The sequence below is a fragment of the Parasteatoda tepidariorum genome, chromosome 8 (genome assembly GCF_982258835.1).
Source record: "Parasteatoda tepidariorum strain Cologne lab strain chromosome 8, Ptep-v5.0, whole genome shotgun sequence".
In the NCBI taxonomy this organism is placed as follows: domain Eukaryota; kingdom Metazoa; phylum Arthropoda; class Arachnida; order Araneae; family Theridiidae; genus Parasteatoda; species Parasteatoda tepidariorum.
In genome coordinates, this window is record NC_141762.1 from 92,726,797 (window position 1) to 92,791,129 (window position 64,333).

Sequence of the window (64,333 nt, forward strand, 5' to 3'; positions counted from 1 at the left end):
CTGAGCTGGATTCAATGGGGAGAGTTCTTGCACCTAATGTGCAACTCTGCTGCATTTTGCAAGACAATCTCAAGCTTCATTTTCTGTCCTGAAATTGATCAGAAAAGTCTTTTGAATTTTTGCTGATCACGGGGACTAATGGGGAACCACATAAGGCCAATTTTTTCTCCTAATAGCAAAAGATAATTTATTTTTCTTGTTAATTTCATTGGTGAATTATAATTGAGTATGATCAATAATATTAATCTTGTTAATGTATATTGAACATACTTTTATAAATAACTTTTGTTCAAATTTAAAACATATATTCAATAACATTTTAAATAATAGTTTTAGTAATTATAAATTTGAATTAAATTTTTTTACATGAATAAATAATCTAATTATTAATTTAAGAAATAGAATGAGACACTCAATATTGAATGTATTTAAAAGTGTGTCCATTTTTTTTATGGTGGCTAATATAATCAAAAAAGATTTCTTTAGAAACTAGTTATTTTACCATGATCATATAAAGTCTTTAGAAATTAATTTTAATTTGGTTAATATATTTATGAAAAACTTACAGGGAAGAAAATTTTGTTTTTGTTAGCATATCCTAATTGTGATATTTTTTTAGGTGCTTAAAAATATTTGAGTGCTTAAAAGGTGCTTATATTTTGTTGAAAAATTTCACTGTAATAGTCAAGTGATATAGTTAAGCATCTTGCAAAGACCCCTCTGTTATGCAAAAAAATTGTCAATGTTTCTTTTTCCATGATATTCCATTGTTATTTATAATAGAAAAGTAAAACTCAAGTGAGGGTTTTATTTGCCTTTATATTAGTCACTAATTGCTTTGAATAGTTTTACTCAGAGTTTAATTTTATATACTCATAAAATTGATTTAGAAGAGGTCCCTCGAATATTCGACAATTTCTATGTTTTGTGAATTAATTATAAGAAGTTTTTTAATTGTTTCATTATCAATTGAATTGGAGTAAACTTTTTAGTTACTGGATGTTGCCAAAATAACAAGCATTCCGTAGGTAAAAATCCTCATTATTTAAGTTATGTGTCTCATAATAATATAGTAAAAAATATTATTTTATAAAAAGAAAACGTTTGCAAACCCATTGCAATATTTGCAAGCTGTTGGTTTTAGGTAATGATCCCTATCCCAGTTACTTTGCAAAGTGAACAGACTTTTTAAACTTCACAGAGAGTTTTCCTGGTAATTGCCAGACATTACTTGCGCTATTTTTTTTTTTCTTCATCAATTTACCATTTGTTCCATATCTTATATAATATTTAACTTAAATTGCTCTTATTTTTCTTTGAAATTAGTTTTGAACTTTACTGATTAAAAAATTTAAAATTATAAAAACTGTTAAACATGCATGTGTTTTATAGAATTGTTTTACAATAAATATATATGTATTAAATGGCGGGCAACATAAGTCTGTATCCCATTGGCCTCAAAAATGCCAGAATTGCTATTCTCTTATCCTTACCCACCTGTGGCTAAACCACGGTGGTGGAGTAGCATCGCACACATCATACAACCACAAACCCGTTTATAGGGCAGGTTACATTCGCACAATCACACAGAAGAGAGGACCTAGAACTCACAGAGAGAGAAAGTTTCATCCATGCCTACAGTGGGATTCGAACCCACAACCATTGGCCCCGTAGTCCAATACAGTAACCACTAGACCAGTGATCAATATAGTATGTATATAGAAAAAAATTTCCCTGCACATTTTGAAAATATCAACTGTTCTTATCCATGGTGCTTAACGTTTTTAAAAAGTTCTTAAAGGTGCTTATTTTCATTTTTTAAAAGCCCTTAAAGGTGGTTTTTTTAATTGTGTGTTTTTAAAAAGTGCTTAATTTTCCCTTTTCGAAAATGAGATTTTTTTTTCTTTACTGTGTCGATTTTCCCCACGTGTTATGCAAAAGCGTTGCATTGTTCTAATGAACGTTTTTACAATTCATTCAACCACAGTCTATTTCAGCCTACCGTCGGCCCATATCGTATGAAAGCGCCGATCATTTTACGTGTTTGATGAAATACTTAAGAGTCCGCATGTGCGTCTACCGAGCTGCATTCGAAGAGATGATTACACTCTCCTGTGCAACTCTGCTGTATTTTACAAGATATTCTCAATTTCCGGCTTCATTTTCCACCCTCTCAAATTGAAACGAAAAAATCTCTCCATCTTTTTATGGTGGCTAGTGTAATCAAGAAAAGAGTTCTTTCTCAGAAACTAGTTATTTTATCATGATCATATAAAGTATTATTTTGCATATTGTTAATGTATATGGTGCTTAAAAATATTTTTTGAGTGCTTGAAAGGTCCTTATATTTTGTTGAGAGATTTGGCTACACACTCTATTATCCTACTGCTATAATAATGAATTGAGAGAAAAAAAATTAATCAGAATATAAATTTTTTTTTCATAGAAAAAAAAATATATGCTTTAATCTTATTTTTCTTTTCAGGTTTTACAACAAACTTCTACTTCCTCGGTTGCGTGATGATATTTCTGAATACAAAAAACTCAATGATCATTTGTATAAGGTAACTAAATCTTTTTAATGTTTGATGTTTTGTTTAATTTCTATTTATAATTGCATGTTTGTAAATTGTCTAATTTAGTTTGCCGTAAACTTTCTTCATTCCTTTAGTGAAATTGCCAATGAATTGTGCTCAAAAAATTGGTAACATAATTAATAATATTAGACCAAAAAATATCTTACTCAATTCATGCCTCTGTGTTCTTAAATATGACATTACGTTCGTATGTGACACGAATTAGATGGTTAGAATTTTATGCAGATGCAGTCTGATAGTGAATGCAAATTTAAGATTAAATACTGCCACGTCAAAAGCAAAAATCTGCCCCTTTCCCAACAAGAAAACTTATGCTTTTTGGTATGTGCCATCAGCGTATTTTATCAACTGCTTTAACATTTCTTTAAAAATGTTAACTGCTTTTTTTTCCCCATAAACATTCGTACAAAATTCCCCCCTCAATCCTTCAATTTTGCCTTCATCTGAGATTCTATATAGAAAAGGATTTTTTGTTCCTGAAGCATATAGATGGCTGCACTTTTTTAGAATTTTTACTCATTGCTGTTTTTTGCTTTATTTTTCAAAAGGGGTCAGCACTTGATTTATTTTGAGCGTTTTCTCAATGATTTCACAATTTATATTTTATTTTGATTTGGTTATTCTAACTGTAACTTTATCTTTATTTATTTTTCTTATTTGTGGGTGTTTCATTATTAAATCTTACTCTTTGTACTTTTGAATTGTGTTTGTTAGTGATTAATTTTTCATTGCATTTACATTTCAATTTTTCTAATTGTTTTTTCTTATTTCTTTATCCATTATGGAGCCTCGGGGCACAGTCAGTTTTTGGCTTTGGCATTACCACTGACGACAGAAAGGCTTAATCGTTTGATAATATGTGTTATGTTTAATATTTAAATTTAATTATTGCACTGTGTTAATTTTAATACCTTGAATACTTAACTTTTCATTATTTTACTTTTATTAATTGGGTGAATCAATTTTCTACCTATAATTTTTGTCGCGATTATGCACAATTATGTTCAGATTCGTTTTTATTATCTGCTTAAAGCAAATTGCACATAGGCGATTTGTATGGACACAATTTGCATTGAATTCAGTTTTAGTTCTTGCTCACCTACATTACTACTCATTACATTGTTTTTCAATTTTATTATTCATATTGATTGATTTATGTTTATTTTAGAATTCATATTGATCCTTTATACGAAACTTGCATCTCAATTTACCCAAACTTTACTTCTCACATTGTGCTTTTTGCTTCCTTTCAATTTTTATTCTTATGACTTGAAAATCGCACATGGCAATCTGTAAATTTATAAATTACAAATCATGATTTTTATTTGCACTAATTAAAAAATTGCAATACTTGTTTATTGAATTTGAAAGCACACATTGCAATTTGTATTGGCACAGTATTAAAATCGCACATTGTTCTATATTTCATAGCATTGGTGATATAAAAAAAGTAGGGTTTGTGTCAAACTTAATTATTTTCTAACATATTTATCACATATAAATTCAAGGTTCAGACAGATAATGATCACAAAAATTAAGAATACATTTTAAAAAAATTCTATCATTTTCGAAAAGCTATTTATATGTATTCATTTTATTGCTCAATAATGGTCCTTAAGTATGTTAAAAATTATTAAATGTAGGTATTTTTATTACTTAGAATGATATGGCTTTTAATTTGGATGCTTTTTGTTCATTGTTACTTTAAGAAGTTCTTGAAATTCTATTTTAAAAATACAGCGAACTCTTGCTACTACGATAACTAATACATACAACAATAACTACCTTTATTGCGATAATGTTTCGTGGTCCCGGTGAACTTTCGTATGAATTAATGTCATGCTCCTCTCAATATTACTATATTCTCTGAAGCAATAAACCCCTGAAAAACTTTTTTTTTTTTTTTTTTTTTTTTTTTTTTTTTTTTTTAAATTTCAAACTTATTTTCTCCATTTCTTATTGGTTTTTAAATAATGTAAAAAATCTTATTTTATCATCTTTTGCCATTTTTTCCCATCTTTTTTTTTACTGCAGAAGACTCACTGCTGATCACCCCAAGAGCTTCCATTCTTAGAATTTCCTTCCTTATCTCTTAAAAAGTCATAGATGTAACATTCATATCTAATTTCATTCATGTTGAAAGCTGATCCTGAGTCACAAATGACCACAAGCGTCACATTTGCACCTGAATATGATTTTTTTTCTGTAGAGGGTGGGTGGTGCACCATTCACAAACAAATATATTTTTCGTGCTTTGGACTTTTTCATACTTTGTTGGTTGAATAAGAATGAATAGGGCGTCTTAGGCGAATTTAGGGCGTCCGAAACCCCAACCCTGTCTAAAGAGTGTAGACTGCATTAAACTTTTTTACTGCAATTTTATTTTTGCTGTCACTACAAAAAATCTGAATAAGAACAGGCCAAATTATCTCAATTTTTTTCTTGTTTGGTGGTTATAATGAATGATTCTTTATAAAACTAAATGCATTGCAACTACTTAAGATTCAAACTGTTGATACCTTGCCTAAATTTTTTATTTCTTTTATTAGGCACTGATACAGGCACTCTTCAAGCCTTCTGCATTCTACAAAGGAATAATAATACCTCTATGTGAAGTAAGTAATCTTAAGTTAGTGTCATCAATAAATTGTATATGCTGCATAAAAACTAAAACATTTTTAATTAAAACTAAAGTTGTATTATTAAGATTCGTATTTAAATTTGCAGGTAATTTTGTAATTTATAAAATTTTACCGTATTTTATAAATTATAAAAAATTGTGACACATATATTGAATTTAGTGTGTTTAAGTGCAAGGGTCTGTCCAGGTTCAATTTTACTACCGTTTAGCTGTACCTTCAAAAATTCAAATTTAGGAGAAACGGTAGTTTCACAAACTACTTTTAAAAAAGCAATTCTGCATTCTTCCCCCCACCCCACACACACACCTCTTAAAATTTTGGATACAATTTTAAGCCCAAAATATAGCAAAATTATTTTTGAATATATGGGGAAAAATATATTGAAATTTACCAGTCGTAAATGATTTCTATTTGTAGTGACAATTTTTGAAAATATTTTCTTACTTTACCATATTTTTGTGTTGATTTTTTTTTAATTTTCTCAAATTATGTCAAAATTTTCCCAAGTAGTTACCTCTAAAAAAAACCTAGACAGTCCCTTTTATTGTTTATGTTCTGAAAAACAGTGTTCTACTGTTTCTTATGTTTTCATCTAATGTTAAATAAGTATACAATTTGAATGATGAAATGCAAAAATCATATTCTAACAATTATAAAAGCATAGATATAAAAAATACAGCCAAAGAAGCAGGACTCTTAGTTGTCCTTATATTGATTGGAGAAAAAACTATCCTTAATTTTTAAAAATTTCTGCCAATATTCTGAGTTTTTGATTTTTCCAAGTTTATGTTGAAGTTAACAAAACAGAAGTAAAAGCAATTTAAGAAATTATTTAGAAAAGCACATGCAGCAAGTGTGGTGTAAGTATATTTTTTACCATTTTTACCTAGTTTTTAAAATTTCGATCTTTTAAATGAGCTTTTGTATTATGACACACGAAATATTTAACTCAAATGTGTTGTAAATCAAATTAAAATTTTTGTGGTGATTGCTGAAAACTAACTTTATAAGAATAGTATTTGTGACAAAACTGTTAAAACATGAAGATAAGGAAATAGTGAAACAAGGTTTGATTGTATTTAACTTATTGTCACTTTATGCATTTCTAATAAAATTTCAGGCTTAAATACATACTTTTAAAAGTCTACGCAAATTATGCATTATTTGATGTTAAGCAATATTTTAAAATTACTTTTCCATTTATGTTGATATTTTCCTTTTTTTTTCTTTTAGTTTAAAGATCCAGATATCCCTTGTTCTCAGTACGAAGCTAAAATTATTGGAAGTGTGATAGCAAAGCACTCCATTCCTATTCTTGATTCTGGTGCCGCCATACTGGTTCTTTCGCAGATGGATTACACTGGAGCAGCTTGTTACTTTTTGAAAATTCTTGTGGAAAAAAAATATGCCTTACCATTCAAAGTAATCGGAGCTGTTGTCCAGTACTTCATGAAGTAAGAAAGCAAATTTAATCATTAAAGAAATATGCATTGCATTGGGAAGTTAACCCTTTATTAAGATATTATTTTCTAGTATTCATATGTGAAAATGTTTTTGTGATCAAGATTGATTCATATAAAGATATTTAGCTAGTTTTTCATGTAAAACTAATTTAATTTTTAGAACCTTTTATTTTTGTGAGATGATGGGTGGGTTTTCAAACATTTTACCTACTGTAAAGTTGCCTTGAGTTATAAATACCTCAATTTATAAATGTGTTCATAACTGAAAATAAACATGGTGAGAAATTATTAAATGAACAAACGCGCAAAAGAAAATAGCTCTTTACCCTAGAGCAGTGTTTCCCAAAGTGTGGCACACGTACCCTCAAGGGTACAGGAACAGTTTAACGATAGTATGCATTCTTATACGAAATATCTTGCAACAAATTAAAATTTAAAACAATCTTATTTAAAAATAAAGCTAGCCGTGAAAATTTACGGTTATGTATTTTTCTATTGGCTATTTTTTGCAAAGTTAACAGTTAATAATTAATAGTGTCAACAGCCAGTTGTGATTTTTAGCTTTTGTGCAATTTTTTTTATTAGCGGTACACAGCAATACGAAAAATTTTGAAAAGGTACACAATAGTCATAAGTTTGGGAAACACTGCCCTACACTAACATTTACTGTTAACCACATTTATCTTTTTGTGTGTGTGTATTTTCTGAATTATCAGCAAAATGCAAATCGGCAAAGGCGGTAGCAGTCGTGGATACAAACCTGGGTTGCCCCTCCACAAGGAGAATAGGAAAAACCTGAAAAATACAGGGAATTTAAAAATCACCTAAAATAACAGGGAATTTTATTTCTTATTCTTCGTCTTTTAAAAAGCGATGACCTCTCAAAGCACATTCTATGGGATATTTAGGGATGATATTTCTGCTATTCTTTAGCATTATTTGTATTAAGTTGGTTAAGCTGTTCCTTATTTCTTTAAGTTTTTCCATCAATTAAAACTAGCATAGCTAGACTTACTTAATGAAGCATTGTTAGTAATCAGTTAAAAGCATTTTTTTTTAAAATTTTCAGCTCTTTTTTAAATTAATTAAAAAAAACATTTTAACTAACTTTTTTTTAAAAATTACTTGTCTCTTACTATTAAAAATGTGTTAACATAATAAACATTTCTAGTTCATTTAATGTCGATCATTAACCGAAAATATTGTAGACCATATAGTTATTTATATATAGTTATTAAAGTGATACAGTTTATGTATTCTGATACCAATAAAAAAATTCCTTATATGAAAAAATATTTAGTATAGTATGCAGCAGTTATAGTGAGATTTATGTTACAGTAGGGAACCGATTATCCGGAACGATCGGGACCATCGCTATTCTGGATAACTGATTTTTCAATTTTTTTAATCGCTACAAAAAGCCGCTTTTTTTTATTTTTAAACCCAACTAAAAAAAAATAAATAAAATAAAAAATTTGGAAATGATCTTAAAAAGAAGAAAAAACAATGAAGACTATGATACACTAATGATTATTTCCAAAATGATGGTAAGGTAAACATCTTTCAAAAAAGAAAGAAAAAACAATTTTTTTTTTTTTTTTTTTTAAATTATCCAATTTTGTTCCGGTTTTCTGATTTCCAGACAACGGGTTCTGTACTGTATTTCGTAAAGTCTACTGGATTTTTTCCTATCCATGTTGGCAGATATGCTGATTTGAGTGTTTACCCTGGTAACTAACTTAAGACTGTGTGGATATCCGCAGCAATTATCGCTGATAAGGCAATTGAAAAACTGCATGTGTAAAATTAAATCTGCGCTAATCGCCTCTAATTTATAGCCATCCTCTCTCTCTTTTGTAAAGTTTGCAGTATGAAATGTCTTACAATTTCAAAAGTACCCTTTAAGTTTCAATTCTTTAGATTTAATTTACTTTAATGTTAATTACTGTGTTTTACTTAGGTTTGAAAAGGATGAAAGAACATTTCCAAAACAGTGGCATGAGTGCTTACTTTCATTTGTCAAGATTTACAAGAATGATCTATCATCTGACCAGCAAACAGATCTTCTGCGACTCATTGGAATCCATTCCCACGATTGGTTCACTGCTGAGATTCATAAGGAATTATTAACTAGAAAAAATCAAACATCAGAGCAGTCTGTTATTATGAGCGAATGAATGTAAATAATGTATACTTTAATATTATACTGTACATAAATAAAATACATATAAATGAACTTTGTTTGGATTTGTCCACCTACAAAGTAAGGGATTGTTGGCGAATATATTGAAGGAATTTTATTGTTTAATTGGATACATTTTCAGCCTTTCATCCCTTCAGTGGGTCGATAAATGAGTACCAAGCATGCTTGGGAACTAAACACTGGGGGCTCCACGTTCGGCTGATCACCTGACAGGAACATCTGCTCCTGCACCCCAGAGCCCAAGGTCAAAAAACTGAGATCAGGGTGCGTAGCGTTTGTAAAAAGTACTTAAAGGTATTTTTGCAGGGGTGAGATTTTTCCGCTTTTTTCACTTTAATCTCTAAAATATCAGCGGTTTTTTTTTTTTAATCAAAAACACCAATTTTCTAAAAGTTTCACTTTTTTTCATTATAAATATTGAGAGTTTTCTAAAAATTCAGTCCTTGAAGTAAAATAATTATATTTATTTCTGTTTTTCAAATCTAAACAGAAAATTTAAACTACATAGTTTCCAACCCTACTACATTTTTACTTATTTTAACTATTTTCTCCACTTTTATGTGCGGAAAATATCTTATAAGATTTTTCTCATTTTTAACCGCCAGCCAGATTGCTCATATTTTCGTAATTCAGACGTCCCTGCTTCTACGTTGAAAAAAAGTGGCATGTGTAAAAAAAGAAACGATTGATTTGTGGTGAAAATATTTATTTGTCCACTCAATCTTGTAAATTTTTATTAATTATGGCTAAACAAAAACAATTTAAACAAGCTTCATATGAATCCAGAGCCCAGAATCTGCTGATATCTTGATTCTTATTCACGTGATTTTAATATCGAACATCGATTCTCATATTTACCTAATTTAAAAGTTACATGTTGCGATTCTTATTCACTCGAATTAAATATCGTACATTGAGATTCTTATTTACGAGATTTAAAAATTCAATGTAGCAATTCGTATTTACACGTTTTTAAAATCCTATGTAGCAATTCGTATTCACACAAGTTTAAAATTCAATGTTGTGATTCATTTCTGCGGTTGTAATATCAAACATTGATTTTGTATTTATATGATGTTTAAAAGTTGTGATTCGTAATCTAAAACTTACACAGCATGATTTGGATTTTTGAAATCTAATATCGAGTTCCATATTTACGTGATTTCAAAATCCATTATCGCAATTCATATTCACGCGATTTTAGAATCCAAGATCGCTATAAATCACGTAATAGTATTTATTTAAAGAAAGGGAACGTACATGTATATTCTCAGTAGTTTAATGTGCTAATCTAGGCAGATTTTCCAGTAATAATTGTCTCCTTTGTGTGAACTGAAGAAAATATAATTTCTAACTTTATTTTTTGAATTGGTAATTTTACTTTTTTCTAAATGCTAAGTATCGATGTACACGATCCTTAGCATTGTAATCTACTTAGCATTATAGCCTGATAATCTATACATAATAATAAACGCGGCTGTGTGTGTCTGTAATCACAATATATCGCCCCAGAAGCCTCGCCCAGGCACGAAACTCGGCACATAATTGTGTTTTGACATAATAAAGAAGTATTTTTTTTCTTTTTCAAAAATTTGGATTAGTTTTTTAGTTATCAGTCATTTTGTAAGAAAATCTATGCTTTTTCTTCTTCAAAGAGCCATATTCAGAAAACTATTAAAAAATGCATATACTTTTCTCCACTCTTATAAACGTATGCTAATGCGAACCTTACAATTGAAATATTAATTTTCGACAACTTAAACTAATGATATACGAAGGAATTAATAATTTAATTGTAAGGTTCGCATTAGTTTAAGTGGATAAAAGTTTAACTTTTATCCACTATATTAAAAATGTGGCAACATATTCGATACGTAAATAGAACGCTTCGCTTTGATTTATTTGTCGCTGTGCATAATTGTTATAATAAGTTTTTTTTCTTCTTTCCACGCTCTATTTTTTTTTTCTTAAGCGAAGACGATAATTTTTGTAGTGATATAGAAATTGATACCATAAAAATTATATAGAAATAGAAATTGATACCATAAAAATTTAATTCGTTTTCATGTATTTAGCATTTTAGTTTTTTTCTTCTTAAGCGTTGTAGCTATATAAAATAGGAATTTAATTATTATTGTAGGAACGATCACACTTACCTTGGATCTCTTTGGTTTTTCTATTCTTTATTTTAACAGTTTTTATTAAATGTAATTAGTTATTTTCAGAAAAGTTTCAGTTTGCAGGTAAGCACTTAGATTTTAATATTGAAGTTTCATGATTTGCTTTCATAGTAATTAATGTTCTAAAGTATTCGTTGACTTCTTAAAAACCCGATTACTGACATGGCAGAACCGCCTTCCAAAAAACTTTGTATTTTGTCAAAGAAAAAGATATTAAGAGATTCTCAAAGAAGAAGGGCCCAAGAAACGTCTGTGGAACGTGAAAGACGGATGGAACATGACCAAATTTTGACAAGCAATTCTAGAGCCCAAGAAGTATCAGAGAAACGTCAAAGAAGATTAGAAGAGAATCGTCTCTCAACTAGCAGTGCTAGGGCCCGAGAAACACCTGAGGAACGTCAAAGAAAATTGGAAGAGGATCGTGTCTCAACTAGCAATGCTAGGGCCCGAGAAACACCTGAGGAACGTCAAAGAAGATTGGAAGAGGATCGTGTCTCAATTAGCAATGCTAGGGTCCGAGAAATATCAGAGAAACGTCAAAGAAGATTGGAAGAGGATCGTGTCTCTACTAGCAGTGCTAGGGCCCAAGGATATGAAGACAAAATTGCAGGACAAGACCACTTTAATTGTCCACTAATCTTCAGATTTCCTGCTATGTTTTAAAAAACTTTATTTGTGAAAACCTTTAGAGTGACGGACAGCTGGCCGCCTTAGGCGGCTAGTATATTAATAAATTAGTACACAATTTTATATCAACACATAGTTATTTATTATCTTAAATTGTCCAGAATTCATTATTAAATGATTGCACACACGTAAAATATACTCGCATGGAAGTTCAGCTTTTTTGCCTTTTAGTCAATCTCATCCCTGTTTTTTGGGGATTTCGTTTTTAAAGGCGCATTTTTCAGCTGGCGTTTTTAAAAAGTGCTTTTTTTCCCCCTTCAGTGATATCTGGTGGATCCCATGCATTTCATGAAAAATGGGGTGTTTGCTACGTAATCATTCACGCGGACTTCATGTCGTACCCACGTTATGACTTCCGCATGCACGCACACTTGAAACCGAAACCTGAGTGCCCCAATTCGGATGGAGAATATCATATCCTTATGAAATGTTTGTCTTTTTAATTTATTTTAATTTTATTATTGTTTATTTTATTTTACTTCTAACACTTTTTTGATGTAGGGGGTACGGGTACATTTGTTCAGGGTCAAGTTGAATTCACTCGATGATGTGGGAGAGTACTGATTGTTTCGATTTACGTCAGTTTCTTTTTGGGTTTTTCTTAACGCTAAAACTGTTTATAAAAAGTTTTTGTTTTTCAATGATATCACTGATTGAATATGAATTTTTTGAGTGCTTGAAAATTTTTGTAAAGTGCTTGAAAAGTTTTTAAAAAGTGCTTATTTTTGATTCAAAGATTTGGCTACGCACCCTCCGAGATGTGCACAGTAGGCCTTGGCCCTCTATGGGCTGTTGCGCCACTGAGTTTAGTTTAGTTTTAGATACATTTAAAAAAAAAAAAAATTCTTTTCTTTTTAGAATCAGGCAAAGTCGGATATTTACTAAACACTTTTGATTTTGTTGAAATGTTTTTTTAAAAAAATTATAATAAAATGTCCACTGATTTCAAAAATACTTCTCTTATTCCTCAGCAGATAGTGCTGAGTATGTTGAGTATAAATAGTTTTAAGTCGAACTGTGATAGGGGGTAGGGCGTTCACCTTCCAATGAGGTGAACCGGGTTCAAAGCCCAGGGATAACTGGTGGATACGAATTCTGCATCCAGCTTTCACCGACCACAGTGCTGACATAAAATATCCTCAGTGTTAGACAGATCCCAGGTTAGAGTCCCCTTGACGCCAGGCTGATCGTAGGAGATTTTCAGGGTCTTTTTTCCCCTGTAACACAAATGACGGTTCGTTTCACCAAAAAAGTCCTCCATTAAAGCTAATTTCTCCCACTACTTGATCCATGAGTTCCCTTGTCTTCCTGATTGGGTTCGAAATTGCAAGTCCACGAAGTTGAACATTAATAGTTGTAAACCCTGAATGCGACTGAAACCTATTTGCACTTGTTTACCTTCGTGTATCAATTGGTCAAATTAAACGATATATAATATAAATTCAACGATTGTATAAATTAGACAATATGTAGCATAAATATGGAATATTTATTATATCAGGTATTACATTAGTATATTATGATAATTCGACCAAATTATTAGACACACTGTAGTGTTTTAATAATTACGTGTTTTGCAAGAGAAATAACATGCAATACTTTTATATTTAATCATACATGTAATGGGTTTTTATAGAGGTGATTTTTCATATACTTCCTATCTGTATTTATTTTTAACGTATTTCATTACAATGTTAACCAATTCATAAACGAACCTAAACAAGTGCAAACCGGTTTCAGTCACATAAGAACAATAAAGCTGTATAGTATCACCTGATAATTATAATTTTACATAGAATCTTATAGTGTGTCGGATAATTTGGCCCGGGACTATTTTACGCAATAAACATTTACTATATATGCAATGCACTTAGTAAAATTAACGTCAACAACTCAAAAACACTCATACAGACTCAAAATGCTTTAACTTTTTTGCAAAAAGAGCAGGTGAGTTTAAGATTGAAAGAATGGCTGTTCTTCTTGGATGAAGGGGGAGACTCCTCAACATGCAGTAGGATAGATTCTTCTGCTGAAGGGGGTGACAGGTTTTTGGTGACTAATCAATGGAGACATTTGACGTAAAGGACTTCCCTTTTGTTTTCTGTAAAAAGCCAGTGTTGAAACATATATATATGTATTATAATATTTTATGGACAATTGATAGAAAATTCGAATTATTCGCGATTTTTAATTGTTATTCAAAATTAAGACTAAATTTAAAAAAAATTCTATATCTTTTTTTACTATCCAGAATTTTGAATTAAACTAATTCAAATTTTTTACTTAAAGTGTGAAATATTTTTTTTTTAAATAAAAACATTAAATGATACTTTGAAAACTACTCTCCTAGATTCTTGTACATTCTACAAATGTGCAATGGGTTCAGCCTAAATCCCAATGCAAACCCATAGGTATAGAAGAGAGACTACGTCTATAAGCTATATTACTCAGAGGCTAATATTACTCCCGGGTAAACCAGTTTCATCTATTCAAACAACAGCAGGTTAAAAGCACAGCTGTACTATTGTAGTTTCTGCCGTATTATTATTATAAAACGGTGCCGAAATGTGAACAATTTTATTAACTTCTGTTCCCCATTGATCAAATTTTCGCAATTCAATCTTGGTGGTTAGAGGGCCTAACTTTAAATAAGCAAATTGTATTTTTTTAAGTTATGAAATCGTACTCAAAAACGTACCTTTTCTCTTCGAATGAGCATCTTTTTTTATGCTACGGATTCGAACTCCAGACTATCAAGCTATGTAAGGGGGGCACAATCTTGGAAAAAGGGTCCCAATAATTTAGTCGAGAGTGTTTGAACCCCTTAATGTTGATTTTACTTGTGTATTTCGCCATATTTCGGAAATCTATCTATCATTGAAAATTTTTTTGCAGACATTTGGAAAATTCTTTCAGCTGAAGGTGAAATCCATTCTTTCGTTCACTTAAAATAATAATTTTATTTAATTAATCGAACAGAATTGTGTTAGAAGCTTGTAAATTTTTGCATCGTTTTAAATTATATCATCTATAGTATATTTAAAATTTGATTTCTCAAGTATTATTAGTTCGATTTCGTTTGAAATTCTACTTAAAATTATATAAAAATTTGCATGCTTTACAAATCATATTTTTTTTTTACTAATATTAAATAAAATAATTCATACGTGCCATCTCTACTGGATTTGCCAGTAGACTACTGGATTTTGCCAGTTTCCCCTGGCTACTGGTTGAATCAAAGATATATAGATATTCGCGTCCTATTTGGAGTGCGGGGGGGGGGGAATTATGTTTATTCAGAGAAGGTACGTTTTTTGTGTCTAAATTTGTAACTTAAAATATCGTCTGCGCAAACTAATTAGCATGTTTAGGGTTATGACCGCGAACTATTAAGATTGAATCCTAATTTGTGAAAATCCAATCATTATATCAAAATCTTTTCAAGGTATTGTTTTTTTTTTTCTTCCAATGAATGACTAAAAAATATATTGAATCTTTGAGCCAAATAGTTCAACGACAGCAAATACCAAAAGATCACTGTTAAAGTTATTTAGTTTGAATTAAACCCGTTTTCATATGAATTATTCAAAACAAAACACGAGATACATTTTTAAGAAATAAGGATCTGCATTGCATCTTTCAGTTTATTTTCAAAATGTAATAGAAAGCCTAACAAAAAATTGGAAGAATAGTTTAAAAAAAAAATACAAGACAATCGGTTTCAAACCAGCTACCATTTGAATATATGACGCGTGTGCTATCTATCCTGTTGTGCTACCCAGACATCAAGCCAGCTGCAATCTTTTTCTGGTGTAAATGGCACACGAGAAACATTATTCGGAAAGAATATAAGTCAGAATCGTCTGCACTGAGCCAAACGTAAACAATTTTACGTACTCTACCAACCCAAAGAACCTGACACAAAAAAAATTTACAAAAATCTCATAAAGATGAACGTGAACTACAAAAATGCAGCTACAACGTTGATAGTTGACGTGTGCAGAAAGAGTAATTTTCATTTACGAACCTAACGTGATTTTTTTTCTTCCTGAAATTCTTATGTGTTTCAAAGCTCTTATGCGCATTTTTTTTTCTTCGAAAAACTGCTGTTAATCTATTGTAGAAAAATGTATTTCCCTAAAGTTAGTTGTTCCCAGATATAAATCATAACATTTCGAAACTTTTAAATATTTGAAAGACTCTAAGAGAAATAAAAAGATTTTTTCGAATTTGAACTGTTACAATGATATAAGAATTATTTATATTAAGAGTAAAATTACTGCTCATTTATTTCCCTTTATTGAGTCACGCAAACTGTATCCCCAAGTTTAAACGTATTTTTTATTTCAAATAAAAATAATTATTTTTCAATTATAGGTATTCATTCATTTCGTGACTTCAAAAATGCATCAGGAATTGTTACGTAATCGATTGAACCTACTATTTGTATAAGTTTGGCATTGTTTTTTAATTTAATTTATTTATTTTTTAATGAAATAAACTGTTGCTTCGTTTTTTTCCCTCGAGATTTAACGTAGGAATATTTTTGAACAAAGTGACTTAAATAATGCATCAGGAATCAGTACGTAATTGGTTGAACTTACTATCCATATATGTTTAGGATTGTTCTTTGAATAAAATGAACTGAATGTTTTTTCCTCCTCCAAAAAATGAACAAGCGAGCGTTTTAAAATAAAGATTTAAAAAATGCATCAGGTTTTAATATGTTATCAGATGAACTTATTATATGTAAGGTATATTTTTTTCTAATTTAAAAGCTTTGTCCTTTGAATGAAACTTACTGTTTTTAAAGCAATAACGCTTGAGCATTTTAAAACATAGTAACTTTTATAGAATGCAAAAATAATTGATGCGTATCGGTTGGACATTCAAGTAGTAAATGGTTTAATAACATTATCTGGTTAAAAACCACTGCAAAAAATTCCCTGAACCTTACGTCATCTTCATGTGTCCTTTCTCAACTGGGGCTTATGTGCATTGTTTTTCAACAATGTCTTATAAATTGTATGGAATTAAAGAAACTTTCGCATAAATATTTTATGAGGATAATCTGAATGAAGAACTTTACATGGTGCGTAGCGTTTTTTAAGGGTGCTTATTTTCATTTTTTAAACGCTCTTTTTCATTGGGTGTTTTTAAAAAGTGCTTGATACTCCCTTTTCGAAAAAGATTTTTTTCGTTACCATGTCGATTTTGCAAAAGCGTGGTTTTCACATTGTTCTATTCAACGTTTTCACAATTCATTCAACCACAATCTATTTCGGCATATCGTCGGTCCATAGCGTATGAAAGCAGCAATCAATTTACATGTTTTATGAAGTACTTCCGCCTCCGCATGTGCGTCTCCTGAGCTGATTTCGGTGAGATTCCAGCACCCTCGTGTGTAACTGTTAGATATTCTCATTTTCAGGCTTGATTTTCCACCTTCTGCTATCGAACCGAAAAATCTCTCTTATCTTTTTATGGTGGCTAATATAATCAAGAAAAGAGTTCTTTGTCAGAAACTAGATATTTTATAATGATAATGTAAAGTCTGAAAATTATTTTGTTTATGTATATAGTGCTTAAAAGGTACTTATTTTTTGTTGAAAGATTTGGCTACTCATCCTTCGTTACTTAAAACACAAACGAGGGGTAAATATTTAGAGTGGTGACTGTGGTGTCACGTAAGGCTGTTGAAAATTTTAAAAGTTTTAATTTTCATTTAAAATTTCAGGAATAACTTGGTCAGTTTCTTTGGTCTTTTATTCACAAATACACTTAATTAGTAAGAGCAGTCCGTTTTTTCAATCTTTCTCTGACACTTTTTCAAATTTTTACCATTGTAATTCAAACATCAACAAAACGCTCTTTACAAAAAAAAAAAAAAAAACACGTTATATTACTTTGTAAGTACATTACTTTAATATTACTTGTAATCCATGCTATAATACAATCAGCCATTTTCTTATAACAAGTTGAGGCTTAAGGCAAAAGTTTTTTTATTATATTGATAGAATAAGCAAATAAAGAAAAAGTGATGTGCTGCAATAAAAAAAACATATAGATATAATCAAGAGATAAGAAGAAAAAAAATGGAATATTTGAGCTCACGTAACCCATTCAGTTGTCCTTGCCCACTACCAACATTCAAACCTGTTTTCACTCTTTCCTCTATTCAACCGAATATTAGCCCCGTGATCTTCATAACACTTTTCCTTTCATACATAAAAACAAGACGCCATGGAAAGCAGCAAAGGCAATGGTAAGTTGCTCTTTACCCGATATTTCGCACACATTCTAAGATAATGTCTCCAATAATGAAATGCATTGAAATCTTACGTTAAGAAATGTGTTGAAATTCGGTTTAAAATTTAAACTTTGACTCAAATTACTGCAAAAAATGTTTTTCAATGTTAAACTTTTTTAAAAAAAGAAAATGGTTTTGACTTTTTGGTAAAGAAATATATTAAAACACGATTTCAAAAATTCTTCAGTTAAAAAATCTTTGTACCGTATAAATTTTTGCTATAGAATAAGTTGTAATTGAAAAAGTGCATTAGTTATATCCATAGCAACGAATTCTCAAAAATATGAGTTAGAAAAATATTAAAACACGATTTCAAAAATGCTTAAGTTAAAAAAATCATTTGTACCGCGTACACTTTTGCGATAAAATAAGTTGTTATTCAAAAATGCATTAGTTATTTCCATAGCAACAGATTTTCAAAAATTTAAGTTAGAAAAATATAAGCACGATTTCAAAAATGCTTCTGTTAAAAAATCGTTTGTACTGTATTTTTTTGCTATAGAATAAGTTGTTATTTAAAAATGCATTAGTTATTTACATAAAAACGAATTCTCAAAAATGTAAGTTAGAAAAATATTAAAACACGATTTCAAAAATGCTTCTGTTAAAAAAATCGTTTTTACTGTATACATTTTTGCTATAGTATAAGTTGTTATTCAAAAATGCATTAGTTATTTCCATAAAAACGAATTCTCAAAATTATAAATTAGAAAAATATTAAATCGCGATTAAATAAAATCGTTTTTACAGTATGAAGTTTTGCTATAGAATAAGTTGTTATTCAAAAATGCATTAGATTTTTAAAATCATTCATAAAATTATTAGCTCAAAAAATTATAATTTCGTTCTAGCTTTAAAGTTTAAATTTTATGATAAAACATAACACATATCATCGTAGCTCATTTTAAGTAACAATTTTCTCTTATAGCGTCGATTAAATTATTAAAGTAATAATTTGAAAGAATATTGCACTTATTATAGGCTATAATATTAACAGGTAAAATATTAAAACACGATTTCAAAAATGCTTCGGTTAAAAAATCGTTTGTATCGTATACATTTTTGCTATAGAATAAGTTGTTATACAAAAACACGTTAGTTATTTCTATAACAACGAATTCTCAAATTATAAGTTAGAAAAAGACTTTTAAAATCATTCATAAAATTATTTGTTTAAAAAATTATAATTTTCGCTTTAAAGTTTACATTTTATAAAATAAAACGCATATCGTAGATCTTTTTGTATAACAATTTTCTCTCATAGCGTCGATTATATTATTAGAATAATAATTTGCAAAAATACCATACTGATTAAATAAAAACAGATAAAATATTAAAACACGATTTCAAAAATTCTTCTGTTAAAAAATCGTTTGAACCGTATATATTTTTGCTGTAGAATAAGTTGTTATGCAAAAATTTGTTATTTCCATAACAACGAATTCTCAAAATTATAAGTTAGAAAAAAAAAAAATTCTAAAATCACTTATAAAATTATTTGCTTAAAAAATTATAATTTTGCTCTAGTTTTAAAGTATAAATTTTATGATAAAACAAAGCACATATTGTTGCGCTTTTTGTGTAACAATTTTCCATTACAGTATCGATTAAATTATTAGAATAATAATTTGAAAAAATATCGTACAGAAATATTCAAGAATTTATACTGTAAAAGTCATCTGAACTTGGTCTTAAACATCGCTCATATTAAGAACATTATATGACTTGCTAAGTGATCATTAAATATTGTTACTTTCTGATGAAATAATTGATGCACAGGACTGATCACTCCTGGTAGCAAAAAATTTTTTCGGCTAAGCTTCAACTGTATGCAGCTGCAGTAAAAATTTTGTTTGCAGTCCTTGCGCTGACAAAAGATGTTTTTGTAAAAGTTTGATTAAACTTACAAGCTCTAAAGATTGATAAAAATTATACAGAACAGAAATTTACTCTTTTTCACATTACTTAAAAAATAGTGGACTAAATGTCATTTACAAAGTAAAAACCCTTAACCAAATGACCAAAATTTTAAAGAAATTAGCGAAAATAAAATAAAAAATGTTTTGTTTTTTTTTACCATTATTTTTCTAAATTTTTCCCTGTAGCATTCTAGCCATTATTTCTGTTTTTTATGAAAAATTTTATAAGATGAAAAATAATCTACAGCTGCTTCAGATAATTTGTAGCGCCAGCTGTTACAATAATTCTGCAACTAAGCTTTAAATATAATTCAGGGAACATTAAATAAGTTAGAGATCGAGTACTTTTACGAATCGATTTTTTTTCTACATACTTATCTGTCAGCAATTTTAAATGTTACAGACCCTACTTATCAGAAGAAAAATAATCTAAAGCAGCTTAAGATGATTTGTAGCTCCTACTGTTACAAAAAATCTGCAACTAAGCTTTAAATATAATTCAGGGAACATTAAATAAGTTAGAGATCGAGTACTTTTACGAATCGATTTTTTTTCTACATACTTACCTGTCAGCAATTTTAAATGTTACAGACCCTACTTATCAGAAGAAAAATTAATCTAAAGCTGCTTAAGATGATTTGTAGCTCCCACTGTTACAAAAATTCTGCAACTAAGCTTTAAATATAATTCAGGGAACATTAAATAAGTTAGAGATCGAGTACTTTTACGAATCGATTTTTTTTCTGCATACTTATCTGTCAGCAATTTTAAATGTTACAGATTCCACTTATCAGAAGAAAAATTAATCTAGAGCTGCTTAAGATGATTTGTAGCTCCCACTGTTACAAAAATTCTGCAACTAAGCTTTAAATATAATTCAGGGAACATTAAATAAGTTAGAGATCGAGTACTTTCACTAATCGATTTTTTTTTCTATAAACTTAACCGTCAATAATGTTAAATGTTACAGAACTACTTAATACGTTGCACAACTAATTATAAGATGAAAAATAATCTTACGAAGATTTGTAGCGCCCGCTGCTGCAAAGTTTCTGCAAACAAGCTTTAAATATCTTTCTGGGAACTTCAAATAAATTAGTGATCGAGTACATTTATTAATCGATTTTATTTTTACGGACTTAACCGTCAGCAATTTTAAACGTCACAGAACGACAAAACTACATCTCTTACGAGTAGGAATCTAGAATTATCTTAAGGATTCAAATTAAAACAATGATTGAACAGCTTGTTTAATCAGAGGTAATCTGCACAGATAAATTCTTCAAGTAATTAAAAGTTCTAGGCTTTAATTTTACTTTTATTCATCAAATACCTATAAACTATAAATCAATTATAATGAATCAATAGTTGAAAAGAGTGATCCATACATAATCGTCTACTTTCTAAAGATGGTCATAGCTTTTGAATATTTTGCAAATTAGCATACGGGCCAATAGAATAATTTTTCCTGACTGTCCTAGTCGGAAATTAAGGAAGACGGGGTGCCATCTATGGCCGAGAATTCGACTTCTGGCACACCCATTTATAGGGTAGACCCATTCATTCATTCATCCAGAGCTCGAAATTTTGACCTGAACCAGAGAACGACCAATTTTCAATTCAGTACTTCCAGAAGTATAATTTGTAATGGGATCGTGGAGTACTTTGTGACCCAACAGATTTAACGCGCACCAGTCACCATTCTTCGGCCTGCTGGATTCGACCTCCGGTCTCACGAACATAAGTCCAGCGCCATGCCAACCTGGCTATCCCGGCCAATTATTCCCGGTGAAAACCATTTTACACTGAGCTGTGCTAAAAACATAATTTAATATGGGCTAAAACCTTCTAAGATTTATATAGCTAGTAAGCTTCGCATCCTGATCGCGCCGTTCAGTATCCCCCATGATTGCTTCTCATTTTTTTTAAAAATCTAAAGGAAAATGGTCCTTTTAGTATGTCAAATTTCAAATCTGTAATTGTATTTCAGTGGGCTGCAGAGCTACCCGCACATCATCATTTACTATTTTTATAACAATTTATAATTCGCAAATCGAATCTTAATCTTTTTTCCTTCTATTGTACTCTTTGTGCATTTTTCTACATCCTTTTGCAATTTTAAAGTCTTATAGTTTTTGAGCCGCAGAACAAAATACGACTTAAAGTTACGTAAAGAAAAAAGAAATAAGTGGGAAAAAATTTACGAAAGAGGCACTTAAAATTCCATTTACTATCGAACTAATTATAATTTTGAGAAGAAAAACAACTAGTGTTGTTAAGTTCTTAAAATGAAATGCCCCTATTAAAACGTTAAATTTCAACTCTCTAGTTGCATTTCTGCGACTATTCATTACGCACAATTCGACGCAAAGCAATCCGTCGCGAGCATAATTCGTCGCAACGACAGTTCATCGTAAACCCAACTCGTCGCAAACAGAATTTATCGTGAGCACAACTCGTCGGAAGCACAATAAATAGCGAGCACAATTCATTATGGGTAAAATTCATCGCGGTTACAACTCCTCGCAGGCACAATTTGTCGCGAGCACAATTTCGTTCAATTTCGATGAAATACATCTTATTCCAGTTACAACAATAAAAAAGGTTTTCTTCAGAAAAATTAATGCTAAAAAAAAATGTTTTTTTTTTTTTTTTTTTTTTTTTTTTTTTTTTTTGATACCTGAAAACTTTTTTTTCTCTCCTCTGTATGCTTCTCCTTTTTTTGAGGGAAATGGAGATGATTTGAGGGGGGGGGGGAATTGAATCGCATATAAACATTCAATTGAATTATTGTTTCCTATGCAACTTTTAACATGAACTGAATGGAATAAATCTTGATAGTATCAGATGATTAATTTAAAAAATATAAGGGCTTCACGTAGAGAAAGTACAAATTTGTACTTGCTCATAATCACGCAGTTGAGTTTGCCATCTAAACAAGTACCTTGTTTCTTAGGTAGGATTTTAAGTTTAATGCCAGGAGACTATACAAAAGTCAACAGAATGAATGGTTTAAAAGCTGAAAAGCACTTTATGTCTTAAAATACTTCTATTGATATGCATTTGTGTACACTTTTTACATTGCAATCTATAGGGTATCTGTATTTTCTATGTAATTTCTCATGTTAAATTGAATGAAGTAAAATTCAAGTCAATACGATAAATAGCTTTTAATTTATAAGGAATTAATTTTAAATTATTAGTACAATTGAAAAAGTATAGTAGATATATATCATACCTGCCAACTTTTAATCCCTTCCATTATTATTTTTCCCAGTGGTATTAAAATGGAATTAAAATGGAATTAAAATTTTAAGCAAACAAATACGTTGCATTTGAAAAAACTTAAGTTGTCAACCATGATAGTACCGCATATTAATATATGTGCTTAATTTTTGAAAGAATAGTGGTGATCAAAATCATTTAAAAATTAAGTTTATAAAAGAAAAATAGTATATATTTACTACCACTTTAAATATGAAAATAAAATCTTCCGGAAAATCCGGTAGGGTTGGCAGGTATGATATATATATAAGTTTTTTCTTATTTGTGTTCGCATTCAGTCAAGCTACAAAACATACATAGGAAACAATACCTCACTTGTCTGTATAGCAATGTGAGATTCGTATATAAATGCATTACAAGATTGTACTTTTTGTGCACAAAACCCTAGTATCTAAATGACACTGGTAACTTCTTAACTAGTTATCCAATAAAAAATATTTTTTAGCTCAAGAAATTCAGCATAGAAATTACTTGGAAAAATATACCTTAGATGTTCAGGTAGCTCTTACATAGCAATGTAATTACGTAGCAATGTACATAGCAATTACATAGCAATAGCGTAAAATATCCTCAGTGATATACGGATCACGGGTTAGAGTCCCCTTGTCGTCAGGCTGACAGTGGGAGGTTTTCCTTGTTTTCCTTTCCATGTAACGCAAATGTGTGTCAGTTTCAACAAAAAAAGTCCGCAATGAAAGCAAATGTCTCCCAATACTTGATCCAGGAGTTCCCTTTTCTTCTGGATTGGGTTCAAAATAACAAGGCCACGGAGTTGAACATTAGTAGTCGTAAACCTATAAAGTTGGGTCGGCTGTTCAACGACGAAAAGAACTGATTACAGATAATCTTTATTTTGTTAAAGTGGTTATTTAAAACTTGTTTTGCTTAATCTAAAAAAAGCAAATCTACCAGGAAAGGCAACAGATAATAAATAAAATAAATTAAATTCGAATTATTTGTGTCTTGTATCAGTCTTGGGAGTGATTTCTGATTTCGTTGTGATGATCAATATCAATTTTTATATCATGTATTAAGAACGGGTACTGAGCTAGTTAATTATAAACGAGTAAGCCATGGTTAGCCATAAAAAATGTCTAAAACTTGATATTTAAATTCAATGGAGCAAGATTTCTCTACGAAATACATAATTGAGTACGCAACTTCTTAAAACGGTTATTATTCTCTTAATTCAATTTTTAGACAGCTTTCATTTTGAAACTCACTCATCCTTGATAAAGATGTTACAACTAGGATTTCAGAGGGGAAAAAACTGGAGAAATGCTGCATACATTATGATTCTTTCTACTTTCATCTACAACATTGTTAGACTCTGAGACAGAGCGCAAAACTGCCATTCACCAGCTCGCCATTGGCGATCGAATAGTTAGGGCTGGCGAGGAAAGTTTTTTTTTTATTAAATGCTGTGTTTCAAATCAGAATACCACATTTTTCATTGAGTTGTGAGCTTTTAAAAGACAAATATAAAAAATTTGGGCAATTGTTTTGGACTTTATTAAATAAATATGCAAAGATGTGCAGTGCAGAAAGATTTATGCGTATGCGTTAACATCAGTGCATGTTTTTAGCTCTTCGGATTGGCCTTAAAAAAGAAAAAATGTTTGAACTTGGAACAGAGGACATAGGAAAAAAAGCTCCACTGATTTAAACTCAATTCTTTGTAATGAACAAGTGGCTGTTGTGTTGGCAAAGTGGGCAAAATTCAAATTTCTGTTAACTTCACGAACATTGACTCAGATACTGGAGAAGTTTAACAGTAAGATACGCTCCAGATTACAACCTTTTTGTTCTGTTCTATTCTGTCACAACTTCCTGTGAGAGAGACTTCAGCTGTTACAGAAGCTGAGACTGAAGATAGACTGAGAAGCTGAAACCTAACTCTTTGAAGACTGAAACACTAATGATGAGCTGCTCTGCATTCTTAAAAGTTGACAAACCTAGCACCGTGGCTAGCTCAGGGGATAGAGCTCTCGCCTCCAAATGAGGTGAAAAGGGTTCGAATTCCAGCGATGGTTGGTCGATAAGAACTCCGCACCCGGCTCGCAACGACTACAGTGCTGACGACAAATATTCTCAGTGGTAGAAGGATCATGCGTTAGAGTCCTTTTGCCGTACTGCTAACCATGAGAGGTTTTCGTGGTTTCTCTCTCCATGTACAGCAAATGCGAGTTAGATGTCTTCATCGAAACAAATTGTTCTCGGTTATTATCATTTTATTCAATTGTTGATCTCTTAATGTATATTGAGTCATTGAAATCGAAAGGAAAATCAGACAACAATGAGCATTAATTTAAACTACTTAGGTTGTCTAACAGACTAGGTGACGCCTGTTTCGGATGGCTATTTATGAAAGTAATTACCAATAACTTTGCCCGCATACTGTATACTCTTATTATAATCAGATTTTTTTTGCAATATCTGTCAAAGTAATTTTATTTATTTATTTAATTTTTTTGCGTATTTCTTTAAAGAATTTTCTCGTCTTTTTTTTTAAACCTTTTCGGTAAACTAATACTTTTAGAAATTTATGTAAGTAAATTTAAGTTGTTAAAGTAATGCAAAAAGTTGTTATGACTTACTATTGAAAAACTTTTCGATTACTATTAAATTGGAAAGTAAAAAAAAAAAAAAATTAATTAAAAAGTATTTTTTCCCTTAAACTACCTTTGAGTAAAAGAGTTTCATTCCTAGGGGCAAGATTTTTTGAATTACACAATTAGTTTTACGGGGGTAGCCAAATTACATAAAGTGAAACTTGCGACAGCTTTCCTGACTAAATTAGTTCGATTATATTTTCTATAGTGTGGTGATCCCCTCTATTTTAAAAAACCCAAATCCAAACGAAAAAAGCCTGTTTATTCAAATAAATTTTATTAATATGCTTGATTCCGTAAGTTCATAGTTAGCACCAAATAATTAACATTTTGAGGCTAGCATTTTCAATTATGAAGATAGGTTTTTAGTTCGCTAAAATCTAATCATTAAATTAAAAATTATTCAGAGTGATATCTCTTTATTTGTCATCGATTTATTCACTCATTTCATTCTCTGTACCTAATAGTACAGTGTTTCTTCTTTTCCTAAAGCTATTCGATATAATCACAATTTATCCTACATCATTTCTCGCAACTCAAAATCCATAGTTTAAATTAGTAATTACAGATCAATGTTTCCTTCAATCAGGCAGAGACTACCAGAGGGAATTTTTGTGAAGGGAATCGCATATTTCAGAAATAAGGAAAAAGAATGAAAAAAGAGATAAACTTCGTATTTAAAACAACCTTGGTTATTTCCTTTAAAATCTGGACACAATCTTTGCTGAGTGCAGCAGGAAATATATCTTTTACATCAGAAGACAACAATCTTCCTCCTTAGGCAACGAATTATGATGTTTTTTTGTCAGCGGAGGGAGTTTGGGGAGGGAGGTGATTTTTACATTAACATAAAAATTAAAATATAAAACATTTTTTTTTAACATTTGTGTTTGTTTTAAATCAAGGTAATTAGTTCCAAAAAATGAATTAATTTAGGACTTGTTTACTCTTTAAGTTATCTTATTTTTTTTATAATTCGGTTTTCTTTTCAAACTTTATTGCAACATGTTTCTGGCTGTCTATTTCTGCCAAACTCAAGGACCGATCAACGCAAATCAACTTGCGGATTTATTAGTGTATGTCACTTCTGCGCTGCAAACCTTGCTTATCCCTTTGTCTTACACCCATTTAAAAGCATTTCATTTAAAAAATTATATTTAAGAAACAAAAGGGGTTTAAAATTAAAATTTGCCATTTCAACTATTTATTCATGGTTTTCATAATAATTAAACGGCAAATAAGTTTATACAATATGTACAGTGTCACAACTCATAATTCAACTTGAAGGTAATCTTCGTTTAAGCAAACTAAAGCATTTCTTATGCATTTTCCTTAGCAATGAAAACTTTAAACCCACTTCAAACCACATTTTCCTTAGCAATGAAAACTTTAAACCTTTTTAACTCTAAACTAAACTCAGTGGCGTGACAGCCTATAGAGGGCCAAGGCCTACTGTGCTCAGCTCAATTTCTTGAGGAGATGTTCCGGTTAGGAGGTCGGCCGAACGCGGAACCCCCAGTGTTTAGTTCCCCAAGCATGCTTGGTACTCATTTATCTACCCACTGAAGGGATGAAAGGCTGAGTCAACCTTGCCCGGCCCGAGGTTCTAACCCAGGACCTGTGCCACAGGAGCTACCACTCAGTCACCGGGCGTCTCATATTCATATATATATATATATATATATATATATATATATATATATATATATATATATATATATATATATATATATAAGCTCAAAATGAAGATAAAACAAAGGAAAATTATAGACATTTGGAAAAAAAGGGGGAGGGAAATAATAATGAAAAAAAAAACTGATTTAAGAAGAAAAAAAATTGATGAAATTTTTTTAAAAAAACCAGAAAATAAAAGATATAATCTTTTCATCAGCCCACACGATTATATCCGCCAATAAGAGTGCTTTCTGATATTGTATCAATATAGACAAAGCAAAATATATTAATACAATAGTGTGAGGAGCACTCAAAAAAAAATTTTTTACAAAAATTACAACAAATTAAATAGAGCACAATAAGTAAAAATAACACGCTTGGCTATATCGATACAATATCAGAAAGCACTCTTTTTGTGCACTCCTTTGGAAAGAAATAATACTTCAATTAAAAGTTTATTTTTCCCCGAGAAGAGTGTTCTTTGCAACCTGGAAGTTGCATTTTATTTAACTAGAGCCATCAATAGTGTTTTATAGGCCCCTTTTGGACTTGGGACGGTAATTGATATGTGGAACTAATTATAAAAAATTTTCTCAGAATATTGATGATACACATTCAAATGTACAGTTATACTACAACAGAATATGTATGCATTTGTCCCTGTATGCTTTCACAATCTATGTATGCTTTCACAATATAGTAATTTCAGAAAATGGTAAATAAAAATAATCAATTTCAGAAATGTGAATTGAGGATATGAGATAATAATGACATTTTACCTAAATTTTATTTACATAAAAATATATTTTATCTACAAAATGAGTTAGATGCTTATACTTTTTTAACTCCGTGTGAGTATTTTAAAGAAAACATAGCATTAAATAATGAAAATAAATATTTTAATGAGAAATATTAAGACGCAAAAGTTAAGTAATTGAGAAAATAACCTGAATCGGAGAAAATAAGCTGAATAATTTTTGATTTTGATGTTTCACTCCGCTTGAAAAAAATTTAATTTCAAATTAAACGTCAGGGAGGGTAGGTGAGCTAAGCGAGCGGTAGGCGAACTCCTTTGTAAATAAAATTGCTTTAAATTTTTAATTTATTTTAATTCCTATTTTATTCTGAGTTTCTAGAATAAAGTTAAAAGAAAAAAATTTAAGTATTCTGTAGAATTCATGTTTCGAAAATTTTCCTATGAAACTGAATTATTCCGAAAAAATATTTCTGAGTTGTCAGTTGATATTTATTTTCCGGTGATACTAATCAAATAATTTTCAAATGTTGATAATTATTTTATATACTTCGTTTCACATTGTTATAATTTGTGTATGGAAAGAACACCCCTCGTCACGAAGTCTAAGGTCGTCTGCTATGGAAGCAAGAAACAGCGTATTTCAAAGAAGGGAGCTTCTTTCTCCCCTGATTCCCTTTCTCTCGCCGACCCGGGTCAAAACCCGTCTTAAATAATGATCCAAAAACCCTACTTGAAATATTTAAATCTCGTAACCATAGTCACCACGATCACCACTACAGACGAATGACTAGGGGAGTTCTTTACACAGACAAACTATACAGTAGCTTGTGTTTAATGTCTTGGTGTGTTACAGATGCCCTCCTAACAGCTACAAAAGTAACAGAATTCAACATAAACCATGGGGGCTACATCCCCGTAACATTCGGAATACTTCTTCTGGCAGGGTGTGCTGCGGCCTATGCCATTGCTGTGACCAGGGGCAATGTGGAAGCCATTTTACCTCTCATAAGGTGAGTTACCCCCTCTCATAACGAGTTCGATTTACTAACCTCTTTGACACGGTTCTGGTGTTGTAAAAGATGCACAGACACGCAGGCGCACAAACTTTTCATCTTAATGCAACCAAAAAAGTGTTGATACTAATTTATTAGTTAAGATTTTATGAATGTTTAAATTGAAATTGGATTTTTTTTGTTGCCGTTGTGTACTTAATGCCTTTTAACATACTTTGCTCAATTTAAATTCTTTTTTCTCCAAATTTATTTGATGAATTGAGCTTTTAGCAAATTCTATAAAATGATGCTATTAAAATTGCGGAACTTTGAGTTTCAACACTTTAGAAGGTTTTTAATTATAGAAACGAAACTGTAGTATGCCTTTTTTTATTTTGTGCTTTATTTGCGTAGTCTAATTTTATTACTTATTGGGAGTACGAATAAGTTTTTGCCGTTTTCTATCAAAAGTAAAAAGTTCATTGTGAAAAAAAACGGTAAATTATATTTTATTCAAAGTATTCTCCATTACTAGGCATTACTTTTTCACATCTTCTTGGGAGCATTCAGATACCACGTCGTAAAGAACTCTTCATCTTTCGAGGATATTCACGAATCGACCCATTCTTTGGTTTCTTCAAATGATATAAATTTCTGCTCATACAGACCATGTGCCATCTACCTGAATAGGTGATAATCAGAAGGGGGCAAGATCTAGCGAATGTGGCGGGATTGGTAGGACTTCCCATTGAAGTGCTATCAAATATCAAAATCAATTTTCTTGCAAAATCGACGTTCAATGTCTCTTGACTTCAGCTCGTACGGTACCCAACTTCCTCGTTTTTGGATCATTCCCAATGATTTTAAACGATGTGAAATTGCTTCGCTGAATCTCTTGTAATGTAAGAACAAGTTCTTTTTTAGTTTGAGACGAATCTTCTTCCAATTCCTTGTCTTCGTGAAATTTCTGCCTTCCACTGCGTTCTTTATCTTCCATGTCAAACTCACCGGTTTTAAACTTCTGAAACCACTCACATGAATTTCTCTCACTTACAGCAGCCTCACCATTGTACACCCAATATATTAATATTTTTTGTACACCCAATATATTAATATTTTTTGTACACCCAATATAATAATATTTTTTGTACACCCAATATATTAATATTTTTCGTACACCCAATATATTAATATTTTTTGTACACCCAAGATATTAATATTTTTTGTACACCCAATTTAGTGATGCAGCGGGATCGCCTCCTCAAAATGGAATCTTCGGGACTTTGATCTGCATAGGAGGAATGTTTGGTAAGAACAAATATTTTTAGTCTCACATTAGAATGCGTATAAGTTTAAACCGATTTCTTTTGGTTAAGCAAAGACAGGGGAAAGGTAGATTTAAAATGATGTCCGAAATTAAAATTAATTCATTTTTTATTTATTCATTTGGATTTTTTGTGTAGCATTGTAGATTGAAATATTATTGTCAATTATTTCTAATAATATTTTCATTTATTGTTTAAAAAATTTATATATATATATATATATATATACATACAGGGTGGTCCTAAAATATATGTCAAAAATGTAAAGGTAGGAAGAGGGGACATAAATAAGCATATTTCGGATAGGAGTGTGTGTGCTGTAATGGCACATTAAAGCACTAGCTTGTAAAGCAGTATGAATCAGAGGAAACTAAAAAAACAAGTAAAGACAAAAGAAAATTAAAATTTATCAACAGTTTACAAGAGGTGCTCGAAAGAGCGGCCACCAACATCGATACAAGATTCACAGCGACGGCGCATAGATCGGCGAACATTAGAAAAGACGTTAGGCATGTCGAGCGCATGTAAAGCAGCAACAGACAAGCGGACAACAAAATCTTCTTGATGGGACTCTCGTACACCAGGCTTTTAATATGACCCCAAAAGAAAAAATCCAAGCAGATTAAATCAGGAGAACGCGGTGGCCAGGAACTTGACCACCCCATCCTATCCAATGCTGGCCGTAGACAGCGTCCAGGTGATTTCTGACGCTCCCTGTACATCCTCTGAGCAACTAATTCGTTTCCTTGTGCAGCCCCATACATGAAATGCAAGCCGGTAAGCTCCACATTGGTGAAACGATGCATGCTGTTTGAGATCCGTGCGGGAATCCAGCTAGCAAGCGCATTTATACGCCGCAGTCATATTGTTATTTTGTTTAACTCCCCTCTGCCTACCTTTACATTTTTGACATTATATATATATATATATATATATATATATATATATATATATATATATATATATATATATATATATATATATATATATATATATATATATATATAATATATATATATGCAGTTATGGCGGAGGTTTGGTTCTCCGTCAGTTGCCGCCAATATTCGTATAGTGGACGATAACTTTATACAGTCTCCAGGAAAGAATATACAAATTGTTCAGTGAAATTTAGATTTTATTAAGCATAATTGGTGATAGAGAATGGCCATTTCTTCATCCAAAATAGAAATCCCTTAAAGGGATGAAATCCGAATACCCTCCTATTGAGAGATCATACAGCCAGAATATCATTTCTGACGGTTAGAAATTGTGACTGGGGAGGCCCATAAGGGCACTCCCAGTCTCCACAAATTTGAAATTAAAAGTGAATATAATTATTCCCAACGGACATAGAAAGTATGGGTAGGAGATCCAAAATAGGCGATTTATCAAAATATAGCATAGCCGAAACAAAGCCAACCAGCATATCAATATTGCGTTTAAAAGAACACCTTGGCGATCACGAGTCGCCAACAAATTTATGAGAATTATTACAACCATGCAACTGAAACATTTAGCAGTTGAAAATTTAGAATGAAAAGTTATAAACAGATTCTTGTTTTCGATTAGAGGCGACAGTGAATTAATAAGTCTGCATTAGTAATGAAATAAAAAGTATCCGTTACATTGATCTGTAAGAGAAGAATAAATATTTTCTGTTCGTTTAAAAGATTAAATCTTTGATTTATTTTAAATATAATTCTATTATTAAAAAAAAGCTTAAGTAATGAAAGATATTTTAAAAGGATAGAAAATAAATATGTAATGCCAATTGTGGCATCACAACAGTTATACTACATCAGAATATGTATGTATTTGTCTCTGTAACACTTTCACTATATAGTAATTTCATTAAATAGTAAATGAAAATAATTAATATAGTAAACTCAGAAATGTGTATTGAGTACATAGGATAGTAATGACATTTTACCTAAATTTTATTTATATAAAAATATATTTTATCTACAAAATGAGTTTGGTGCTTATATTTTCAATTCCTTGAGTATTTTATAGAAAGCACACCATTAAATAGCGACGTTCCTGTATTAAACTGTAGTACCACACTATACTTGTGTGAAAAATAAACCGGCTTTCAAAACACCATCCCAGTATACTGAGCGCGGTACACTAGCACCAGATTATGCTGGCTCTAGTATGATACCAGCTAATGCAATAACAGTTTAGGTTTCATACCGGAGCCAGTATCCTGCTAGCTTATGAAGTACCAGTTCCGGTATGACATCTGATTTTGTATCATACCAGAGCCAATATGATATCGGCTGATGAAACACCGGTATGGTACTGGGTCTGGTATCATACTGAAATCAGTTTGATACCGGCTAATGAAACAACGGTTCTGGTAAGATACTGGGTCCGGTATCATACTGAAATCAGTTTAATATCGGCTAATGAAACAACGGTTCCTGTATGGTACTGGGTCCGGTATCATACCGGAATCAATTTGATGCCGGCTTATATAACACCGGTTCCGGTGAGATACTGGGTCCGGTATCATACTGGATTCAATTTGATATCGGCTTATGAAACAACGGTTCCGGTAAGATACTGGGTCCGGTATCATACTGAAATCAGTTCGATATCGGCTAATGAAACAACGGTTCCTGTATGGTACTGGGTCCGGTATCATACTGGATTCAATTTGATATCGGCTTATGAAACAACGGTTCCTGTATGATACTGGGTCCGGTATCATACCGAAATCAATTTGATGCCGGCTTATGAAACACCGGTTCGGGTATGATACTGGGTCCGGTATCATACTATATTCAATTTGATACCGAATAATGAAACACCGGTTCCTGTATGATATTGGGTTCGGAATCATACCGGAACTGGTGTTTCATAAGCCGGTATAATTTTTTTATGCCGGGAATTTTTTTCTCATAGGGGTAGTATTCTAGCATGTATTCATTCACATCATGCAAACGTATGACAGTTTTGTTTTTTAAAAAACCGACCGTTATTTATAACTAGCCGCTTAAGGCGGCCAGCTGTCCGCCACGCTAAAGGTTTTCACAAATAAAGTTTTTTAAAACATAGCAGGAAATTTGAAGATTAGTGGACAATTAAAGTGTTCCTGTCCTGCAACGTTGTCTTCATACCCAGTTCTGCTGCAGATGTGTTATAGCTCTTGAGGATGTTTGAAGATGTAACTTTGCTATGGTAACCTAAGGCCTATGATAACCTAACCTATAATATAACTATCAGGTGGAGACTTTTTTTTAAAAAAAAAAGGCCTCAGAAATTGTAAAAGCATACAAAAGTTGCTTTCGAAATCATCATTGGCCAATAGCTGAAAATTACAGCGCAGTTAATAAGATATTTGAGAAACAGCAATAAAATATTCCTATTTCTTCCTAATTTTCCCCTAATAAAATATTAATATTCCTATAACTTCCTATTCTTGTAAAACTTCTTTATAAACAATATTTTTAGTTTTTCCATTTGGTGCGAATAAGTATAAGTTCTTTTCTTCACCAACTCTTGAGCAGCCAACATAAAGCTGTCCATGTGAAAAGCAAGGCTTCTGCAAGTCAAGACCAACGACTTTTAAAGATTGTCCCTGAGATTTATTTATACTCATCGCAAAACTAAGTCGAACAGGAAACTGAAGTCGTTTAAACTGAAATGGATTGTCTGAAGATATGATGGGGATGCGAGGAATAAGCACACTATTTCCTGTTGACTGTCCTGTTATAATCATCGCTTCAATAACATTAGGCATCAATTTTTTCACAATCAATCTTGTTCCATTACACAATGCAGGTGGATCCAAATTTCTTAAAAGCATAATTGGTGCCCCAATTTTCAATTCTAATTTATGTGCAGGCACTCCAGGTGGTTCCAATGAGTTCAAAAATTCTGTCGGATAGTTGACAACTTGATCTATTTCCATGACAGCGTCCATCGACTTGTAAATTTCCAGAGCACCAGGTAATTTTTTTAAAAGTTTGTTATTTATCACGTTAACAATATCATTTGTTGGAGAAAGGATAGTATCTGAAGACCCAGGAATTAAATCAAGTGATGCACTTGGTCGCGTCTACACTATTCATCCTAACAATTCCGAATGTTTTCATCTTCGACTGCTGCTTCATGAGGTGCACGGACCTACATCTTTCAATGACTTAAAGACTTTTGGAGAAATAAAATGCGAAACATTTAAGCAGGCTTGCCAGGTAAGAGGACTTCTGATGTATCGTCCTATTTCATAATGCTGTACTTCATCATGCACACTTTCGTCGTTGGCAATGTTAAATACAGCCATATCAGATCCTTTGTTTACGTATTTGCAAACATATTTTATAGATTTTATCGAATTACAAAATTCCACATTAATATGGGCATTAAAAGTTTTTGACAACAATGGACAAAAAGGAACTACCCATCTATTATCAATAACAATATCAGAACTCCGTACTTTTTTAACTGTCGTATAACCACCATCCTCTGGACTCTGTCGACGATACAGGGGATATCCATCTTCCCCTGTTTGTGTTTCTTTCAAAAAATTTCGAGGATACCTCTTCGTACATTTTCCATCTTTCATGCAAGGAGACTGTTGATTCAGGATCCCACAAGGGCCATGTATCATTTGCGTCTTAATAACATCATGCAAAACTGGATCAATTTTTGGATCTGGTATTTCTGCACTTATTACATTATCTATGCTATGAACATGGATTTTTTCATGCAGCCAAATTAAGATATGAGCATGTGGGAGACCACGTTTTTGCCACTCTATTGTGTACATAAAACATTGAACAGAGCCAAATACTTTTCCTTTGTTGATGAGAATCATAAGAGCTCTTAGTTTAAGATGAAAAACTCTTGCTAGCAAATCATGTCGATCGTGACTTCTCTGCCTAGGCATTAATTCATTGGTAACCTCCTGCCACTGAGGATTACAGGTGAATGTAATAAACAAATCAGGCTTCCCGTAATTTCTAACATATGTCATCGCATCTTGAGTTCGCTCATGCATGTAGCGTGGACCACCAGTAAATGTAGAAGGTAAAATTACCATTTTACCTATATCATGAACACTCCCGTCTCTGTTTAGGGCATCCTTGAGATGAACATACTCTTCAACACGTAGTTTCTTCTGGTTCAAGCGTACAAACCTCAGTCGCTCAGATTCAATTTTTGCGAACATGTCCACAATAAATTGATTAAAAAGTTCCTTGCATCTCAAAATAATATTGAAATTTGCAGCTCGAAACATAATTCGATAGGCATAAAAATCCATTGCTGAAATTTTCTTAGAAGTCGGGAAGCCAGTAGTTGGGTTTACTTGCCTTAGTTCAAAATGGTAGCCGTCTTCACCTTGCCAGAACATCAAAGGATACTGCAATGCATCATATGCTCGGTGTGTTTCTGCAATTTTTTTAATTTCATTACTTTTCAATTCCAATACTATATCTCTGCTGCTGTATACATCACCTGCAAGAATAACTGCCACCTCCGATGTATTTGGAGCATTAAATCGTCTTTCATGCTGACCGACAGGTGTTTTATCTGCCTGAATTATAACTTTTAATTCAGGAGTCATTTTCTCCATGACCAACTTAAAACTTCTCACGTAATTATTGTGTTCATGCAACATTTCTTGCAAACTTGAAACTAATGCTTGTTTTACTTTCAAAACATTCCTGCAACGTTGTTCGGATTGCTTTTCCTGATCACCTACAAAGTATAATTGAAGAAAATTTGGCTTATCATTTATTTGTGGTTGTAGGCTTCCTATTCTGTGGTACACTTGTCCCTGAACTTTGAAAGTAGGCATAAAGCCTTGTTCCCGAATTTCACTCCCAGATCCAAATGATGTCATCTGAAAGCATGAATTGTATCTTCTGATGTTACTCTGAAAATGTACTGTTTCAATTGAAGAATCTGTTAACAATGCCAGTAGAGGTTCAGGAGGTGTTTGAAGTTCACATAGCTTAATTTTTCCATTGCTACAACACATACTTGGTGTTTCACCTTTCCATTTTAATGCCTGGCAAGAAATGCATTCTGTTGCCATTCCGCCAATTTCTATCAATGGATCTGATGCATAACATAAAGATGGGTTGTACATAAATGCAGAGTTTTCCTTGTCTTGCCACAAATGCAATCGAGCTTGGGATGTTGAAGCACGATTTTCTTCTAGCCTTCTTCGACGTTCCTGGGATGTTTCTCGGGTCCTTGCATTTCTGGTTGAGACACGATTATTTTCTAATCTTCTTCCGCGTTCTTCAGATGTTTCTCGGGTCCTTGCATTTCTGGTTGAGACACGATCATTTTCTAATCTTCTTCCGCGTTCTTCAGATGTTTCTCGGGTCCTTGCATTTCTGGTTGAGACACGATCATTTTCTAATCTTCCTCCGCGTTCTTCAGATGTTTCTTGAGCCCTAGCACTGCTTGTCGAAATTCGGTCATATTCCATCCTTCTTTGACGTTCCACAGACGTTTCTTGGGCCCTTCTTCTTCTTTGAGAATCTCTTAATGTCTTTTTCTTTGACAAAATACAAAGTTTTTTGGAAGGCGGTTCTGCCATATCAGTAATCGGGTGTTTAAGAAGTCAACGAATACTTTAGAACAGCAATTACTATGAAAGCAAATCATGAAACTTCAATATTAAAATCTAAGTGCCTACCTGCAAACTGAAACTTTCTGAAAATAACTAATTACATTTAATAAAAACTGTTAAAATAAAGAATAGAAAAACCAAAGAGATCCAAGGTAAGTGTGATCGTTCCTTCAAAAACAATTAAATTCCTATTTTATATATTATATAGCTACTACGCTTAAGAAAAAAAAACGAAAATGCTAAATACATGAAAAGAACACGAAAACGAATTAATTTTTTATCGTATCAACTTCTATTTCTATATAATTTTTTATGGTATCAATTTATATATCTATACCGCAACAAAAATTATCGTTTTCGCTTAAGAAAAAAAAACAGAGCGTGGAAAGAAGAAGAAAAACTTATTATAACAATTATGAACAGCGACAAATATATCAAAGCGAATCGTTCTATTTACGTATCGAATATGTTGCCACATTTTTGACACAAAAGTTAAACTTTTCTCCACTTTGATAAATGTATGCTAATGCGAACCTTACAATTAAATTATTAATTCCTTTGTGTATTATTGGTTTAAGTTGTCGAAAATTAATATTTCAATTGTAAGGTTCGCATTAGCATACATTTATAAGAGTGGAGAAAAGTATATGCATTTTTTAATAGTTTTTTGAATATGGCTCTTTGAAAACGAATATTACGTCAAGTGCTCAGGTATTATAATTTTGATCTAGTTGCGCTTGTATAATTTTGATCTAGTTGCGCTTGTATAATTTTGATCTAGTTGCGCTTTCTACGTCATTTTGCTAACATCGTTTGGTTTGTTATTTAACATCGTTTGGTTTGTTATTTCTAAGTTAACTTTCAAAAAATTAGCTGGCAACAGCAACGAAAAAGCAGAGATTTTCTTACAAAATGACTGATAACTAAAAAACTAATCCAAATTTTTGAAAAAGAAAAAAAATACTTCTTCATTATGTCAAAACACAATTATGTGCCGAGTTTCGTGCCTTGGCGAGGCTTCTGGGGCGATATATTGTGATTACAGACAGACAGACACACACACAGCCGCGTTTATTATTATGTATAGATTAGTAATAAGAACTTTTCTTGAGAAAATTCTACTAAGTTTTATTGCGAAAATTTAAATACTGTATTTAATTGAGTCTGGCAATCTTACGATAAGTTCCCGTCCTCCTTGAAATGTCAACACATGATTGCAAGGCAGCAGTTGTAAAACATTTTGCAATTACAAACAGTAAAAAGGAAAAACATGGATATCACAAGCAGCTGGTAATGATTTCGCTTATTAGCTGTAACGCTGAAAAATGCAAAAAAAAAAGTATAGGTGACGCGTAATTCCGCAGCTCGAAAAAATAGCATAATGACGTAGTGCGGATATCTTGATCCTTATTGGCTGTTGAAGCGTGACATTTGTTTACGTTAGCAACTGTTCTTTCCATTCTATTTCAGTGTGCCAAGCACCTTAAGTACCAAATGACATAGCCTATATTCTTCTCTTTCAGAAAGATTTAAATTCTTTCACAATATATTTACACAAAGACAGGCACGAAGCTATGTAAAACATAAACATACAAAACAAAAATACATAATAAAATGCATATTTATAATAAAAAAATAAGCAAATAATTAATCTAAGTTAAGAAAAAGAAGCAGACGAGAAACAATTGTATTTCATCAAATTACATGCGCGATACGGCTCTCTATTTAATTAACTTAACGTTAATTAACATTCTAAGTTATGTAGAGAAACTTAGCTCAACTTTAATATATGAATTAGTTGATAAAGATTAGCTAGCGCTGACGTTATAGGTCATATGTATGGGTATGAGTTATCTTCTTCTTGGAGTGCAAATAACCAATTATTTCTTTAAAAAATAATTTATTAACCACATTTTTCAATTTTTTGTCAAGAGACTCATTTCACTTGAATTTTATACTTTATTATATATTTTCGAAATACTTTGATAGTTTTTATTTTGTTTTATTACAAGAATATTTGTGATTGCAGGCGTCCTGTTCATGATTCAACGCTATATGATAGTATCTGAAAAGAATCGTGATATGAGCAAGTTGGTGGGCGCGGTCAATAAATTGTGTCTCTGCGCTGGAATTGTGTCGATGCTTGGAATAACACTCGTTACAGGATACCCTCTCAACTTTTACAGGAACAGGGATATTTGGGTGAGTGTTTAAATCTGAAATGAAATGTGTGCGAAAATGGATATAGCATATGATCAAACTTCTTTTATGAGCATTGATCTTAGAGAATAAACTGTTGAATCCAAATAACGTGATATTGTCCATTTCCATACAATACTTGGTATACACTCTATAACAAAAAAATTGACGCACCAAGAACGCACTAAGAAGCGCAAAATCGACGCTCGATCAGGCTGGAATGATGCCGACTGGGGAGGTATAGTCTTTAGCGACGAATCCCGCTTCCAACTGTGTCCTGACGATCATCGAAGACGTGTTTGGAGACGCACGGGGAAGAGGGGGGATCCTGCCTTCACTATTGCACGCCACACCGGCCCTCAACAAGGTATTATGGTCTGGGGTGCCATTTCCTATGACAGCCGGACCCCATTGATCGTCATTAAAGGTACACTTACTGCACAGCGGTACGTCGACGACATCCTAAGACCTGTTTTGCTACCGTTCCTTTTACAGCGCCCTGGGTTGGTTTTTCAGCAGGACAATGCCAGACCACATACAACACGTGTTGCTATGAACTGTCTGCAAGCTTGTCAAACTCTTCCTTGGCCTGCCAGATCACCAGATCTCTCTCCCATCGAGCATGTCTGGGATATGATGGGAAGGCAATTGCAACTGGCACGGAATGTTATTGACCTCGTTCGACAATTGGATCGAATTTGGCAGGAAATACCGCAAGAGACCATCCGGGAACTTCATCGGTCTATGCCACGCCGTGTGGCAGCTTCTATCCAGGTTAGAGGCGGGTCAACACCTTATTGAACTTGTTACTGTAACTCTGCAATAAATCATTCAATTGTTCTGAAATTTTAATCATTTACTATTCTGTACATTGTCTTCCTATCCACCAATTTTCATTTAATCGGACAACTCCTTCTCGGTGCTTCGATTTTTTTATTATAGAGTGTATTTCATTTAATGAGTCATTTTCAGAAAAGATTGTAGTGTGTCCAGCACTACAAAAATACAATTCTAATTCACTAGTATATAAAACATGCTAACTCGATAACATATTGGGGTACCTTTAGATAGATGAAGGTTGACGTTGTCGATAACCCCTTCCCCACATTGGTAACCTGCAGACGTGGTCTGAATACGCCCACCTCGACCCTCAAGCCACTTTGGTTTACGTTGAACAGTTATTTCCTATTTATGTCTGCTACATTGTCTTCATCACTCCGCTACCACCCGGGATCAATCACACACAACGTCGGCCTGTATACCCTCGACTACTAATGACAACATAGAAGTGACCGTGAACTTAATACAGCTCTCCCGGCTTCTCCCAAAACAGAACTGAATCAACTAGTAATATCTGTTCATCGAATTCTATCACAGATAAAAGTGTGCTGGAGGAGTAATGTAGCGTGTCTACAACTAAAATTAATCAATTCCAACTCACTAGTATCTGAGACATGTTAACTCGATTCTATGTCGGGGGTACCTTTTCATTGATGTTGGTTAACATTGTCGATAGCACTCGCCCCACAAGACTTTAATACTCAACAGTTTTCTTACACGGCTTTAATGGGGTGCTATAAATTTATATTAATAAATTTACGTTTTAGGAATTTAGAGTTTGAAAAACCATTTTATCGTTTAAAGTTCTGAATACGAAGGTATTGCCTGAAAGATTACATCCATTCTTTTGAGTTGTGTCCATTTTCGTAAGCACGTATTTCGAGCTGTGTCCATATTAGTAAGCACGCATTTCGAGCTGTGTCCAAATTTAACTTATTGAAGATTTATCGTCTATTTAAATTCATACTCTTTCTTACCGTATACAGTGAAACCTGTGTAAGTTGACCACTTGCGGTGCATTGTTATATAGTGGTCAACTTATAGAAGGGCTAATATTTTATTATTTTTACATTATGTTATATTTAAATACACCTTGTTATTTATGTTGTTCTTGTTCTTCATATATTATACATTATGTATTATATTCACATGTTATTCATTTATTACCTCTCATAAATAAAATGAAGTTAAATATTTTTAATGTGACTTTAAAATTTTATATAGCAAATAGCCCATATATCTTAAAAAAAAAAAGATTATGTACAGAATAAATAACAATTTATTACTTAAATTGCAAAATATATTGGACGCGTCTTTTTTCATTTTTTTACACCGATGTATATTGTGTACTATGTTTAATTCTCTGTACACTCCTTTACAATTTCTTTCTCTCTTTGAGGGTGTTCTCCAATTTGTTTGTCTTTAGCTCAGCTGGTTTCATTGCTTTAGCGGTAATTTTTTTCTGACACGCCTGGAGGATGGAGGTTTTCAATTAATTGCAAGGTATAATTACCGATAAACAACAGTTATTGCTTCACCGATTTACAACAATTACCAATTACAATTACCGATAGCTATTGCTGCCAATAAACAACAGTCATTGCTTCGCAACTCCACAGCTATTACAGCCAAAACTATTATTAACTCTAAAGCTATTGCTGCCAATAACTGTTTATCGCATATAAGAGTGGATTATTGCTTGTCTTTTGATATTTATAAATGATGCATAAAATGCATCGTATTCTCTTAACTATTGTTTTAAAGTTAAGTACAGTTGCCCAGTATGCATTTACTCAATGTTTCTTGCACTAATGTTTTTTTTTCTTTTTTTTTTTTTTTTTTTTTTTTTTAGCTTAACGGTCATTGTCTGATATATTTAACGCTGACATTTTTTTTAATCTAAATTATATGAAATTCATCACCATCAATAATATAAAATATATGAATAATATATATATATGAATAATATATATATATATATATATATATATATATATATATATATATATATATATATATATATATATATATATATATATATATATATATATATATATATATATATATATATATATATATATATATATATATATATATATATATATATATATATATATATATATATATATATATATATATATATATATATATATATGTAATACAAGAAGTAAATACTTTTGTATTAATAAAATAATTAAATCTCTTTCGTTTTCATAAAATGTCTTTGTTAAAGAATAAGCGTAGAGAGATTCTATTTTGGGAATTCAAGGCTGAAAACATACCATTGAAATATAAATAGATTTATATTTCAAGGGAAGAGTTATTTTTAGAATCGTTCCCTTTTTCAATACCATATAAGGAAGCAGAAATGATTTTCCTTAATGCGTAAGGTTACAAGGAATGTACGAATGTGCCTTTTTACTCCAAATCTATGTTGGTATAAAACGTAAGAGAGCATAGTTTTGCGTGTCCTTTTCATCATAATGTGATCCTGATAAGCTGTGCCGGAATTGTCCGGAGTCTTGTCCATTCCCCTCCCGTAGGGAGAGTGGACGTCAACTGTTAGAAATGCCAGCCTACATTTAATAAACCTGTTTAGAACGTCTGATGGCTTATGACTGCAATTATTTCAAGCTAAATACAACACTGATAACAGAATTGGAACCCTGTTATTACATATACATATATATATATATATATATATATATATATATATATATATATATATATATATATATATATATATATATATATATATATATATCAATAATATAATATATATATATATATATATATCAATAATATAATATATATATATGAAATTCATCAATAATATAAAATAAAAATCGATACAAAATGTGGCAAACTTAAATCTTCGAAATGCTTTTAAATTAATTTTGTTATTAGGAAGGCAAAACTTTATTTCCGAATTCTGAAGTCGCCAATATCTGTTTCAGGAAAAACTGTTCAGAATCTGCTTTAGTGTATCGGTTTAAGCAAAAATACTGACACGAATCTCTTATTTATCTCTTCCTCAAAAGATTTGGGAAGAGTCTACTCTCCATAGGGAGGCAACTTGGAATTGAAGGAACTACTGCTGCACTCTTGTTGTTTCGTAATCTTGCATTCCGAATTCTTTTTTTAAATCTTTTTTTTATTTCCAATGCCCACCTGTGTTAACATTTCGTCAAATCAGGTGTATTTACAAGGCAGATTTGTTGGCCACTCTTTCTGGGGCACCATATTAGGTGGGCCAACGTTGCTCCCACAGTAAATGCAGATAGCACAGAGAATGAAAGAACATCATGGCTTGACCGGGATTCGAATCCAGATGCAAGGTCAGTTCCCTGACCCCCTACACAGTCCGATCGGTACATCCCGGATTCTTGATATCCGAATTGATCTGGGATTCTTGATATCCAAAACTACGAAATCCACTTTAAACTAACTTTAATGGAACTTATGCGGTCTTTTATTCTTTCATTTTAAATTAATTATTCAGAAATTTGTTTTCAGAATTATTCAGGATTTGATTTTAAATTTATAATTCAGAAACGAATGAAAAATATTTGTAAAAAAAAAAAAACATAATTTATATGTTTATATAGTGTAATGATTCATTCATTTATTTTCAGCTGAAGGACTATTTTAATTTAATTATTCAGAAACGAATGAAAAATGTTTATGTAAGGATTCATTCATTTATTTTCAGCTGAAGAACTATTTTGAATTAATTATTCAGAAATGATTGAAAAATATTTATGTAAGGATTCATTCATTTATTTTCAGCTGAAGGACTATTCTAAATTAATTATTCAGAAACGAATGAAAAATATTGATGTAAGGACTCATTCATTTATTTTCAGCGATGGACTATTTTAAATTAATTATTCAGAAACGAATGAAAAATATTTGTGTAATGATTCGTTCATTTATTTTCAGCTGAGGGACGTTGGAATCCCTCATATGATTGGTGGAGTGATCCTGTTTTCTTTGGGATTGGTCTACTTGGGACTGCAATGTGCAATCACTCTGCTTCTCAAAACAAAGAATGAATGCACTCTAACTATTCGAGTCCTGCTCTTTTTGGCATGTGCTGTTGCCTTCGTGTACCGTATCCTTTTTATAACTACTTACATCAGTTACTATTAGTAAGTATAAATTATAAGAAAAGACGAAATTTTTAAGATTGTGCAGAAGCAGAGGAATACAAAACTCGTTTTCCTTTACTTACAGTGTGCAAAGTAAAAAAAAAAAAGACCACCTTGAATATCTTTTGATCTGATGACCGGATCATCACGTTCTAGGTCTCGCTCTTAATGGTTCAAAGCGGTAAATTCAAATATGCTAATTAATTATTGCAGACTATAATTTAATTCACGAAATTAGACACAAAAACATACTTTCTCTGAATAAACATTTTTTTCGATGGATTAAAATTTCTGATCCCCCAAATATAAGGGGTTGCCACGAAATCTGGGAAATATGGTCCCAATTTGACAGAATGGTCAGGAGAGGGGTCGAAAGTTTAGCCCCCTTAATGTTAATTTTTTTTTTTTTTTTTGCGTATTTTACTACATCTCGAGAACTTTTTAAGCGAATTGAAAAATTATTGTACACAATTATAAAGTTCGTTTATTCAAAGATAATTCCATGGAAAAAGGACATTTTTTGTAAATATTTTTTATGATTTTATTTAGTAATAATCGAAAAAATTTTGAATTTTAAGGAATAATTTTTTTTAATCAGTTTGTAATTTTACATGACAAAATACAAAAATTGAGCTAAATTGTATTCTGCTATTTAAAATTACGTACTGTAAAATGATGCAAAAAATTTTGTACCTTGCAATTAAAAAAATTTCCATTATTATAAATACTAATTCGATTATTAAAAACAATAAATATTTACTAAATTTTATTTTTTTGCGTGGAATTATAATTGGACAAACAAATTTTGTAATTGTGTGCAAAAATTTTTCAATTCGTTTAAAAAGTTCTCGAGATACAGTGAAATACGCAAAAAATCAAATTAACATTAAGGGGTAAAAACTTCGGACCGCTCTCCTGATCAACCTATTGGGACCATTTTTCCCAGATTGCGGTAACCCCCTATATTTTGGGGGATAGAAATCCGAATCTGTCAGAAAAAAATATGTTTGTTCAGAGAAAGTACGCTTTTGTATCTGATGTCGTAACTTAAATTATCGTCTGCGCTAATTGATTAACATATTTGAGGTCGCTCCCTCAAACCAGTGAGTTCTAGAGCGTAAAGATCCTATCATTAGATCAAAAGTCATTGAAGTTGCTGTCTTGTTGTTGTTTAACGTTGCATACATATATAAGTACATATACATACACACACACAAAAAAAAAATCATGCGAAAAATCATGTACCTTTGATAACAATTTTGAAGTCCATGGAGGTAACCTCTAAGAATGACCGACCTCCATTATCGACCATTTTACAGTGGAACGGAGAGTGGTAGCTCCCGAGAGGTAAAAAGCTACATGGCTTTCTTTTTATAAATCAACATCAATCCCAAGAACATTTTAACATAACATCCCTAGAAAAAAAAATTGTCTTATGTAGGGGTAAAAGTAAGCAACTCTTAAAAATAAAAAGTTTAAACCACAATGATTTTTAAGAATATAGTAATCAAAATATAGTAATAAAAATACTTCAAATATAGTATTCATTGTTTGAATATTATGTATGCTACCGTGAGTGACCGAAATTAAGTGAATGTCGACTTTTATCGGTGAATGTCAACAATCAGATAGTCGCTTTGGTAAATTTCCAAAATATTTGTTACATCCGATTTCATATTAATTTACTCACGTTGATATTATTATATTTATTCGATATTTTAATATCAGCTGAAGATAGATTAGAAGAAACATCAGCGTTCGGAGTACCGGTTAAATGCGTACTGGGCACTTGACCTCAAAAAAACATTGATGTAGAGCATACCGGGCAGTGGCACTTAACTATACCTAGTATATATTTCGGACATTTACCAAAGCGACTATGTGATTGTTGACATTCACCGGTGGAAGTCAACAACCACCTATTTCTGTCATTCACAGTATCATATGCAATGCACTTTATATCTGAGCCATACTTTAAAAGTTTGACCTTTAAACAATTTTTCTCATTGAAGAGATTAATTTTAGGACAATCTGTATTACGATATTCAGAAAAGAATTCCAGCGAAAGATAAGTTCTGTAAGATATAATAGAACTCATTATTAAATTTCATTTATATATTAACGTTTTTTAGAGCCTTAGACAAAATTTGAACGACTTACCGAGATTTAAAAAAATTTAGATACAGTCCCTGACCAAATTATAAGACGCATTCTAAGATTCTATGTAAAATCTTAATTATCAGGTGATACTATACAGCTTTATTGTTTTTACGTGACTGAAACCGGTTTGCACTTGTTTACCTTCTTGTATCAATTGGCTAAATTTGACGATATATAATATAAATTCGACGATTGGATAAATTAGACGATATATTATATAAATATAGAATATTTATTATATCAGGTATTATATTAGTATATTATAATAATTAGACCTAATTATCAGACTCACTTTTGTGTTTTAATAATTGCATGTTTTGCACGAGTTTATAGGCAATACTTTTATATGTAAATACATATGTGATGGGTTTTTATACAGGAGATTTTTATATACTTCCTATTTTGTATTTATTTTTAACGTATTGCATTACAATTGTAACCCATTGATACACGAAAGGAAGCAAGTGCAAACCGGTTTCAGTCTCGTAAAAACAATAAAGCTGAATAGTATTACCTAATAATTAAGATTTTGCATAGTTTCTTACAGTGCGTCTAATAATTTGACCAGAGACTGTATTTAGAACTTCTAGAAACAATGTCAGAGAAAGTTGTCTCTCACATTGTTTATTTGATGACAAGCTTAGCCATTTTACTTTATGTTAATATTCGAAATGAAATGACATTTTTATCGATAAATGAATGCTTCTTAATTGAATGTAGACATGATGACCGTTCCTGATAATTTTTCTGGAATATCACACATGTATTATATGAATAGCACGGATGTAGACACGAACACCACAAACCTTTTGGTAAGTGTTTTATATTCTATTTGCATATGAATGATTTTCTAATCTGTCGAATGCATTTTAACCTTTTGCCTACGGCGCCTGATAGCACCTGTTACTCTGGATCATCAGTTGTGCCAGCCGTAACCAAAAAAGTTAAAATGAATCGTATATAACAGTGGTTCTCAACTAATAGGCTGCCATCCTCAAATTGGCTACAGGCAGTGTGGCCATGGACGCTGGCCAATATAAATTTGGGGGTCCAATACCAGTTTTTCGGAACGATTCACTAGATCCATGTCACTAGTAAATAGTACATGTGAATCGTAAACAATCGATGAATAGTAGTATGTCCTATGTAGATTAAGATGTATTGTCTCTTTCAGTATCCTTTCAATATCCTCTACTAATTATTGCCTTACGTGCGCCATACGTATATTTTAGATATTTATTTTAGATATTTTTTTTTATTTAATAGATAATAGGCCTCAAAGTTTCTTTTTTTTTTTAAAGTTTGTGGTTCTCACTACATAAAAAGGCTGGGAACCGCTAGCATACAAAATGTATTTGTCAGTATATTAGCCATCAGGAATCATTTTATAAAAATTGTTAAAATTTCTGTATGATAAAACTTCTGAATGTGGGAACTATACTTCCCATCATTAATTTTCAAATGTAAGTGGGAAGCTATTTTATTACTTATTTGTGCAGCCATCTGCTAATAACTTCAGAAAATATAAGGAAATAAAATACTAATAAAGGACTGTGTTTACATAAATACGGGTAAAAGAAAAGATAAGCGAGGAGTCAAGATGAAAGCCCAACACTAGGAAGCTATTTCCTCTTGTACGTTATGTCCTTTCTCATAGAGTTCATTTATAGTTGTGAACATAGAATTTATAAATTCTGTCATTTATAAGCACGGAAGTTTATGGCCGACACTTTACAGTAGCAGAAATTTTTAAGAACTTAATTTACCTTCTCATCAAAAAGAAATGGTCAAAAAAAAATTTAATTAATTTTTGGTGAAAAGCTAAAAGACTTTCTTTTCATAAACCAATCTCAATCCCAAGAATATTTTAACATGGAAAAATTGTTCTATAATGGACTGAACAAAGGAAACTGCCCTATAATGGACTAAAGTAAACAATTTTTAATGAGTAAATAAATAAGTGAAAAAATGAAAATAATAAAAAGTTTCATTAAAAAACTAAGAAAAAGTTAGCTACAATGCTATTAGAAAAAAATTCTCCAGTTTATAAATCTTAAGACCTTTTTAAATTTGCTTTCGGGGAATTTGCCTCAAGTTGATATCATTGTATGAGTATTGTATATACAATGCGCTATAAATCTAAGACATATTTAGAAAATACTTATTTTTAAACTGTTTTTAAAACTGAAAAGGTTTAGTAGGTTGTCACGTATTAAAAACGATATTGAAAGAAGAATTCCAACAAAATACTAGTTTTTTGAAAAGCGAATTAGAGCTCCTGATAAACTTTAATCAGTCGCAACTTCGTTAAATATCAAAGAGGTTCGAATTAATTTTTAATTTTTTGTCTTGAAATTATGTCTTTCAAAATACGTTAAGATTACTTATGACCCAGAACATCGATTCTACTAGAGCAGTGTTTCCTAAACTTATGACTTTTGTGTACCCTTTCTAAATTTTTCGTAACGCTGTGTACCACTAATAAAAAAAAAAGGAATGCATTTTTTACTATAGAAAATTGAACGGAAGTTCGAAAATTGAACGAAAGAACGAATTATTAACTGTTAACTCTAAAAAAAACTAATTGAAAAATACGCAATCGTAAATTATCATGGCTAGCTTTGTTTTTAAATAAAATTTTTTGAAATTCTCGTTTGTTGCAAGATATTTCGCTTGAGAACGCGTACCCCAGCTAAACTGTTCCCGTACTTCTGGGGGTACGCGTACCACACTTTGGGAAACACTGTACTAGAGGTCTCCAAAACTATGGACAGATGAAAATGAAAGTAGGGTGTTATATACGAAATCAGACACAAAAGCAAACTTTCTATGAATAGATATTTCATGAATATATATTTACCCTATGAATGAATCGATGTTTCCACGAATAGATTTAATTAATAGGTATTTCCCCTACTTTTTTTTCAATGAATTCCAATTTCTAACCCTCAAATTATAGGGGGTAAAATAAGGAAACTAAAAACCACTATTTTTTCGTTTAATTCTGTAACTCCTGTTTCACACTTTTCAACTCCAATGGGTGTTATCCTCGAAATGTGATTTCAAACTCTTGAATTGTTATGTATTATAAGTACCTATTACTTAACCAAATTCCATTAAAGTGGTTGTAAGTATTTTCAAAATATTTTCATAAAAAAATTTCCATAAAAAATTTTGTAATTAGGCTCAAAGATTTTAAAATATTTATCAATTGCTTAACAAATACGAAAATTGCGCTCATGTTATCTTCGTAATTTAACATATAGGAAGCAGTTTTATTTGTGCAACTGAAAATCTAGTTTTCTGAGGAGAGTATGATATTTAGATTTTCAGTTGACTTCTAGATTTTGACTTGAATGCACTTTTTTTCAACTGTTTATAAGCTGTTTAATTTTATAGCCCATATACTTTAACGTACCTATATACATAATTTTTTGCAGCCTTATCCATCGACTTTAGGAGTGGATCTCAAATTACCAATTGATATGGATGGATCTTACTTCACAAGTGCCGTAGCTGAATGGGCGTTCGTTATCTGCTTCTGTTTCTTCTTTTTCACCTTCTACAGTGAGACTCAGGAATATTCCTTACAAATTATCATCGAAACTCACACAACTCATGGAACTGAAGTTTCCGATGAACCAAAAATAGATTTTAGAAAGGCATCCGTACATCAACAAGTAAGCTATCATTTCGAGAAATCTTTTGCAAGATAGTACCTATTGTTTAGGAAGGATTTTAGTTTCAAAAAATTATGTTTCTGGGCAATAGTCTCCAATGCCAAAAAAACATTTAAAAGTTTTTTTTTTTTTTAATCTTTTATATTGGTACAATGGGTGATGCTCTATGTATTTCACATCTGCACACTTTACGGCAAGATCAACACCATAATCACAAATAAAAAATTGCAAGAGTTGTAAAATATCGAGCTAAGCATTAATAAAAAGTAGAAGATTAAAAAATGCAGACAATTAAAAAAATGCAGACAATTAAAAAAAAGCAGCCGATTAAAAAAAAGCAGACGATTAAAAAAAAGCAGACGATTAAAAAAAGCAGACGATTATGTGGAAACTTAAGAGTTGATTGTTTTTTCCAAACTGAGTTTTATTTTCGACAGCGTACATTTTAAACGTTTTTACTTATGTTAAAAACGTTTCAATCTTTCTATGTCATTTTTATGGTTAACTTATTCATTATTGCATAACTGCCATCGACGCCATCGCGAGTGAATCGTCATGGCAGTCGTCGATTCAAAAGATAATCAGGTTCGATACACGCGTAACGTCGCTTACGCGTGTGTAATTAATCAATTAAATCTGATTTAAATCAGGTGGATATTTCTAATCACGCAGTTGGAAGTACCCAATTACTGTGTTAGAGGCAATTTATTATTATTATTTTGTTAAATAATAACGTAGATATTTTCTAGCAACGTCGAGGAATTTTAATTAAAAATAATCTAAACTCCCCTCCGTTTTGAGTCGCTTATTGATTCGCAATTTCAGTTCATGGTCATGGTTACTGGGCAACATAGAAATCTATGAGGAAGAGTCATGGAGAAATGGGGTGAATTCTTCCCCCCCCCTCCTTTGTTGATCAAGGAAACTATATGTCATGATTAAAAAAAAATCGAATACAAAATCAAACAAATTGAACTGCTGACTTTATCTGGGAAAGTAACATTTTTATTTTAGCTGTTGCTCTTCAAGTGAAATTTATGTGTTGAATATTACTGAATATAAAATCATAAAAAAATCAAATCAGATTAAAAAAATCTTCACTATATAACAGGGCTAAAGTAATATTGTTGATTTTAAAAGAGGATTAAAAGGATGAGATTTATGCACATAAATAACTATGAAACATTTTTTCGAAATTATGATCTATATGATTCATTAGTTATTAATTTAATTTGTATAGTTATTATGGTTATTTCTTATTAGTTACATATGTTAAACAGTTAATAAAGCGTTTAACAAATAACATCAATGTTTAACTAATAACCGTTTAAATAACGGTTACGGTCGTTAGTTAAATCTATAATTATAACACTAGCTATAATATTAGCTATCTAGGATTCGGTCATATTTAGAACTACTTTTTCTTTTTTTAAAAAAAGCTCAAATAGTTTGTAAAAGTATTAGAAATATCATTATAGATGATCGTATTTGTTGATGCATTGGTAATGCATTTGTTGATGAATTTTTTTTAAAGTATGACCAAAATTTTCGAGGCTTAGAAATGAAACTGGCTTTAATATTATACACTAATTCAGATTGTCATTTTTTATACTTAGTTTAACAGTCGATCTTAATGATTTAAATACGCCATATTTAAGTGAATTCTGGAATTTTATAAAAAAAAATTTCGGGCAATAAATTCTGCATTAAAAGGTTTTTGGTTTCAAGATAATACCAAAGAGTAAATTTATTTTTATTTATAGAATTCTTGATCTGTATAATTTTTATTGAAAATGTTAAAAAATCTATTATAAAAACCCGAAACAGATATGTTAATATCACTGAAATTCATTCGTGTTAGAAAAATTCGTGTTTTTTGTAACCCTATCTAAATTTGAACATTTCATCAATTTTTTTGCAAACAAGCTTTAAATCAATATAAATAGTTAGAGAGGTCTATCACTACGGTTTATCAAAACATTACTAGAGCTAATATTTATCAAAATCAGATCTAAATATTTCTTGTTCAAATTTATAACGTTATTCATTTTATTTAAATTGTACAAACTCTTAAAATTTGCAAATTCTCTATAACAGCGATTAGTACCATTTAGATTTAAGAAATTATTGACAGAAAATTAAAATTACTACATACAAAAATATCTAGAACAGAAGTAAATTTTTTAAAATAATCAAAATATTTTATGTAATTGTTAGCACTTACAATGGATGGAAAATATATGACACAGAAAAGCAGTTTCCTCCTAAATATGAAATTAACAGAAATAAAAATGAAATTCCGAATCTAAATCAAGTAAAGGCAAATAACTAGCCTCATAATAATTTTTTTAGCAATAAGAAATGCACCACCACGTTTACAGTTGCTAGCTACTGAATTACGATCGTTTTCGAAACACAATTGTTCATTGTTTATTTATTGGAATTACATACATTTGCAGGTTTGTGTGCTCAATTTAGGCTTATAAACCTTTGTCAAATAGAAGGACAGATAACAGAATACAGAGCACGAAGATACATCCAGGGTAACAACGGGATTCGAACCCGCTACCTCCAAACTTTGCACAGCGTGATACCGCTAGGCCCCTCGAAACACAACAAACCTGTCATCAAATAAATCGCAATCCTTGATGGATGGTTGACTGAATGTAAACAACATCAAGCTTCCTAAAACATGAAAAATTTAGAAAACTTTCGGTGTATCCTTCCGCTTATATTATACTTACGAGGCGATGTGTGAAGAGGCTTATATCCTAGAAAGTTTTGTTAATGTGATTTATGTTTAAATTTACGCGTAATTTTGCTATTCAAAGGAGTTTCCTGTAATTTATAAATTCTAACTGGTAAGGAGCCTGCAACAAATTTAACAAAATTAATATCAAAACATAAATAAAGTGTAAAGTTTTATTTTATTTGTTTTTAACATTTTTTATATAACCGTTGTTGAACAGCCGACCCAATTAATGTTAAAATTAAAATCTTGGCTGATTTAAATGCTCTGTTGTTGGCTGTTGTCCGCCATTGCTTCTGTTATTAACGTCACGTTGTAATCCAACTGCAGTTGGTTTGGACGGCAGTTGTCGATCAAGCTGAGTGTTCGATGACGTATGCTGTCAAACTCATAAATTGACCAATCAGAGGTAAACATTCGTTTCAAGCTGAAGCCGCCTTTTCCTAAGAAACCAGGCCTTAACCCGCATTTGCGCTACATGGAGACGAAGACCACGAGAACCTCCCGGTTAGTCTGATGGCAAAGGGACTCTAACCCATGATCCGTCTATCACTGAGGATATTTTACGTCAGCACTGTGGTCGGTGCAAGCCGGATACGGAATTCGTATCGACCAGCCAGTGCTGGAATTTGAACCCGTTTCACCTTATTGAAAGGTGAACGCTCTATCCTCTGAGCCAACACGGCTCCCTATTATATATATATATATATATATATATATATATATATATATATATATATATATATATATATATATACATAACCGTCGTTGAACAGCCGACCCAATTTTTGGGTTCACGACTACTAATGTTCAACTCCGTAGCCTTGTAATTTTGAACCCAATTAAGAAGACAAGGAAACTCCTGGAACAAGTATTGGAAGAAATTTGCCTTCGTAGAGGACATTATATTACATTTTAACTAATTTCGTAATATTTTACAGATGGACGTAAAACCACCACCCCCTCCAGAAGTGAGAAAATTCCTGAGAAGGGACAGCACGTGCCAAACAACAGATGACGTCACAAAGGAACTAAAAAGCACGTATTGTTCCAGACCAAACGCCACTTCAAAATCGAATCAGAGAAACGGAGTAAAAAAAACACTGATCGAATCGGAGCTGGATGCTAAACTACACAAACTTCTCAACGAAGTCGATAAAAAGAACGCAAAAGTTGAAACAAACGGCACGACTCAACACAGCATTTCCACGAGCACCGAAGACGGCGCCGTTGTCAAGACTGGTAAAAAAGACATGTCTGAAGCAGAAAGGAGCGTCATCGAAAAAATCGAGATAGTTGTGAAGAATGCCGAAGACGATGACAAAAAATCTTCTGAAACTGCAAAAAAAGAGGGAGGTGAGGACGAAGAAAAACCATCCACCTGTCCGTTAGCAGTCCAGTGACCCGTACAAAGAAAATTTCCATGTCTTTCAGTTTTGTCTCTTGTATTTAAAAATATTTATATACCTGTTGAAATATTAAAAACCATCTCCATGTTTAAATTTCATTATTTCTTTTATGTTTATGATAAATACATAGACTATGCTCGTTGTCAATACAATAGGCCAGGGATGGCGAACCAATGGCACGCGTGCCATTTATGGCACGTGACACAATATTTTGGGCACCCCACCGATCGCTATTGTTATTGCACTATGAATTGTTATTACACAAATGTTATTACAATTTGAAGCATATGTAACAATTAAATTAAAAATCACAAAAACAAACAAAATAATAAACAACTATTAATAAAAAAATTAACAATTAATGCTAAAAAACAATTAACCATAAAAAACAAGTTAACAATAAGTAACTAGCAAAAAAAAAATTAACAGTCTTGCTGAAACTAACATCTTACAACCTAATAGAAGTTATTTGTCATCTAATCTGCAACAACAGAAGTCACACTGATGTTACTTCAAGTTGAATTACGCCTATAACTGAGACATTGCAAAATGTTTTTTTTTTTTCAATGTAAATAGTTTTCAGTTGATAGTATTTAGTATTATTATTTTCCCAATAATCACGAAGTAAAAATTACTTGACGGCACGTCTATGACATCATTAAACAGTTTTTTAGAAAAAATGGCACGTCGGTGTATAAAGGTTCGCCACCCCTGCAATAGGCGTTTGGTGGCTCGGCGATTACACCAGTCTCCACACCTTTCCTTGCTCCGTCACCATGGTATCCGCGAATCTTGCTTTTTTCCCACACTGATATATAGTTTCTGGCCAAATTATTAGACACACTAAAAATTCTACGTAAAATCTTAATTATCATGTGATACTATACAGCTTTATTGTTTTTACACGACTGAAACCGGTTTCAGCTTGTTTACGTTCGTGTATTAATTGGTTAAATTAGACGATATATAATATAATTTTGATGATTGGGTAATTTAGACAATATATTATATAACTATAGAATATTTATTATATTAGTATAATATAATAATTCGATCAAAATATTAGATGCACTGTTGTTTTTTAATAATGATATGTTTGCCGCGAGTTTATAAGCAATACTTTTATATATATAAACATACATGTAATGGGTTCTTATTCAAGAGATTTTTAATGTTCTTCCTATTTGTATTTATTTTTAACGTATTGCGTTACAATGTTAACCAATTAATACACGAACGCAAACAAATGCAAACCGGTTTTAGACGTGTAAAAACAATAAAGCTGTATAATATTACATTATAATTAAGATTTTACATAGAATCCTTAATGCGTCTAATAATTTCGCCAGGTACTGTATTACTATTTCTTACTAAAACGTACAGCCGTGGGGAAAAAGCTAGATTTCCCATAACCATGAGAACGGAAAGTGTGAGGCGAGTGAAAAAATTTCAGACGCCTATTCGATTCACATAATAGACACCTCACCGTGAATTACATTTGAATTAAAGCATATCATCACGTGAATCCGAGCGAGATGCATAAAGAAACAATGTTAACTTTACGTATTCAATCTTGAAGCTAATTACTGATTATTTATGGTGTAATTTAGTGGTAAATTTCTTCTTTTTTTTATTCAATCTGCATCTGAATCATAAACGTTTTCTTGATTTTAAGTTAAATATAAATAAAACCTAATTCATAACGTTAATTTTTAGCGAAGTTTAGCAATAAGTGTTTTTGGGTGCTCTTTCGTCAAGCAAAAACTACAGTTAGTGCCTCACACTTGAAGTCAACTTTAAACTATAAAGGCCCTAAAGAATGATCTGAGCTTTAGAAGTAACAAATAATTTAAATATTTTTCAAAGATATTTTTCGTAGTTTTTAAACTGTTAAACAGATTTTGGGGATATTTTTTAAAATTTGGTAAAGGGGAGAATATATATATATATATATATATATATATATATATATATATATATATATATATATATATATTGTTTTTTTGGTGGGGGATTTTTCAAGTCAAATTATTATATCTTCATAGAAGAACCTTGCGTTCACATTAAATCTATACATCTATACATAATAATAAAAGCGGCTGTGTGTGTGTGTGTCTGTAATCACAATATATCGCCCCAGAAGCCTCGCCCAGGCTCGAAACTCGACACATAATTGTGTTTTGACATAATGAAGAAGTATTTTTTTTCTTTTTCAAAAATTTGGATTAGTTTTTTAGTTATCAGTCATTTTATAAGAAAATCTATGCTTTTTCGTCTTCAAAGAGCCATATTCAAAAAACTATTAAAAAATGCATATCTCTTATAAATGTATGCTAATGCGAACCTTACAAATGAAACATTAATTTTCGACAACTTAAACCAATAATATACGAAGGAATTAATAATTTAATTGTAAGGTTCGCATTAGTTTACATTTATCAAAGTGGATAAAACTTTAACTTTTGTACTAAAAATGTGGCAACATATTAGATACGTAAATAGAACGCTACGCTTTGATATATTTATCGCTGCTCATAATTGTTATAATAAGTTTTTCTTCTTCTTTCCACGCTCTTTTTTTTTTTCTTAAGCGAAGACGATAAGGGAAAATTATACTTAAGGATGCCCCTTGGCGAAATTGGTGACTTATGTTTGGCGCTATTCCTGTATGCGCGGAACACCGTGGTAACAGAAATAACGGCCAAAACATAATGATATTTAAAAAAACATTGGAAAATTTCAACAAAACATCGGATAAAGCTTGCAATGAACCCAATATAAGCAAAATTAATAAATCCAATAAAAAGGATTTTGAATCGAAGCAAAAATTAATGGAGTAGGTGCAGAAAGAAAAGGAAAAAAACAACAACTCACTTCTTCATTAAGCTTGAATATTCTCAGATTTAGGCGCACAGAATTATCTAATAACAGTTAGATACTGTCTAAATTTATTGTGAATAGAATCTGTGTACCTCCATCGTCACATAAATTCGGCGAAATATGAATCGAAAATGGCGTTTGTGGTACCGAACTGGTGATGACATTTTTTTATAAAGTCCTTTTTTATGACTGCCCACATACCTTCGATCTTATTGACCAGAAGTAAAAGTAACCTTACCAGCCGGTATCTAACGAAGAACTAATGGACCTCTGAAATTACGTATACCGTTGAACATTAATAACGCTAAAATCTAAACCGTTGAGAATCACGATTGGGTTTCAACATCACCCAGCTTGGCGATCACAACTTGGCGAGAATCAAGGGGCACCCTCAAATATAGTCTACCCGACGTTAATTTTTGTAGCGATATAGAAATAGAAATTGATACCATAAAAAAATTATAGAGAAATAGATACCATAAAAAATTTATTCGTTTTCGTGTTCTTTTCATGTATTTAAAGCAACTTTTGTATGCTTTTACAATTTCTGAGGCCTTTTTTTAAGAAAAAAAAACAAGTCTCCACCTGATAGTTATATTATAGGTTAGGTTACCATAGCAAAGTTACATCTTCAAACATCCTCAAGAGCTATAACACATCTGCAGCAGAACTGGATATGAAGACAAAATTGCAGGACAGAAACACTTTAATTGTCCACTAATCTTCAGATTTCCTGCTATGTTTTAAAAAACTTTATTTGTGGAAACCTTTAGCGTGGCGGACAGCTGGCCGCCTTTGCGGCTAGTAACAAATAAAAAGCACATTTTTAAGTAGTGTTTTAAAGTAGACGAAACTTTTGTTTCGCAGTGAAGTACAGGGAGATTTTGCCCTTTCACGTTAGCTGCAGTACGCTCCTGTACGCAAGATTGTAGCAACTGCGCAAGCTCGCATTTATTTTAGATGCTACGTATCCATACGTTTATGTTAGCGTAGTTTGCGCTACAAAGACAATGCTACAAGCACGCTGTTTATAGCTGTTAAATGTTTTTCTTTGTTTAAGTCTACCTTCGAACTTAAAACATGAACAAGGAATGCGAATTTAAAGAAGTGTTTTGATGAAATTTAGAAATGAATCATGTGATCTTGCAACGATTGGTTCATTCAAGAAAAAAAAATCATTTGATTGGTGTTTCTTTAACCTTTTGGTTGTCTAATTGCACTAGTTCCATGAGAAACTAGATATATTTTTGCTATTTAAAAATTTAAATTTTATTTATTTTTACTAAACAATTTAGTTAAATAATCAATCGAATGTCAGAAATATTTTGTTATTAATATTATTAATAATAATAAAAATCGGGTGCATTGTTTATCGCTGAATTCCTCAAAATCTAGAATCTACCAAATTTTTTGCTCAGAGATACGCAGTTTTAAGTCGGGCAAAACATCCCCAATCGTATGCAACAGCTTTAAAGAGATAGTCTATGTCCATTGTAAACGTTTGTTTTGATTTTGTGGTCAAAGTTAGAATGATATTCTACTACGTTAGCGTTTTTAATTTACGAATTTTTGCAAAATTTCTTATTTTCACTAACGAGGTTTGATGTTTTTTCACGGGCGTATGCGCATTTCATCAAAACTGACGCATGCGCAATTATTTAAAATATTATATACGGGGGGCGAATTGCCAAACCATACCATAAATTATAAAAGGGTTGGCGAAAATTTCTATTGGCGTTAAAAGAGCGCTCTCGCAAATCGCCAAACAGCTGTGTGCTTGTGCTTTTGTTTTGTTTTCGGTATCACGAATCTATCATTCACCAAGTTATATATGGGTGCGACAATTTAGAGTTTCAAATAAGCTGACTTCATTAGAAAGAAAACAGAAGTATAAAAAATATAGAAAGTATAAAGAAACGAAAAATAAAAAAGAGAAAAGAAAAAAAATAAATGTTACAGAAGGCAAATTTTGGATATAAAGAAAAAAAAAATTTCCAGATATTTTGCTATTAAAGGGATAAATATGAAAAGATAATAATAAATAAAATATCACTGTGAAGAAGAGAAATATTTTGAATGGGTTAATAAACATCAATAACATATTTTTACTCTCAATTTAAATATTATAAAAAGTTTGGAATCAATAAATTTAATGTTGAAAGACAAAAAATACCATAAATCTATTATTACATAAACATATTTATCATATTAAAAAAATTCTAAAATGCTTTCTAAATGATATCGATAATTTTTGTCTAAAGATTTCCGATAGAATTCCTTTATCTTCAGGTCTGTTTACAGAATAGAAATGGGGAGTTTGTCATTACTGTAAAAAAATTAATCCTAATAATAAGGGAATCATAAACAACTTTCACAATTCAACTAATTTTATGAAACTTATATCTTGCTATTAAGCACTTTCAGAAGAATGTCGTAATGACTCCCATGAACAATTAAGTACGTGAACATGACTAACAACAATTATTCAATCTTCTTAAAAAAAAGATTCTACGTTGAACTTTCAAAGAAGAAATTAACAATTAGATGTTAAAAAATGAAAACTAATTAGATGCAACTAACTTTGAAAGCAATTTATTTTATTAAAAGGAATTTTATGTTGTGTTTACTTGACATTGTACTTAATAATAAAAAAAGGGGGTACATAATAGGTTCATCAAACAATATATAGGGTATGAAAAGTGTTTTGAATTTATAAACTCAAAGAATGTATAAAATTAATAAAAGCATAACTTTGAAAGCAGTTTATTTTATTAAAAAGAATTTTATGTTGTGTTTAGCTGATATTGTACGATATAACCGTATTTTATTGATGATCGATTCTAAATACTCTTAGATTCTTTAGATTACAGATGTTATTGATTTTGAATTACTAATTGTAAAACTGATTTTCTATCTGACAAAAAGGGACATTAATCGCGTGTAAGAAAAAGGTAACAAGTACTTGTTTAAAAACTAGAATATATTTATTCAAAACTTTAAACAGTATCTATATTAAAATGTTTAAAAGTAATTTGAAAGTCATTTTTAAAGGTGCCTCGAAATTTAATTCAATAAGATAGCTTCTTTTATATTTACGCAACGTTAGTGCTTTTGTAAAGTCTTTCATAATTGACTTTGATGTTGTTCGTTCTAATAGGTTTTGATCACGAAATCATTTCAAAAATTTGAATGCACCCAAAGTTATATTATTAAATGCAGTTGAACATTTAGTAAAAGTTTTTACTTTCTAGAAAGCTGTATTTCGGAATCACAAATATGAAGATGCTGAAGAAAGAATATTGTTATAAATAATTATCCTAAAGCGTTAAAGAAGCTCCGCGGATACATTTTTTTTTAGAAATAATTGCAAAAAATGATTATATTACGAAAAAAAATAGTTCCAGTGCTTCCCTCGCCGAAACGTTTGAGAACTTCTTCATTGGATGCTAGTTGGATCCGTTTGGTTTTGTCTTTGGTTGGAATTAAACCATCCAACAGCAAAGGAACACAAAACAGTTCGAATTTAGCAAACTATTTAAAACAGTTCTTGAATCCTTTTTGCTTGTTTTTCCATAGTTCTGCTCTATATTCCTTTATAGCTTTGATAATGAAAGCGCTGAAGAATCGTTTAGCTGGCATATTAAGTCTGGGATTTTCTTTCCTATTATGGCACTACATAATAATGAACAGAAATCAGTTATATGACTTAATTTCGAATCTATCAACGATGAGAACTTTTGCTGTTCGTAAAGCAAAAATAACTCGATTCATTAATGTGAGCCTAATTATATCTGTCATGTTTCCGATATTTTTATCTGTTGTGATGGCAGTTACTTTGTACGGTGATGATACAAGTGAAGATTATATCAAATTTTGGACAGTTGGATACACCATGGAGGCGGAAAATGTTCTTATATTGTTCGGAATGATACTACATCTTTCGGTACGGTATTTTACTTCGTCTTTATTTGTTGTTATTTATTCAACATTCTGCTACGACCTGGGTGAAGCTCTCCGAGTTCAAGGCAAAATATTAGCGGAGAATTACCTTTCAGAAAACTTAAGTTTTGAAATTAAGAATTATCATTCGCTTCTACAGTGTTGCCTCCAGTTTGAAAAATTCGCTAGATTTCCGATTTTTTTAATAATATCTAACTATTTTGCGATTTTGTATATTTGTTCTGCGATTCTTTTAGGGGAAGTTAGAGTTCCACTTGCAACTGGCCTCGTAGAAGCCATTTCTTCGATAGTTGTTTTAATTTTTTCTCTAGTCATTATGATTGCCTTTGCTGCCGAAATACCGGAATCTATTGCAGAAACAACCACAAAGTTTCAATCATTATATCGAAATCAGTTGATAGGAAGTAATTTATCTCTATCTACAGATTTTAAGAGAGTTCTTCTTCTGAAATCGGTGAGTGAAATTCAACCCATATATTTAACTGTGTTTGGCATGATTCGAATTGATCGAAGCCTTATACTAAGTTCTTTTGGGTGTATTTTTACATACTGCATATTGATATCACAAATAAAGAAAATTGGATAATAAATACTGACTTCTGTGGGGTGATATTTATATTTCCTGGTAAAGACAATCAATTCTGAATATTTTAACTTATTCGCTATCAAACGTCCTAATGGTTCAGAAATAAATAAAAATTTAAATATATAATTTATTTTTGAAGTATATAAAAATTAGAAAGGATCTGAGAATCTGAAGAATTTCGAAGGCCTTCATTGGTTATGGACTTATTTTTGCTTGAAATATCTGAATATTGGATAAAATAGTTTAGAACAATTCCAAAGCTTTAGACAATGATCCCTCAAATAGCTACAGCTATTTGTGACGATAGTGCTCCAATGATCGAGTACTTTGAAGAACACTAGGACGGACTTGAGCATCTTTCACGTCTTCTACTATCCATGACCTCAACACCATCTTCTTACTCTTTTTGTAGAACTTTGGAGAGGATTGTGTGTAAAAACACGACGTCATCACCTAACTCCTTTTGTAGATCTTTGGAGGGAATTGTGTGTAAAAACACGACGTCATCACCTAACTCCTTTTGTAGATCTTTGGAGGGGATTGTGTGTAAAAACACGACGTCATCACCTAACGCCTTTTGTAGATCTTTGGAGAGGATTGTGTGTAAAAACACGACGTCATCACTTAACTCTTTTCGTAGATCTTTGGAGGGGATTGCACGACGTCATCACCTAACTCCTTTTATAGATCTTTGGAGGGGATTGTGTGTAAAAACACGACGCCATCACCTAACGCCTTTTGTAGATCTTTGGAGGGGATTGTGTGTAAAAACACGACTTCATCACCTAACTCCTTTTGTAGATCTTTGGAGGGGATTGTGTGTAAAAACACGACGTCATCAACAAACTCTTTTTGTAGATCTTTGGAGGGGATTGCGTGTAAGAACAAAACATCATCATCCAACTCCTTTTGTAGAACTTTGGGGGTGATTGTGTGTAAAAACACGTCATCATCATTTAACTCCTTTTGTAGACCCTTGGAGGGGATTGTGTGCAAGAACGAGTCATCATTATCACCTTTTGTTGAACTTTGGAGAAGATTGTTTATGAAAACAAGCTTTCATCTATTCTAACTCCATCTGTAATACTCTGAAAGGAATTGTGGGTAAATACAAGTCATCATAATTTAACTTTTTTGTTCTACTCTGAAGGGGATTATGTATGAAAACGCGTCATCATCGTCTAACTCCTTTTTTAGTTCTTTGGAGAGGATTAAATCTTAAAACATGCCATCATCATCTAACAACTTTTGCAGTACTTTGTAGAAAGAATTGTGTGTGGAAATTAAAAAATGTTATCTTCTATTATGGCGAAATCATATTGCATACAATCTTGTGTACGGGGGAGTACGGAAGCTAGCATAAATTTGCGAAATCTCTCTATTATTAAAAATTTATTTTTTAGATGTGGAAACACTTTAGAAAAATTACTTATCCCAGTCTACACTTAACAACCAGGAGTCTTGAAGTATGATTTTAACTCTAACGATGAAAGGCTGTAAGTAGCTAACAGGATCAAATATTTTAGCTACGGATCTTAGCGCATTTTTTTTATTACTTTCAACACTTCCGATTGATTCCACCAGAGAATCGAAATTTAATTTGATTAAGTCATTTTTTGAATCCCATATCATGCCCAAAAATTTTGTTTCCTTATCAAAATCATCGGCCTCCTTAATTTTTGCCATTTGTTTTTTAATTCCTCAGAATTTGTTTTCAATTTCCTTAAATTCATACCCGCATCCTGGAAAATATTTAATGCATTTACAGACAATCGGTATGCATCCTCTACAGTTTTTCCTCCACGATAAAGATCGTCTGCATACGAATTAAGCATTTCAAAACACTCAAGTTGTTCCATTTCAGATTTTTTGATATGCACTCGTGTAAGAAATTAAGCGAATTTGAAGACTTGATCGATTATCCTTAGAACTACTGGATCGATTTCAATGAAATTTGATATGTAAATACATTGATACAATACAAATTAAGTAACCATTCAACAATTCTAATACATATGCATGATCGTGCGTAACATACGTTGGAGTCGGAAGCTACGGAACAGCTGTTGCAGAACAAACAAAACAAAAAATGGGTTAATAGGGGGTATGATCCCCTATTACAGATATACAGGCCTTGCAGAGTGATTTCATACTTGAAATAAGGCAGTTTATCATTTCCTGTGGCAATTGGCCTGAATTTTCCTGTGTTAGTTTCATACCTTCCGACTCCAACGAGTGTTCTCCATGATCATGTGTGTGTATTGCAATTGTTGAATAATTACTTGTATTGCATTGTATCAATGTATGTACGACAACTCGTACTTATCAAATTTCATTAAAATTGGTTTCGTAGTTCTATAGATCAAGTCTGCAAATTCTCTTAATTCCTTACACCAGTGTAGTTGATCACAACTGTTAAAATGAAGGGACTGATTACGGTTCCAAATGGTGCTCTACACACAGGGACCGATCAAGACCAAT

The 64,333-nt window shown here is 31.5% G+C and overlaps 2 protein-coding genes across 2 annotated transcripts in view; both read left to right on the top strand.

Annotated features, from left to right (window-relative positions):
* Positions 1-8,938, top strand: part of bys (Bystin) — a 24,594-nt gene extending 15,656 nt beyond the window's left edge. The window contains exons 6-9 of the mRNA XM_043048507.3: positions 2,486-2,564; positions 5,147-5,212; positions 6,473-6,693; positions 8,663-8,938. Of these exons, the coding sequence (XP_042904441.2) occupies positions 2,486-2,564; positions 5,147-5,212; positions 6,473-6,693; positions 8,663-8,879 (583 nt within the window). The 3' untranslated portion in view covers positions 8,880-8,938. The remainder of the gene's footprint in view (positions 1-2,485; positions 2,565-5,146; positions 5,213-6,472; positions 6,694-8,662) is intronic.
* Positions 8,939-17,887: 8,949 nt separating this feature from the next.
* Positions 17,888-54,519, top strand: LOC107453059 (uncharacterized). The gene is made up of 8 exons (XM_087169407.1): positions 17,888-18,037; positions 29,183-29,339; positions 30,562-30,629; positions 39,268-39,440; positions 44,220-44,391; positions 47,309-47,400; positions 50,029-50,268; positions 53,959-54,519. Exons 1-8 carry the CDS (start codon positions 18,016-18,018, stop codon positions 54,418-54,420), a joined length of 1,386 nt encoding a protein of 461 aa, XP_087025533.1. The 5' UTR covers positions 17,888-18,015; the 3' UTR covers positions 54,421-54,519.
* The last annotated feature ends 9,814 nt before the right edge of the window (positions 54,520-64,333 follow it).

Coding starts and splice junctions, on each gene's coding strand:
- LOC107453059 (XM_087169407.1), top strand. CDS start 18,016: ATGGAAAGCAGCAAAGGCAATG. Junction 29,340..30,561: donor GCCATTTTACCTCTCATAAG/GTGAGTTACCCC, acceptor CACCCAATTTAG/TGATGCAGCGGGATCGCCTC. Junction 50,269..53,958: donor AGGCATCCGTACATCAACAA/GTAAGCTATCAT, acceptor AATATTTTACAG/ATGGACGTAAAACCACCACC.